The 69,689-nt window shown below is 49.3% G+C and overlaps 2 protein-coding genes across 8 annotated transcripts; both read left to right on the top strand.

Moving 5' to 3' along the window:
• The first annotated feature begins 14,648 nt into the window (after positions 1-14,648).
• CNDP2 (carnosine dipeptidase 2) lies at positions 14,649-32,089 on the top strand. 4 transcript variants are annotated; one of them, XM_029225991.1, is made up of 12 exons: positions 14,649-14,669; positions 17,680-17,769; positions 18,867-19,010; positions 22,417-22,579; positions 24,685-24,773; positions 26,260-26,460; positions 26,692-26,776; positions 27,532-27,692; positions 29,494-29,658; positions 30,564-30,705; positions 30,916-31,063; positions 31,456-32,069. In XM_029225991.1, exons 2-12 carry the CDS (start codon positions 17,710-17,712, stop codon positions 31,523-31,525), a joined length of 1,428 nt encoding a protein of 475 aa, XP_029081824.1. In that variant the 5' UTR covers positions 14,649-14,669; positions 17,680-17,709; the 3' UTR covers positions 31,526-32,069. The 4 variants fall into 4 exon arrangements, with proteins under 4 accessions (XP_029081824.1, XP_029081816.1, XP_029081807.1 ...); XM_029225983.1 differs by having other exon boundaries at positions 14,656-14,674; XM_029225974.1 differs by lacking the exon at positions 14,649-14,669 and adding an exon at positions 15,268-15,959.
• Positions 32,090-34,419: 2,330 nt separating this feature from the next.
• Positions 34,420-67,414, top strand: CNDP1 (carnosine dipeptidase 1). Of its 4 annotated transcripts, none has more exons than XM_029229993.1 (12): positions 34,420-34,471; positions 45,956-46,081; positions 48,638-48,787; positions 49,346-49,508; positions 50,201-50,289; positions 53,826-54,026; positions 56,435-56,519; positions 58,439-58,599; positions 59,718-59,882; positions 61,327-61,468; positions 64,346-64,493; positions 66,846-67,414. In XM_029229993.1, the coding sequence occupies exons 1-12, from the start codon at positions 34,448-34,450 to the stop codon at positions 66,910-66,912; spliced, it is 1,521 nt and encodes a 506-aa protein (XP_029085826.1). In that variant the 5' UTR covers positions 34,420-34,447; the 3' UTR covers positions 66,913-67,414. The 4 variants fall into 4 exon arrangements, with proteins under 4 accessions (XP_029085826.1, XP_029085816.1, XP_029085835.1 ...); XM_029229983.1 differs by lacking the exon at positions 66,846-67,414 and adding an exon at positions 64,677-66,802; XM_029230002.1 differs by lacking the exon at positions 66,846-67,414 and adding an exon at positions 64,677-64,901 and having other exon boundaries at positions 58,439-58,572.
• The last annotated feature ends 2,275 nt before the right edge of the window (positions 67,415-69,689 follow it).

Below are 69,689 nucleotides of genomic sequence, written 5' to 3'. Positions count from 1 at the left end.
GAGTCTTCCAATCCATGCACACAATATATTTCACCATTGATTTGGCATTCTTGGATTTCTTTCATCACATTTTTAGTTTGCAGCATACAGATTCTGTATTTTCAGCCCACAGATTCTGTTGTTTCCAGATTGTTGTTTCTAGCTTTAAAAGAAATAATTCTGTTTCCCATTTATGATGACTTATGTTGCAAGTGTTTTACAGATATTCTTTATCAAGTTAAGGTACCTTCATGAATGGATGTTGAATTCTATCATATGCTTTTCTCTGCATCTGTTGAGATGTTCATATATGGTTATATATAACCATATATGATCATCTGATCTCTTAATGTAGTAAATCAAATGTATAGAAATATTAAAAAATATTAAAGAACCTCTGAATTCCTATGAATCCAACTTGATCATAGCACGTCATCTTTTTTAATGTGCCGTTAGATTCAGTTAATATTTTATTAGAACTCTTCATCTATATTCATGAGTAAAATAAGGCTCTAATTTCCCTTTTATATACTGTTTTTATCTGGCGTTGGTATCAGAATTATACTGGCCTCATAGAACGATTTGGAGAGCATTTCTTCTGGGAGAGTTTGCATAAGATTGGAATGAGCTGGTCCTTGAAAAGTTGGCAGAAGTTTTTGGATATGGTTCTCTTGTGGGAAGATTTTTAATTACTCCTATTTTTCTGAATAGTTCCAGGATTATTGGGGCTTTCTATTTTATCTTGCCGCATGTAGTAAATTATTATACCTTCTAATAGCTCCTCTGTCTAGTCCCGTCCTCTTTCTCATTTATAACGTTATTTATTTGTAACCGCTCTTCTTTTTCCTTAATGAATCTACCAGAAGTTTTAAAGGACCACATTTGGCTTGATCAGCCTTCTTATAGCGTTGTTTTCTGTCTGGCAATATACGGTCTTTTGTTTATTATCTCCCTTCTTAGATTTTTTTGGAGTTCTTTTGTTCTTTTCCTAATGTCCTTTTTTAAAAATTGAACTACAGTTTGTTTTTCCTAAGTTCTTAAGTTTGAAACTTGGCTCACTGAGTTTTTACTTTCTTCTCTTTAAAAGATACAAGTATTTAAGGCTATTAATATATAAATATTTATATAAACATACAGCATACACATACAGGCTCTGAAACATCTTGTTCACTCTACTGACAACCTTGCTGGGATAAATCCCACTTGGTCATGTTATATAATTCTTTTCACATATTGCTAGATCTGGCTGGCCAGTATTTTCAGGGTTCTTGTGTTAATATGCCATAAAGTATATGGCATATAGTTTTCGTTTCTTGTGATCTTTGTCTGGTTTTGGTGTCAGGGTAATACTGGCTTCATAAAATGATATTGGAAGTATTTCCCCCTCTTCTATTTTTTTGGAAGAGCTATGAAGGATTGGTTTTCATTTTTCTTTTAACATATGGTTGAAATCACCAGTGAAGCCAACTTGGGCTTTTCTTTGTGGGAGGTTTAAAAATTACTAAGTTAACCTCTTTACTTGTTATAGGCATATTCAGATCTATTTCTTTCTTTTTAAGATTTATTTTTATTATTTATTATTTTTTTTTTAATTTATTTTTGGCTGCGTCAGGTCTTATTTGCGACATGCGGGATCTTCATTGAGGCACGCGGGATCTTTCGTTGTGGCACGCGGGCTTCTCTCAAGTTGTGGTGTGCAGGTTTTCTCTTCTCTAGTTGTGGCACGCAGGCTCCAGGACGCGTGGCAGGCTCTAGCTGAGGCACATGAGCTCAGTAGTTGTGGCACATGGGCTTAGTTGCCCCGTGGCATGTGGGATCTTAGTTCCCTGACCAGGGATCGAACCCGAGTCCCCTGCATTGTAAGGCGGATTCTTTACCACTGGACCACCAGGGAAGTCCCAGATCTTCTATTTATTCTAGAGTCATTTTTACTGGTTTCTGCCTACCTTGGAATTTATCCATTTAATTGAGGTTTTCTAATGTGTTGCTATTCAGTTGTTCATAGGATTCCCTTACTGTGCTTTTTATTTCTGTAGAGTTGGTAGTGGTGTCCCCTCTTTTATTCATGATTTTAGTAGCTTACATCACCTCTCTTTTTATCTTGGTCAGTCTAGCTAGAGATTGTCGATTGTACTGGTCTTTCCCAAGAGCCAGCTTTGGGTTCTGTTGGTTTTCTGTGTTGTCATTCTGTTCTTTATTTTATTTATTATGCTGGAATCTCTAATCGTTTCCTTTCTTCAGCGTGATGTGGATTTTGTTTACTTTTCTTTTTCCTCTTAAGATAGAAGATTAGGTTGTTGATGGCGATCTTTTTTCTTTTTAATACAGGCGTTTACAGCTATATTACGTTTACATTTCTCTCCTTTAGCTGCTTTATTTCACTGCTTTAGTTGCAGCCCCTAAGTTTTGGCATGTTGTCGTTTTCATTCATCTCAGCGTGTTTTATATCTCTCATCTTATGATTTCTTCTTTGACCTGTAAGAAGTGTGTTGTTTCATTTCCACATATTTGTGACTTTCCCAAATTGTCTTCATTTATTGGTTTCTTATTTCATTCCATTGTGGAAGAGAGGTGAGAAATCGTGCCTCAGACTGTGCACTACACAACTCCACAGGGCGACTTTCACACGTATATGGCAGCCTCGGGAGGAAGAGGCCCTAGTGGATGAGGACGGTTGTCATTTGACACTGGGGCCCTCGAGAGATGGCATATTTCAAATGCTGATTTCTTTCCTCGAGATGCTTTATCTTCAGAGATAACGCTCCTGGGGCTGGGAGTCTCTGACCCACAATTTCCTTGGTGGTCTAAGACTCCCTCTGGTGCTTACACTCCATGTTCTGCCCTGTTTTAGGGGCCCCTCCTCCAGATGTTCTACCCAATCTCCCCAATTGGGTAGATTCTCTCTCCACATGGGTAGATTCTCTCTCCACATAATCCAGACGGTTCCCTTCTGCAGGGTCCACATCTGGCCCACAGGAAGCTCTGGAAACAGACCACTCCTGCCCCAGCCACTTTCTCTGGTTTTTCCACGGATGTGAGTAGAGTAAAAAGGAAGTAGCTAGTGGTTACGCCGAACTCCCTGGGCGGGAACGTGACCCTGCGTGGTTGTCTGGACACTGCAATGTTGGACTTGCAAGATGGGTCTTTTTTTTTTTTTTAAAGATTTTTTTGATGTGCACCATTTTTAAGTCTTTACTGAATTTGTTACAACATTGCTTCTGTTTTATGTTTTGTGGGGTTTTTTTTGGCCGTGGGGCATGTGGGATCTTAGCTCCCCGACCAGGAATGGAACCTGCACCCACTGTGTCGGAAGGCAAAGTCTTAACTACTGGACCGCCAGGGTCCCTCGAGTTGGGTCTTTGATCTGAGCTTGTTCATCTCCCAGGAGACTTTTCCACTAATACCTCACACGTGGCGGGAGGCTGAATAATAACCCCCACCACACACACATGAGGATGTCCACGTTCTTATCTCTGGACCCTGTGACGTGACTCTCTCCGTGGAAAAGGGGACTTTGCAGGTGTGACTAAGGGAAGGATCTCGAGATGGGGAGATTATCCTGAACTACCCTGGGGCCCGATGCACTCGCAAGAATCCTTGTGAAAGGAGGTAAGACGGTCGGAGTCAGAAAAGGAGATGTGATGGACCAGGTGCTGGCGTGATGCACTTGAATAAGGAGGAAGGGGCCACAGGTCAAGGGTGGCCTCTGCAAGCCGGAAAAGGCAAGGATGTGTTTTCTCCCCTGAAGCCCCCAGAGGAGCCAGCCCTGTTGACGCCTTGATGTTAGACTTCTGACCTAAAGACCTGTGAGGGAATGAATTACTGTTGTTTAAGTCACTAGGTCTGTGTTGGTTACAATAGCCACGGGAAACTAATGCACACATCTTTTACTTGGAGAACTGTCTCCTATAAACTGTCAACAGACGTAGAGGGAAAACTGGAGCACTTCAACATTTAGCAGAAACTCCATCTTGGGTTGCTCTAAGGATGAGTTCCTCACATCCATAAAACCAAGTTCCAATTCCTTTTTTTTTGAACCACAATGAATAGTGCACTTGAGTTGTGAGTGACAGCAGCTGTTTGCAGTCTGAAAACTTGCGAAATCGTCCATGAGCAGATGGTGCCTCTGAGCCCAGCGCGTCATTTGCCTTTTGCCCGTGTTTGCCAACGGGGAACACACGCTTGAAAAGGAAGTAAAACTTCGTTCAGGGTTCCCGGCAGCATTCAACAATGGAACCCCATCTATTCAAATAAAAGCTTCAGTTGGAAACTTGTCATCTTGGATTGCATCGACGAAATTCTTTAACCCACCAAACTGAAAAAGAAGGTCCTGTTACTGCTGGCCTTATGTCCCGGGTCTTAGCAGACTCTGATGACAAACCAAGGATGCACTTCCTCTCTCTCTATATATATATGTTACAGCTGCACAATTCCCCAGACTGCTCGGTGCCATAAACACCCACCTCGTGGTGCCCCCGTTACTTCTTAGTGTCCCCAGTGGGGTGACCTAGGGTCCCACACTGTCCTCAGGTTGCAGGCAGTCCCCGCGTACCCTGGCTCTTCCTCAGCTCCAATACCTGTTGCCGCGTGGGCGGCCCTGCCTGCCGAATCCCTCAGCCAAGCCTCACCCATCACCAGGACAACAAGGGGCCCTGTGGGAGCTGACGTCGGGGGGCTCAGGAGCCAGGCGTCTGCTGGCCTGGGGTGCAGGCTTGAGAATGGCTCCTTCCGCAGCCCTGCAGCAGCCCCTGCCCATGGAAAAGCAGGTCCACCTGGTCTGGTCCTGGGGCCCCTCCCCACAGGTGCTCAGAACCCATCCACACGCGGCCTCCTCCCTCCCCTGCTCTCCCCACATGCTCAGAATTCTCGCTGGACCCATAGCGCCTGAGGCAGGAGGGCCTTCCCTAGGAATCTCAGCAACCGGTCCTGAAGGAAGTGTAGCCGAGGGAAGAAACCATCCACGCTCATCTCCCCCCCGCATCACCCTCCCCAGGTGGAGAGAAATCCCCCCACTTCTCCCCTAACGGCCTCTCCTGATGACACAACCATGCCAGGCAAACAAACTTGGATCCTATGGGCAGCCCCCAACCTGGGAGCCTGCGAGCTTTGGGAATCTTGGCTCCCAGCCCCGCCGGCTGCACGAGAACCACCGTGAGCCCACAGGGAGACACCGTGTTTCCTAAATCTTCCCGGGGGATGTTCCATAGGCTGAGATAGTTCTCGAAGATAATGAAGAGGCCAAGCTAAAAGTAACAGCAGAAATGCCAGTACACGTGGTTTCTTCCATTTTATTTTCTGTAAGATTAAGTACAGTGAAAAGCTAAACGGGTTTTTTAAAAATAGCATAACTTAAATCACGAGGAGATGGCAGAAACCTCTGGGATGAAGCCCACATGTCGTCCAAATGGGGATTCCAGGCAGCAGCCTGGATGCAGGCTGGGGGGCCTTGCACATCTTGCCTGGAGGTCTGGGCAGCTCTGTCCTCCCTCGTCAGCCCAGCCTGGACTCAAGTTCGTGGGACCTGACGTCTTAGAATTTAGGGGATCTCTTTAAGAAAAAGAATACAGAACTGTGGATAAAAATTAGGCACAAAACTGAATACTTATTTATTTAGAAGGGGCCTGCGGGAGAGGAGCCCTGAATCTTGAATGTCACTGATTTCAAGGTAAATAACTTCTCCGATGAGTCCAAATATTCCATCACGTTCTGGCTCTACTGGTGCCGATCAGCCAGGCGCGTGCTGACGTGTCCAGCCTTGGTTGCTTCCTCGTTGTGATGACCTGCGTGGTGTCCTTAGCCCTCTGGGGAGGGACCGCGGGCGGCGAGAGCCTTGTTATCTTCCAGGAGCGCCTGACACACATGGGGGTGGGGTGGGGTGGTGACGCACCATGTGCCCTACTAACAAATATCCCAGTTGAGTGAAAACTCCACCTCTGCCATCATCCCACCTGCACTATTAGGCCCCAAAGGTGCGCTCAGGACCCGGGGGTGGGCAGGTCTCACCACCGGAACACGTGTGGCCGCTGTGAGCCTGACCGCCCGGCTTGCTCTGTCCTCTCCTTGCCTCGGGACCTCCTCTCCACTAGGTATTCCTTTCTCCCATTTTCCGCCTATTTTTCTTCCTCTTTCTGTTTCTCTTCTTCCTTCTGGAGTTCGAGTAGGAGTCAGAAGCTGCTCTGGACACTGGTTATCGGGGTGTCTCTTGGGCTCACTCAGTGGATAGAGACCCAGCAGAGTGGCATGAGGGCAGCTGCGGCTTCCTCGAGGACGGGGACCCGCGGAGCGGGGTGTGTACTGTGCGCACGTGATTGTGAAATACATGTTCACTGGCTTGAGTAGTGTCCCCCCGAGTTCTTGTCCGCCCGGAACCTCAGAGCAGGGCCTTATTTGGAAATCTGTCTTTTGCAGGTGTAATTAATTAAGATGAGGTCTGACTGAATTGGGGGGGCACCCTAAATCCAATGACTGGTGTCCTTTTGAGAAGAGGAGAGGCCACACATGTACACTCAGGGAAGAGGCCATGGCAAGACAGAGGCAGAGACTGGAGGGCTACAGCTGCAAGCCTGGGAACACCAGGGGCCACCAGAAGCTGGAAGGGGCAGGGAAGGAGCCTCCCCGGAGCCTTGGGCCTTGATTTCCGACTTCTAGCCTCCAGAACCCGGAGACAATACAATTCTGCTGTTTGTCAGCCGCCCAGTTTGCTGCAGGAGCCCCGGGAACCTAACATGCGTGTAATAAGTCACTTTGAGAAACAGTCTCAGGGTGGCTGAGCACATGTGCAGTAGTAGGAGAGGAAAGCCCTACCTATGTTGATGGCTGAAGCTTTTTGACTCGGCCTTTGTTTCACAGTCAGAGGTAAGACCTAAGTGCAAATGCGTCCAGGAGAGGCAATGTACTGACGTAACTGAGGCTGAAAACGATGCTCTGGGCCAAGCAGCCTTCTGAAACCTTCCTGTGGACACCAAAGGTGGCAAATATCTGAATGTGAGCAGACGTTTCTGTCGCATAACTGGACATTTCTCTGTACATTTGGTTATTTTGCTTTTCCCAAAGAAGAAAATGAAAATTTCAGTCTGGGTTTGCAGATTTGGGGGCAGTAAATAAAGAGAATTGTTTAGCAGGCCTCACCTACCCCCCATCCACCTATTCCTCCAGCTTTGGACAGATTGTTATCTCTCAGAACACACAGAATTCCTGATATTTGCTGGAACAGTGACCACTTCAATTTCCCTCTGCTTATCTGGGGGTCTTTAAACTGTTTATATTCAGGATAGGTTTTATCGGGTATTTTTCTTCCTCTCACTTAAAAAACAAACTGGGAAATAGCCTCCGACTGGCAATGAAATGTAAACAAATCATGAATTTTTAAAAATCCTCAAGTACATGCTTTGCTTCTCAGATAAGAAATTGAAAGATAACTGGAGAGTCGGTCAATCAAAAAAGAAAAAAAGGAAAATGGAAACCCTTATCACCTAATTGCACTGGCTTACAAATAGGTGAAGACGTAACAAATCATGGACCACAAAATAGAACATGTATTTAGAGAACTGTTTTGGCGGAAATCTACTGTGAGTTATTGCTAAATGGGTATAATTTCTGGTGAGCAAACATGTTTCCATTATGTTTCATAATTTTTAGTTTAAATCTGAAGTAAGTTGCAACAAGTGGTATATGCTTTTAATTAGACTCAGCATTTGGACCCTTTCTAAATAATCAGTGCAAGATGGGGAGTGTGGGAATAGACTTAAATGTTAAAAAGTTTCTTCTTGATTAATTAGTAAGTATAACCCTTAAGTATTTGGATATTTTAAAAATATAATTGAGAAATGAATAATAGTATTCTTGCAGCCAAGAGAGATGATATAAACCCAGAAGAGTTATCACCAGCTCACAGGTGAGTCCTGAAAATTTGTCACGTTATAAAAGATGACAAATCTCAATTAATATTATTAGTGGCAAAGCTCCAAGATCAGTCTGAAATTCTCATGATGGTGTGGAAATTGGCACACATTATTAGAGTGGAATAGATGCAAAAGACTAAAATGAAAAATCATTTTTATTGAAGTTAGTGTCATAATAAAGGTAGACATGTAAACAGAAGCCTAACAGGTAAACTTGCTAAGCAGTCCTCGTCATCCCTGCTTCCAGACCTTTGCACCCTGGTATGCGCTGACCGGGAGACATGGGGTCTCAAAACTAACTCCCTGTGCTGGCATGTGGGGTGGCCTGGCCCTGCTTTCCTTTCAGATCATGGGCCACCATGACTTCGGTTCTCTTTTTCCTTGGTCAGATACCTACTTACAGATGCTGTGCCACTGTTTCCCTTTATGGGACAAGAAGCTAATGTTTTTCTCTGAAGTCTAAAAAAATGAAAGACTTTGTGAAGTCTGTACTTAAAAATGCCAAATGTAATTCAAATACTTTTTGAATTGTTTCCACGTCTTGGCTATTGGAATAAGGCTGCAGTGAACATGTGAGTGCAAATATCTCTTCAAGATCCTGATTTCAGTTCTTTTGGATAAATACCCAGAAGTGGGATTGCTGGATCATATGGTAGTTCTACTTTTAAATTTTTGAAATAAGCTAAATGTTCATTGACAGATGAATGGATAAAGAGAATGTGGTATGTACGTATAGCAGAATATTTTTCAGCCATAATAAAGAAGGCAGTTCTATCATATACAACAAAAGGATGAACCTTGAGGACATTGTACTAAGGGAAAGAAGCCAGACACAGAAGGACAAATACTGCATGATTCCACTTATGAGGCATCTATCGATAAAATAGTCACGCTCACAAACAGAGAGTAGATTGGTGCTTGCCAGGCACTGGGGAGGGAGAAATGGGCAGATGTAATTCAATGGGTATAAGGTTTCAGTTATGCAAGGCGAATAAGCCCAAGAGATCAACATGGTACCTATTTGTGCACTTACAAATCTGTCCAGAGGTTAGATTTCATGTTATTGTTCTTACTACAGTAAAAAAGAAACTTTTTGGAAACTCTGCCAAAGTTAACTTTTTTGTATATTGAGAGTCATAACTTTTTTTTTTAAAGGCAAATTCATGGATTCCATGAATCCATGAATTTTAGGGTTTTTGTAAGAATCAAGGTGATGCTGTCACACCTGTAGACAGAAGACATCCAACACAGGAAGACTGGGGGAAGGGAGAGCATTGTAACTTTCCTTCCCGGTCACTACACCTATAAGATGATATACCTGTTGAAGAGGACCATCCCAGGCAGGGGAGGAAAGAATGACAGAAAGAACAGCTTTATCCGTCCATTCATTTGTCCACTCACTCTCCACGTTTAGTGGGCACCTACTGTGTGTCAGGCACTAGACTAATTCAGGACTTGCGACCCACATTCAACGTTCTCAGTTCCTACAGCTTTTTGTCGATATGACACAACCGTGATTTTCAGAACACTCTTTCCGAAAGTGTTACATTGTGAAGATCTGTGTGGCAATTGAGATCATCAACAAAAACATATCTCTGAAAAGGCAAACATGAAAAAAGAAAATTCAGCGCTAACCTGACAACAAAGCCCCTTTTCAGATACACAACAGCCGAACTCTATCTCTAGTAAAAAATACATGGCTAAGAACACTTGCCGTAAAACAGAGAGCAGACTGTCCTGGATGCCTGGACGTGACAGCACAAGGCATAGAGCCAGAACTATGGAGTCTAAATGTTAACCGTGGCACGTGGATACTTATTCCAGTTTCACGGTGCTTTCATTGACCTTTGTAAAAAGCTCATAAATATTAGGGGAAACAGCAAAGTCTTATATCTTGAAGCTCTTTCAGGCTCTTTGAACTTGAAAATCTTTGGCATAGTCAAGGAGGGCAGGAAACGCTGATTTCAAAGGTGGAGACCAGGCTCCACTGCAGCTGCTGCTGTTCTAGTTGTTTTTTAGTTTGGGGGGTGGGGAGGGGGGAGTCGTCAGAATAATTGGAGTTTTCTTCAAAGTAGTGACTTAAAAGCTCTCGTTTCCGTCTCTTACCTGCCTACTCACATTTCTCTGCCCAGGGTGGCACCTCCAGGCTCTTGGATGAAAGTGCTGTCCTGGAAACCATTAAGTCAAGAAGTCGGTACTGAGTCGGCAGTAGCTTTTGTCTTGAGGATAAAAGCAGTCCTGTTTCTTCAAGTGCTGGGACAGCGTCCTGACCTGACCCCAAATTGGAATGGAAGCTTCTGTCGCTTCTGTCACTTCTGCCCGAATCCCCAGAGAGCCAGGGCCAACTGCCCCCAGAGTCCCACCTGCTAGAAGACTCTCCTGTTCCGTGTCCTGTACGCTGGGGAATGGGCCAGGCCAGGCAGGGGCCTCAGTCCTGCCACCCCGTCCACCGTCAACTGCAGACCGCGTCTGTCTTGGGCTCCCGCAGCACAGAGCGTCGCGCTGAGCGGAGACGTTGCCCTCTCGGCCAGATTGGGGTTGCACCAGCTGGGGAGACCGACCCAGAGGCAGCTGTCATCATGCAGGCTGCTGGCCTGGTTAGAACCTGGCCAGACCTTCGGGCAGGGGAATTGACTCCTAATGGTATCTTGCTAAACCAGTCATATGCTCTCTTTTGAGAAATGTCAACTTGAAGCAAAGGAAATGAATTCTCAGTGTCCGAGTAGAAAGTGGAAGCAGACTCATGGGGAGCAGGAACCAAAGGCAAGGGTGCCGTGGACTCCTCGGGTAACTGCTGGGTCATCAGGGTGGACGTTGGCCATCCAGTGGCCGTGGCCGTGCGTGGCACCCAATGGTCTGTGGGCATCTCTCTCTAGGAAGCCCCTTCCGTCTTAGCACCTGTGTGCTTCTCTCTCCCCCGGGAACTAAGGGCCTAAACCCGGGCCTCAGAAGACACCCTGGGCATGGGCCTTACCCTGGAGTGATGTGTAACCGGTGAGGAATCAGAACAAAGGAAGAGAGTCCTCAGTAGAAGCTGCGCTACCTTTCCCGACTCATTTTCTATCTTACTTTTGAAATATCCTCCTGGGTCAGGAATAGGAAAACATGAAGATATTTGTTAAGTAAAAAACTATTGCCCACAAAGACTGCTGCATGTCCTGCCTGTGAGAGCCTTTGCTCTGGAGAGAGGGGTTCTGGGCGGAGACCTAATCCCCAGCTCATAGGGAGGATAGAGGACACCAACCGTGGCTCCTGGATGCTCTACTTGGGGATGTGGGGGGGTGGGTAAGGCGGGTGAAGTATGAAACGCGAATCCTGGTTACGTGGAGCCTGCGGCCGCTACATCTATGCTGCTGCTTCCGCTCTGGATCAGACCTTCCATCTCCCTGGCATGGGGACGGTGAGACCACTAGACAGTTCAGCCTCAGCCTTTGAGTCTCCAAGGGCTGCCTGGTCCCTGTCATAAAGAATGAGGAGCGGTGGGCTTCCCTGGTAGCGCAGTGGTTAAGAATCTGCCTACCAATGCAGGGGACACCGGTTCGAGCCCAGGGCCGGGAAGATCCTACATGCTGTGGAGCAACTGAGCCTGTGCACCACAGCTACTGAGCCTGCGCTCCAGAGCCCGCGAGCCACGACTACTGAAGCCCACGCGCCTAGAGCCCGTGCTCTGCAACAAGAAGCCACGACGATGAGAAGCCTGCGCACCGCAACGAAGAGTAGCCCCCGCTCGCTGCAACTAAAGAAAGCCCACACGCAGCAATGAAGACCCAACACAGCCAAAAATAAATAAATAAAATAAAGTTATTTATATATAAAAAAAAGAATGGGGGCGGTGTGTGACAGACACACTGAGGGAGACCCACAGAGACCACTGTGGGGGGACTGGAGTTCAGCAGCCCCTTTGGGGCTGAGGCGTGTGGAGCAAGGCTGGCGTCTGCTGCCCCCTCCTAGCCTCCTCGCCCGCTGTTCTCTGTTTGTGCCATCCAACTTGGCAGGCATCTAACGTGGTGACCTACCACATCTCTGCATCTGGGTTTCTGAGAACAATTAGGCTTTCCAAAGTGGCCCCTGTGCTCAGGAAAATTCTCAAACTTCCAGGGTGATGGGTGCTCCCATGGTCTGTGTGCTTAGTTACGCTTGGTTAAACAGAGCTGCCTGGGAGTCTGGAGACTAAGCTCTGTGACCGCGCTGGGAACTGAAAATCGTGGTGATTGGAAGCACGATCTAATGTATCAATGGATCTGCAATCAATAGTAACTTTCGTGATGGTGGTATTCCCTACGTTCTCAGAATAAGTCACGTCATTTCTCTTTCTGAAGCACCCAACCTCTGGTCACCCGACCACATAACTCTTTCTTTGTCTTCTCTCATAGTGTCCCTGTTCCCCCAAAAAATCCAGCAAAGAAGTGAAACCTGTTTACTTAGCTCTTTAAACTAAGATCAGATTTGTCAATACCGAGCAATCTGCAAAGCATCCTTTACCCAAGGACTGGATTGCATCGCCACCTGCTGGAGATTTCCAGCTGTGTACCCTTAGGTTTAAATACTAGCTCATTTACTTAATCGCTGGGTAAGGCAGTGGTCTTCAGACTGAAATACCCATGGGCACAAGAAGACTTTTGAAGAAGAGTTCAGAAAGTTTTAAGGGCACCAATTTCCAGCTGCCCCAATTCCATGTTTTCTCTCTCCTACAGCAGATAAACCTGAGAACCTGCCGGCAGTGGAGCCACCTGCTGTCCTTATTGCCTTCCTGCATTCCTTTACAAGAGAGAGCTACACAGACTGCAGGTTTGTGTCCTCCTGAAATTCATATGTTGAGACCTAATCCCCAAGGGGATGGTATTTGGTATTAGACCTTTCGGGAGGTGATAAGATCATGAGGGCAGAACCTTCATTAATGGGATTAGCGTCCTTATAAAAGAGACCCCAGAGAGCTTTCTGCCATGTGAGGTTGAATGGAAAAGACAGCGTCCATGAACCAGGAAGCGGGCTCTCACCAGACACTGAACCTGGTAGCACTTTGATCTTAGACTTCCAGCCTCCAGAACTGTTCGAAATATATTTCTGTTATCTATAAGCTATCCAGTCTTTGACATTCTGTTATAGCAGCCTAAGCAGACCCAGACACTCAACCCCGGGCATCGTTCTAAGTGCTGTATATTTATTACCTCTTTAAAAGCCAAAATGCTCCAAACAAAGGGACAATTTGAAATACAGTTTGAAAGTATGTTATTGGAGAACGCCTCCTCACTCAAGACCACCTGTCTGTTGCATGTTTTGCTTTATTTCAGGGGGTAGGAGATAGAAAGTTCCACCTTCTGACAATTAACATTATATTTCCAAGTAAAAGAGTTTTGTATCAAGATTAAATTGTGCATTTTCTTAACTTTTATTCAGATTTGCAGGAGAAACATTTTCATTAACTTTTGTCAAATGATTATTAGCTACTGTAAATGCACATTCACTTTTTACTTGGACCCAAGCTTCCTCTTTGCTCTTATTTATTTCTACCACATGCCCATAAAATTTTAATATATGAGTAATGTATTATGGATTTTATTCTAAATTACTGTTTTTGGCTGTGTTTTTCACCGAATCCTGTCTCATTCGAGCAATAATCTCATTTATAGATAACTGAACTAATTTTTTTAAAGCCTAATAGATATGAGTGAAGGATATATTTCCAATAAATTACTTTAAATAGCTAAAAGTTCTTTACCAAAGCGTATAATATATGTAGGTGTTTTTTTAAATCAATCATGTACTACTAATAATTGTAATGAGAATTTAGCCCAGAGGAAAGATTTAACACGTAGAACTTTCTAGCTATAGTAAAGTAAATACTAATTTAAATTTTTATACATATTCTGTTGCAGAGAAGTATGATAGTATCATCAATAAAAGACTCTCAAGTATAAACGTGTTATAATTTGACAAAATTCTGTGAGGGATATGGATGGAAATAGAATTTCGAAGGAAAAACAAACCATGTAAAAATTATTTCAAAATAGTTTCTTTCAAAATATTTACAGGGTGTGGGAAACTACATCCCTTGCAACTATTAAACTTGTTATTAAAACAACAAAGAATGTGGGAGGGGTAAAAGTTTTGCCAAATTTTGGGGGAATACTCTAACGGAGATAATCGTACCCCCAAGGATCCTTGTAAGGGTTAAAAAGAGAAGTAGTAGATGCTGAATAAGTAAATGGTGGGTCTACTTTCTTCATTAATTCCTAGGATTATTGGAAGACTAAATACTAAAATATTTCCCCCTCTCAGCAATGGTACTGGTGAAGGCTTGGCGAGCGAAGTGCCAAAGGTATGTGAAATTGCAACGCGCGCCCCTCAGGAGCCTGCGGGGACGGGAGCTTTCGGCGGGAGGGTTTGGGGTGTGTGTGGGCGCCCCCACTTCGGACCACCTTGCACTAAAGACCTCTTCTCCGACCTCACCTTGAAAGCATTAGGCGGTGGACGGAAGGATGTCGCCGCCCAGGCAGGTGCTTCGGAGCCCCGCCTCCCTGGGTCTCAGCCCGCCCCCGTCCGCCCCGCTCCCCCGCCCCGCCCCCGTCCGCCCCGCCCCCGTACCTCTCAGTGGAGGGGCGGGGCGACCGTAGGGGCGGGGCGACGCCATCTCCAGAAAGGCCCGCGATTGGTGGACGGCACGGCGGCGGGGGCGGGGCGACGCCAGCTCTCCGGACAAGGGCGGGGATTGGTGGGCGGGGCGGGCCCTCGCCGGGGGCGTGACCGGGGCACGTGGTACGGAAGCGGCGAGGCGGCAGCGGCGGGCTGGTGAGGTGTTGTCACGGACCGCTAGGCGGGGAGGCCCCTGAGGGCGGCGGCAGCGGGGCGGAGGCCGGGAGCGTGGGGCCCCGGGCCGCCTCCGGGGGAGCAGGGGAGGCTGGGCGCGGCTGTGGGGCCGAGGACACAGGCCCGCTTCGCGTGTGGCCAGCCTGACGGGAGAAGAGGGTGTCGGGTCAAAAGGCCCGCTTGGGGGTCCGGGCTCTGGGGCTGCGGGGAGGACGCGCGCGTGCCGGTCTTTCGACCCTCCCTCGGCGAGGCCCGCAGAAAACTAAAGCCTGTCTTTTTCAGCAGAGCCCTTGGCGGAAGCCTGAATTTGGTGTCGCGGGACGGCCAGAGCCCGGGGGGGGGGGGGGGGTCAGAGGCCCGGGGTCAGGGGTCTCTAGACCCCGCCCACATTTAAGGCTGGGAGTTTGCAGCTGGCAGCTCTCAGGCAGCCTCCGTTTTCTCACCTGTCAAGTGGAGTGATGCCTGGTCCCGGTTCGGCCTGCACCGAGTCCTTGAGACCCTGGGCCTCGCGGGCAGGGCCTGCGAGCCGCCCGCGCCGCCGACACGGGATCCTAGTGCTGGCTCAGTGATCTGGTGCAGGTTTTATTCATGCCTTTGTCGTCCCTGGAGTTTGCAGGGAGGGGTGGCGAGAAGTAATTCTGTAGAACTGTACGTTTGGATTGAAGGTCTAGATTGGGCAAACCAGACGTCTCCACAGCTGTTTCAGTGGTTTTACACAGATTTGAAGCCATGATTCAGGCGTTTGTTTAGGGTACCATGTGCCTTGAATCAGTGCGGGACAGAATGGGGACACTCAGAACAGGGAGAATCATCCGCAGGCATTGCTGGGTGGTTCCAGGTGCTACCGTATCACTTCTTCCTCTCACACTAGTTTCACTGTTGAAGTTATGTTACTCCCCAGAACCTTAGATTCCAAGAGGAGAGTGAGGCTGGCATTTCTTTCGAGAAGGCAAATATTTGCTTTTGCTCACTCCAGCTCAGTGCTTTCACCCTAATAAATGGAGTTCACCAGGGCATATAAAAGAAGTGGTGGTGGGCTTCCCTGGTGACGCAGTGGTTGAGAGTCCGCCTGCCGATGCAGGGGACGCGGGTTCGTGCCCCGGTCCAGGAAAATCCCACATGCCGCGGAGCGGCTGGGCCCGTGAGCCATGGCCGCTGAGCCTGCGTGTCCGGAGCCTGTGCTCCGCAACGGGAGAGGCCACAGCAGTGAGAGGCCCGCGTACCGCAAGAAAAAAAAAAAGAAGTGGTGGTGAAACGGGAATAACCAGAACTGTGAGTGGGAAGGAGAAATGGACCTGGCCTGACCTCTCTGACTGGGTTAGCAGTTCAGAGGAGCAGGTGCTTTTTCTCCAGCCTTGGTGAGGCGGCCTGCAGAGCTGAACAGTCGGTCTCGGTCTCTGTTTACTCTCCTTTGATAAAAGGTGCAGCTTAGATAGTTGAATCTTTGACTTTTGCTGGAAAGCCATTGGTTAATTGGGCCTCAAAGAACATAATATTAATGAGAATATATCACAGTGAGTGTGGGATTTGTGGCATTTAATGACCAGAAACTCAAATGAAAAGTACCTGATGTAGCATGTTGTCCTGCTAAATAGGGTTTCTTTTGTGATTGAAAACTTTGACTTGTATGCTGTGCCTCTGCATTCAGGGATCCCTGTCTTTGAGGTAAGAGCCTCAGCTGAAACCCTCTGAGTTGGCTGGAAGGTTTGTATGCTCTTTTATGGGTGTGGGAAGAGGATTGACCTTACTGAACTCACACTGCACTTCCTCGATCTGTTGCCAGGCTTCATGTCTCAGTGGATAAAGTCTCTCCTGTCTTTAGAAGTCACTTCAGAATCCTACACCAAGAAAAAGATGCTCTTTAACTCCAGTGTGTCCACATGCGGGCGCTTTTCTGGCGTCCTGCTCCGTAACTACAGAGATGTAGTAGGGTCTTGTGACTCTGCAGCTGCAGTTCTGAAATACTTCCTGTCACTGTGGTGCTGAGTTTGCTCCCTGTCCCTGAGCACTTTCTTCCTGTCACTGCTGAGGTTTGAGTCTTGCCACGTGATGGAACCTGAGTTGTCAGTTGGAGGAAGGGGGGAGAACCAATTTTGAAGGTGCCAATTCCAGGATTTTCTGTGCTTCGTATTGATTCCAGGTTTTAAAGAAGATGAGTCAGGACTTCCCTGGCGGTCCAGTGGTTGGGACTCCGAGCTTCCACTGCAGTGGGCACGGGTTCAGTCCCTAGTTGGGGAACTATCAATAGGATCCTGCATGCCTTGAGACACGGCCAAACAAACAAAACAGATGATGGGTCACATGATTTCTTTTCCCCTGTATTTGTAAGGTGGAGCAGGACGTGTTGGGTCGCACAGAGCAGAAACTGGATGTTAGAAAATGCAGCTGGGAGGCTGGAAGTTTCTTTAATCTTAATCGGGCCCTAGTGGAGTTTCGTACGTTGTCTTGGCTGTTTCTGGGCCCAGGCTGTCAGTTTCCTTAAGCTGAATTACGACCCTCTCCTCGGGCTTTGTTTGCTGTGTTGTTGGTTTGTGGCAGAGAGACAAGATGTGACATTTTTGCTGGGAGCCTTGGAGTGATTATTTCCTCTGTGGTAATAGTAAGGGGAAGTTGTGGGCTTTAAGAGAGTAAAATTAAATTTTAAGAAACGTTTTAAAATGCCGGTATGTCAGTGCTCCTGGGGAGTACCTGCTTTTAATTTATATCAGATTGTCTTCAACTCAGGTCCTTCCTTCGATTACCTTCCATTTGGACACACAATTCTGTGTACCTTTTCCTTCTGAAAAAAGAATGGAGATCAGCCTGAGCCTCTGACTGCTTTCCAGAACCACTGTATCTGCCGAGGTCACTTGCTGGAGTCCTCGTGACGACTGCATCCAGTGCTGGTCGGGGGGTGGAGTACAGTTTATGATCCTGCACAAGTGCCTCCAGGCCTGTTGATCAGTTGGACCCTGTCTCGAGGCAGCACTGACAGATTCTTCTTCCTTCCAAGAATCTCCAAGGTCTGCGGTCTGGTTGAAAGATGTCGGCCCTCACTGCCCTGTTTAAGTACGTTGATGAGAATCAGGATCGCTACGTTAAGGTAAGGGAATGTTTATTCTAGTGAGCGTTCAAGTTCAGTTTAATTCCATGGCACCCAGAGAAACTTTCAAGAAGCTAACATGAATTATGCTGTTCTAATCAAGTGTTAAAAATACTGTCTAGATGGAGAAAGACCAACGCTAGTGTGATCTCACGTGTGGAATCTGAAAAAGTTGCGTTCAGGGAAGTGGAGAGTCGAACGGTGGTTGTCGGGGGGTGGGGAACTGGGGAGGTGTTGGCCAAAGGGTACAAACCTCCGTTACAAGATGGGTAAGTTCCGGGGATCCAGTGTACTGCATGGTGATTATAGTCAGCAATACTGTATCGTGTACTTGAGTAGATCTTAAGTGTTCTAACCACAAAAAAAAGTAACTAAAAAAAAAAAATAAAAAGTAACTGAAAAATGTGTATTGTCTAGAGGTCTTTTCCTCTGCTTTCTCATTACAGTATATAAGTTGGCTTTTGACAGAAACTCTTAATACATGTTTCTAGAAATGGCAAAGCTAATTGAAGATTTTTGTTTACTCTTGTGATAGATATAAAGAACTATTTTACATTTAGCATGTTTTAAATGATTTGGTAATGTTATGCATTAATCTGTTTCTTGATGTTAACTTAAAGAATCATACGTTAAAATCGCCCTTGGTAGACATATTTCAGGTGAAATCTTTCGAGTTCTCATTCCAAAACTTATATTTTGGAGAACTTGGCCATCGTCAGGATGATAAATAAGCCAACTTGGACTCTGAAAATATTGGGTATTTTCTGTATCTTTCAGTTGTAATTTTGTCAGATGCAGATATAAACGTGTTTGTGGAACTTTGTACATGTTACACTCACGTCACGCTTAATGGTTAACGATTTTCCTGTCATGCTGTATAGTTCTTGGTGTAGTGTCAGTACAGGCAGTCCCTTTATATCTTAAGCACAAAGCAGATGCCATGGAGCTCTTCTTCTGTGTCTGGGCAGCATGTTCCAAATGGAGTGGCCGCAGGTAGCAAGTGACCTCTGTGGGCCTGACAGTGGCACACTTGTGAGTACTTTCCTTCCTCAAGGAGCACCTTTTCAGAATCCCATTTGCTTAATATCCACAAACAGAAGCTTGCGGAATGGGTGGCCATCCAGAGCGTGTCTGCGTGGCCGGAGAAGAGAGGTGAGATCAGGAGGATGATGGAGGTCGCCGCTGCCGACATCAAGCAGCTGGGGGGCTCCGTGGAGCTGGTGGACATTGGGAACCAGAAGGTAGGCGGCCGGCACTCTCTGCGCTGCAGAGCCACAGCGAGCAGGTTTACTGAGGAGTTGATAGGACTAGGCTAGTTCTTACACGTCTTCGCTTCAGATAACCTGCTGGTCTTTCAAACAAACAAAGAAGGCCTGATTTGGATGCTAAACTGTGTGATTTCTTGAGCTGGATTAGAGAGAGATTTGTGATACTCATCACTGTTCTCCAGGGAGGAGAACTGTTGAGTGTTATCTAAGCAGAAGTTAACATAATGGCCATTCTGAGGCGAACTGACATTCCTTCCCAGAAGTCAGTCAGCCTTCAGACCAGGAAGTTGCTCTTTGCCAATCAGATGCAAAACTAATGGAGACTCCCACTCACACCCACTGTGTCCCCTGTTGGTAGAAACAGCACTTTTCATGACTTGGTTCCTGGAAAAGGGCTACTTTACGTGTGGGACTTGGGGCTCAGTTGCATTTTAATGCAGGATTCTGACAGATTCTAACTTGAATGAACAGTCTCACTTTATGGTGCATTATTCCACTGTTTTCCTTTCAGATGATTTCAGTCCCGTGTTAATTACATGTCTCATGGCATGCATTTTCAAAGTTTGCAACGCTCTTTTGTGTTGCAGTGGTAACTAGGTTTGGTTTATCTTGGTTCTCTTGCCTGATGATTTATGTGTCCGTTGAAACCATATCCTGGGATTTCAGATATGGACACTCAGCTCTTTTCATAAATGGAAGGACCCAGAGGCCCAGGTGGGCTCTGTCTCCCTGGGAACCAATAAAAGGCCCATGGCAAAGGAGGTTAACATCTGGGCCTTCCGATTCCCAGTCCAGTGTTGTTTGTGTGAGATTTCTTCTGACCACAGACTTAATAGTTAACTGAAGATTACTTAAGACACATTAGAGCTTCCTGGCACTTTGCCCACTCATGAGAGGCTAAACCAAGTTTCTTTGAGTTAGTTTCTGTTAGGAGCATACTTGACTTGCTTCCTCTTCCTTTTTTCCTAATACATTAAAAAAAAATCTAGGTGGCAAATAATTTTTAAGAGTTGTTTTGGTAAAATATATGGATCTATTTTGTTTAACACGGATGTAACAGTGCGGTTCTTCAGAAAGGACCTTCCATGAAAGACTAAATGACTGCCACACTATTTGAGTTCCATGGTGCCTACTTTTATCAGGGAAGGAGTTGGCAGCTTTCATCATTGTTAGAGAAGCTCTGCCGAGGTCCTCGTGGGGCGCAGCCATAGCGCGTGTGGTCCCCTCTGCCCATCAGTTCATCTGGCAGCGGTGTTGCCCTTTTCTGGAGGTGGTGGTGGCTTGGGGCAGGTGTGGGGTGGCTGTCAGCACTTGTACGCGCAGAAGCTGGGGTACCTTCAGGCTCACGGAAGAGAGATGATGTTGGGAGCCTGGTCCCTGCTGGGCAAGGCTCAGGGGCCGGTGTGATGGTGGGAGGGCTGATTTGGGGCTCTTGGGGCCTCCCTGCCAGGGTCGGTGCAGGAGCCGTCACGTCCGGCCTGCCTGCAGCCCAGCGCTGCCCCGGGCGGTGGCGGGCCCCGTCCCTGAGGGCCCAAGCGCCAGACAGAGGAGCTCAGCAAATGGGACAGTCATGGCTCGTGAGCAGAGCAGTGACGGAAGAGCCCCCGGCGCCGGTGCAGTGGGTCAGGGGTTGGGAGCTGGACTCGTGTGGTGGCTGTTAGAATGGGTGGAAAGGAGGGAGACACGAGGACCCCGTGTCACAGACTTGTGCCTAGACAGGTGCTGGGAGAGGACAGCGCGTTCTCCCTGTAAACACATCACTGTGTCCCTCGCCCAGGCCTTGTCCTGTGACATCTGAGTAAGTGGGGAAGCCCAGAGAGAGATTTGCAATTTGCGGCATGAATATCTTTGGGCCCAGGTGGCTTCTTAGAAAATGCTGAAGTGTTTCGGAGGAGCTGCCTGGAGCAGAGATTTATTTAGAGAAAGTCTGTTGTTTAAAAATCACTTTCCTATGAGGCGAGCTAAGGGCCAGCTGGGACCGCAGCGCTCTGTGTCTTGTGTGACCAGGTCAGGGCATTTGGTTTCGACCACGGTTCTTTGCCCTGGTGGCTACAGGCCGTCCTCGCGAGGACACAGCCCCAGGGCAGCTCGCATGCGTGTGTGGCGAGGTGGAGTCCAGGATTGCGCATGGGCAGCTGCAGGGTCAGCAGCAGTTACTTAAGTTGGCATTTATGAGTCGGGTGTACTGGAAAGACAGATCCTGTATCCTGAGAGCACTTGGCGGCCTGGAACGTTCCCTGATGCGTGCGCGGACACGTAGAGGTGCTTAGTGCCCCTGGGAGTTTGGAGGACACTTATACCGGCCCATCACCAGCTTTGTACTGATTTGCTTGTCGGTTTTAGCTGCTGCTCATTTTACCTCTTAATTGTAAGTCGTTACCATAGTTTCATTACCAGTTAGGTTTGTGTGTTCTGTTTAGTTACGTATGTTTTCAGAGCGTTTTCTAATAACGAGCCTGACACCCAGGTGTGTGATGGCTCCTCTGTGACTCATCCTCGCTCTTGCAGTTGAAACTCAGGACGTGCTCCTTTCACCCTCCCTGCCGTTGGTGGCACTTTGTAAAGGACCTCGGGTTGTCCTCTTGGACTGCAGGAAGGGCGAGGAGGATGGGGTGCCGGATATTTTGCAGGGCCTTTAGTGGGCCGTGGTTTACCATGAAAGGTGCAGACGCCCAGCTGATGTGAGTGTTGGAAGGGACCGGAGTTTGATGTGGGGCTTGGCACTGACTTGCCTTCGTACACCTGCATTTCTCCCCTAGATGAGGAGGGAATCCTGTGATTAATATCTGTATGCCGTTCTTAGGGGACTGGGAGGCTACGGCCTTTGGGAGAAGGCTCAGAAGGAGTCCCAGCCACTGCGGCTTGATGCAGTGTGGCCTGCTGCGAATTGCAGTCCCTCATACCCTGGTCTACGGCCCTTTCTGTGCATGATTGTAATTTACATAAAAAACTTCAAAGTGTATCTTCTGCTTTAAGATTACAGTAGTTTTTATACATTATTTTAGAAAATAATGAACTAAGCTGCATCCCAAACTCAGCCTTTGTGATATGTTTTGTTACATAAAAGTTTTTTTTGAAAATCAACCTTAAAAATTGACCAAGCCACCTGCAGTTGGTAAGCGTAATTCACTCTCTGTGCTCTGATGAGATGGGGCGCGTTCGGGGTGGTATGGCCGTAGTCCAGTCTCTGTGCTCCGGATTATGGGAAAGTGTATTCTTGTTAATTAATGACTCGGTTGAACAGTATGATCTTGAGCTCTGCAATAGAAGTAGTTGATGAGAACGCATAAGATTGTCCAGGGCACGTTGATAACATCTGCTGTCAACACCACCCTCTTCAAACAAAGCCTGTCCTCCACGGCCTCCTCTCCTCCCCCAGCTCCCTGATGGCTCGGAGATACCACTTCCGCCCATTTTACTCGGCACACTGGGCTCCGACCCGCAGAAGAAAACGGTGTGCATTTATGGACATCTGGACGTGCAGCCGGCAGCCCTGGAGGACGGCTGGGACAGCGAGCCCTTCACCTTGGTGGAGCGAGACGGTAGGGACGCTTCCCCGAGGAAGAGGACTTGTGGCATTTGCTTAGGAGGTACACCCGTGGCCTCTGGGTTGTCTTTCCAGAGCTGGCTGTTTGTACACGATCTAGAAATTGGGTTCTGGAAGCCTCATGCATGTGCATCCATCCTTGAAACCTCCAAAAGCCTTCCTTTCTTTGTGGAACCAGGTCTCTGGGGCCTTGGGCCTGCTGGGCTTCCCTCTCCTGCTGACACTTTCCCAGGAAGCCCGATCTGAATTGAGGCGGTGCAGCCTCCCAAAACCTGGGATCCAAATCTGATCCGATTCGTAGCTGCTTCCGTGGCACATTTTAGCAGCTCCCGTCAGGGTTTAGGGAAGCGTCGGCCTTTCCCCAATGCCTGCTGCCCTGGTGAGGATGGCAGTGATGGCTCAGCGAAGCCATTGAGGGCTCCTGGGCTGGGCCCTGTGGGCACCTCGCGCACCTCTTCACGGCCCCCCACACTGGCCCCTCTTCTTGCTGCCCCCCAACCTGCCCCAGGTAAAGGCTCCTCCTGCCTTCGTCACTGAACCTTCACGTTTCCGCACTGGATGCAGCCTTTCGCCACATGGAGCAGCCCCTTCGTTTGTGCCTCATCCCCTTGGGCCGAGTCCAGACCGTCTTTAAGTAAAGCCTTTCTTGCGGGACACGCTGAGTTTCTGTTGGAGCTTCCCCAGCTCAGGGACAGTCACGTCATTGCTGTGCACAGCGGTCCTCAGGGTGCGCTTGCTAACGTGTCCTCAGTCCAGGGCCTGGGCCCCCGCCCTTCCTCTCATCCCCTCTTCTCTCTCCCAGCGACGCCCCTCCTCCCCTCCCCTCTGCACCAGGACCCCCCGGAGGTCATCCTCGTCCCGCCCCTTCCCTTCCCCTTGCAAGGCCCTCCCCTGGCCTGTGGAGGCGGGTCCTGCACCACCTCCCGCCCTGCCCCACAGCGGTGCCTCTTGGGGGACCCAGTGGGCCCCATCTTCCCTCCCCTCATTGCACCTCCTCCTGTGCCAGCCCTGATCTCCTACTGCTCAGCCCCTCCCTGACAGCCCACCCCCAGACAGACACGCAGACACGCAGGATGGAAGAACCTGGAGCGCCCCGTAGCCCGGAGAAGCTGCCCCCACACGGCTGCTGGCGTGTCGGGCCGGGAGTGGGCGCTCTCGGCCTCTGTCCGCCTCGGCCCGCACAGCCCCGCTCCCTGGGGTCGCTTGGTCAGTGTTTGCCACAGGGATGAGGATGTGTCTTAGAAGAGCTCTTTAGCTTTTGTGAAAAGCAGATTTAGTTTAAAAAAGAAATCCCCAAGGCAGTGATGGCTTTAAGCCCCACACGCCCGCTTTGGGGCGGGTCAGGTTGACCTGCGGAACGTTGAAAACAGGCTAAGGGTGAGGAGAACAGAGGACCGACCGACCGGGACAGACTGAGGCCGGGAGGGGCCCCCTGAGCACGCGGCGCCCGGGGTTCTGGCCTCCCTCGGGCCTTACGCTGCGTCCGGTCCGGGAGGGGGGTCTGGGCTTGTTTCCCTCGTGTCCTTCAAGGTGGCCAACGCCTAGCCCAGACACCCGCCTTTGTACGGGGTCCCAGAGGTGGCTGTGCAGAGGGGAGGTGACTGGTCACACTGGGGAGGGGCAACATCCTGTCCTTTAGTGATAACCTAGAGAGGTACGTGACGAACGTCAGTCCTGTTCTTCATCAAACTGGGCTGTGGTGTGGGTGAGACTGTGGTTCTCCTTGGTCGGTGCACCTGCATCCAGCCAGGTTTCCCTCACCCGCTGCTGCTGGCTGGCTGTGGACTGGATTTTAACACACTAGCCAAGTGGCAGTGGTCCCGCGGAGCTGGGTTTGCAGCCCGTGCCCTGAGGTGGCGGGGACCTTGGCTGCACTCCCGCGCTGCTCTTAGATTGGGCGAGTTCTCTGGAAGATCCTAACAATCGTGTTGGGTGGAGACTCGGGGCTTCTGATAGAATGGAAAGGGGCTTCTGACACGAGGAAGAGGCTTAGGACGGCTGCGTGGGGTCGCGCTGGGACGTCGTCACATGTTCACTGAGAGGTGCTCCTTTCTGTGCGCTGCGACCATCACCTGAGGAACTTGCTGGTTGCTGTTCCAGGCAAACTGTACGGGAGAGGAGCCACCGATGATAAGGGGCCAGTGGCCGGCTGGATGAACGCCCTGGAAGCCTTCCAGAAAACGTGTCAGGTACGCTGCCCACATCTAGTGCCCGATTCACCTGCTCCACCTGGGGGTGCAGAGTGGGACTTTCTGTTCCCAGAACAGCCCGTAAAGATCAAAGAGCACGGGCCAGGAGACAGCAGGCTTCCCCCGCCAAACTGTATCAGCACAGCTGGGTCATCTTCCAGTTTATAGGTTGTTTTCCAGTTTGAGGAAACATTAAAGGTGCATTGGTTTTACAGTTGTCCCAAGGTCACCCTGTTGGTGACTCAGCAGGGACCCAGGCAGGTGAGAGTTCTGGGCTCTGACCGCGCCTGGGAAGTGGGTGCTTGCCAGGGCATGACCCAGGCCCTGTGCTAGCCGACAAACCCTTACTTTCTCTGTGTGGTTTTTATCCTCCTAAAAGTAAATTTGATTTTTAAAAATATATTTCCTTAAGTGAAACATCTGCTCCTTGTTGAAAGTTTGTAAAATAACAGAAAAGTAGAGAGAAAAAAGAGGTGCCTAGAATCCAGCCCTCAGAGACTTAATATTTTGTTACTGACCAATCTTTTCAAGAATTCTTTTTAATCTAATTGTGATCATAACGTATAGGCAGTTTCTGCATCTTGCTTTTATCTTGTGTTGCGATAAGAATGATGAGACAAGCATTTTTGTCAGGACGTGGGGTGGTAGATCTGAAAAGGGTTCGAGGGAGCTGGGCTCGGGCTGGGAAGGCCCCTCTCCTCCAGGGCCCCTGGGATCAGCGCGTGGCCAAGCAGAGGGGTGGCCGTGTGCAGGGCAGAGCTGCCCAGCGCACCTCCCCTCACCCCTGTTCCACTGGAGTGGCCGGGGGGCGGTGCGTGTGGTGAGCAGCACTGTGTGGGGGCAGCTCTGAGCTAGGACCCCGCAGACGTGAATCCGTACAGGCCCAGCCTTCCGTGGCCTTTGGCATCGCCTCGCTCAGGTGTGGCTTCACGTTCTCTCCTGTGGAAGGGCCACGTGCCTCACAGCACAGCCTTGGGGAGACCTGGAAGGCCACCGAGCAGGAGCCAGGTGGCATCTTAGGGTCACTGTCAGCTCTGGAGGAAAAGGGCCTGCAGTGCGTGGAGCGCCTTCTGAACTGGGGGAAGCGCTCTCTCGTTCTTGCGTGCGCTGCTGGTGGCCACGCAGATGAAGGCTCTGGCTGTCTGTGTCGTGGCCTTTGTTTTAGAGGGAGCGGCTCAGCTTTGCTGGAGACGCAGATTCGCGCTGGGTGAGCGCAGAGACCCCGACGAGTGGCACATGTGGTCGGGCTGGGAGCTCCTTGGAAGGAGTCCTTCTAAGGGTGACCGGCCGAAGCCACGCTTGTCCCCTGGTGGCCCAGTGCCTGGGTACTGAGGGTCTGTGTGGGCCACACACAGCCTGCGCAGTGGTGGGTCTGGAGGAAGTCGGTTATTTGAAATTCGTGACTTCACAACATTGGGTGGCTCCCTGGCTGTTGCTTCTAAGTCCATGCGTGCTGAGTGCCTTCCTTCACCGGTCTCCTGCCCAGGAAGTCCCCGTCAACGTCCGCTTCTGTCTGGAGGGCATGGAGGAGTCTGGCTCCGAAGGCCTGGACGCGCTGATCTTTGCCCAGAAGGACGCGTTCTTTAAGGATGTGGACTACGTCTGCATCTCCGACAACTACTGGCTGGGGAAGAACAAGCCCTGCATCACCTACGGGCTCCGGGGCATCTGCTACTTCTTCATCGAGGTCTGTGCCGAGTCGTGCAGGGAGCAGCTGGGAGGGCTCTGGGTGCCCACGCTTTCTCCTGTGGTTGGCATTTCCAGAGTTCTGGCATTTAGGAAGCACCTTGCTTTGCTTGTTGAGGGAGCACATTTTGATTTCGAAAATGGTCGTGTGAATGTTCTTTGCTCACTTTACTGTCGCGTGGTAAGAACGGGCTCCCGTGAGCAGCCAAGAAGGGTGGCCGTGTGTCCGCAGGTGGAATGCAGCAACAGGGACCTGCACTCCGGCGTGTACGGCGGCTCGGTGCACGAGGCCATGACCGACCTCATCATGCTGATGGGTGAGCGTGGGCTCCGTCACTGCGTGGCAGTTGGGCAGGAGGTTGGTGTGGGCACTGCTTCCAGGCTGCTTCATGCCTTCTGTCCCTCCCTCCCCCGCCCCCGACTGACTGTTCCCTTTAAAAGACCCCCATGCTTCATTTCTGCCTCCCCTCTCCCCCACGTCGTCTCCGTGGCCCGACTCGGGCACCCCGCCTGCCCTGTCACCTGGCATCACGGCCGTCCTTCCTCTGGACGCCGTTGTGTCTTACGTCCCTGGAGGGCGTCTGCCTCAGTCTAGTTGACACTGTGACTGGCCGCAGCGGCCTCCTGTGCACTCAGCCCTTTTGAGAGCGAGGCCACGGCTGCCTTGCCCGGTGTCCCCCCGGCGCACGGCCTCGGCCCGCCGTGTGCTCAGTCCTGTTTCCTTCCCTGGCGGGCGGCGGCTGCCCTGCATGGAGTCGACTTTTCTGGGACTGGAGTCTACCCTGCCCTACTCGGTTTTCCGTCCTCAGCGTGGGAGCAGGTAGTTTCTCGTGGGACGTGCCTTAAACAGGACATGATGGACAGAGGAGTGGTTTTCAGGGCGGGCCTGCGGGAGCCCGTTTGCTCCGTGTGTATCCTGCTCCGCGACCGTGGACGGCTCACCTACCTTCCATGTCTCCATCCCTTTATCTTACACGGAAGGTGACCCCGCTCTCCTCCCTGGGTTGTTACGGTAACAAAACGGCTTAAGAAGTGCGTGCACGCCGAGTGCCCATCCTCTTCGCTCCTCCAGGCTCCTTGATGGACCAGAAGGGGAGGATCCTCGTCCCCGGCATCAGTGAGGCGGTGGCCTCTGTGACAGACGAGGAGCTGGAGCTCTACGACAAGATTGACTTCGACCTGGAGGAGTACGCCCGGGATGTGGGGACAGAGACCCTGCTGCATGACTGCAAGGTGCTGCCCGGGCGCCGCGAGGCCTGCCCCCACCGGGCTGGCAGCGTCCCCGGTCCTGGGGCCCCGGGGAGGAGGCTGAGGGCTGGGCGGACTCGGGCGCACCCCGGGCACGGGAGCAGCCGGACGGTGCAGGTGCCGGAAGGCTGCATATAGAGGCTGCATAAAGAGCTGGGAGCTCTTTAACGTGTCAGATGTCGACTGTGGAGAGCTCGGAGCTGGGGCACGTCTGCAGAGAGGCGGGGGCTTTTCCTCATTTGCACGCGCGGGGAGTCGCTTTACCACCTGGCCCAGAGGTGATTTAAGCTGTTCCTGATGGAGCTGGGTGCTGAGGTGGAAACCATTTGCACAAAACGTTTACTTAACTGTCAGGAGAAAATCATGTCGTGACTTTTCTCTTAATTAGCTTAGTTCCTGGTTTCTAAGGTGTGAACGTAAGTTCACGTGGTTAACTAAGCTTTCATTGAGCCGCAGCGGCAGGCCCTGGGCAGGCAGGAGGGGCACAACCGGGCTTGGCCCTTGAGTGTCACCTCTCCAGGTGACAGATGGGCAGAGAAGCTTAGGGGGTGTGCGGAAACCACGGTGGGGTGGTCTGGCGCCTGGGGGCAGGGGGGAGGCCTCCTTAGACAGGAGTGCCACGGGGCCTGCAGGAGACAGGCGGGGCTGAGCAGGCTCAGCTGTCCCGCTCGTGGGCGGCCAGTGAGGCCCGGGGTTCGGAGTGAAGATGCCTGACGGAAAGGCCTCTGATCTGCCGAGGAGCTCATGCGCTGTCCTGGAAGACGGCGGTGTGACTGGAGTCGAGTAGAGGGACGCGCTGATGAGACCTCGCTGGGGACAGACTGTGGGCAGGGGGTGTGGCAGCAGAGGAGCTGAGGCACTGGGGCTGGGGGGCCGTGAGGCTGCAGGGGGCGCTGGGGGGACGGGGAGGCAGGACTTGGGACCCCTCAGGCTCAGGACACATCGGAGAGGACCGAGCGGAGTAAGGATTTCACAGGCAGAGCCGAGACGGGTCCCTCGTGGACGGTAGTCGGTTAGGTCCTGACGCCGTGACCAAGAGAGACTAGTCCTGGGGGAGGGACGAGTCTGGGGAAGGTTGGGCTATGGACACATTTGTATTTCCTCCTGCCCTGCTGCCTTCCGGTAACGTTTGCCTTTGCGTGAGGTGCCTGCTTAAGGGCCGTGTCTGCTCCTTCCAGCTGTCACTGGGCTCTTTGGTTCACAGACACATCCAGAGTTACGTGCTGAGTCGCCGAGGAAGCCCAGGGGTTCGGGCGGCGGCGTGTCCTCTCCTGATACGTCGCGTGCCACCGCTGGGACGAGAGGGGCCGTGTCAAGTAGTCGCGAGACGGGGGGCTGCCTTGTGCCAGTCCCCGCGGCAGAAACTGCTGGGCTTGTCCGTGGGCACTGGCCTAGGACGTGGTGCACGGCCTGGCTTGCCCTCCTCGGGGAGCTCGCCCCACACTCAGTGTCCTGTAAGCCCAGGACCTAGGATGGCCGGGGTCATGCCTCCCTCCCCCTCCTGGTGCCCCTGGCTCTGCAACAGCCCTCATATGCGTCTGGCCGGCCAGAACACCGTGGCTCCTGTGTGGTCAGTTCTGTTGACCCAGGCGGTGCGGACTCACTGGGAGGCGCGGAGAGGACATGCTTGCAGCCATCCTGGACGCGCAGGGCCCCCACTTGGGGGGCTGTTGTAGCGGCTGCCGGGTCGCTCTTGCCTTCCTGACGGTGTGTGGACCCCAGGCCGGCCGAGCTCCTCCATGAGCAGGCGGTGCCGTCTCCGACCCTCTTTGTCGTTTTTCTGCAGAAAGACGTCCTGATGCACAGATGGCGGTACCCGTCCCTCTCCTTCCACGGGATCGAAGGTGCCTTCTCTGGGTCGGGGGCCAAGACCGTGATTCCTCGCAAGGTGGTCGGCAAGTTCTCCATCAGGCTCGTGCCAGACATGACTCCTGAAGTGGTCAGCGAGCAGGCACGTGGGGCGCGGGGGCGCGGGGAGGGCGTGCCGTGCGTGCAGCGCCTGCCGCCGGGGCTCTGGGCAGCAGGAGAGCGCGCCTCCGCCCGCGCAGCCCTGTCCTTGGCTCTCGCCAGCTCAGCGATTGCTGGGATAAGCAGTTCAGAGCTAATCAGAGGTAAAGGTTGTATGAAAGGGCATCCTGTGCGAGTGGCCTCTGTCACTGCTGAGGCGTGCTAAAATCTCACCTCTGACCTCACCCAGAGGCTCAAGGCAGTTGCTGACTTTGGGCTGCATGTGTTCTGGTGGGAGTCCACGGGCCTTTGGTCCCTGGTGAGCGGCAGAGGGGGAAGAGTCCGGAGGGGGAGAATCCAGAGTGGGGCAGCGTCTGGTATCTGAAAGTCAGCCAGGCTTGCGGGGGAGCAGTCCCTCGTCCTCACCTGGGAAGGTTTCATGGAGAGACGGAGTCAAGACCTTCCCTGTTGGGAGGGGAAACTGAGGGCCACTCTCCAAGCCTAGGACTGAGATTTTCTCATCATGAGGTGACCCTGGGTCAGCACCTGGCTGTGTTTTTGCTTTAGACGTAATCATTTTTGTAAAGCAAGTCAAGGGGCGTTTTCTTTAAACTTGATTTAAGTGTTACATCGTATGGGATTTAAATATTAACATCATATGGGAATATCTACGTAAAGGGTGAATTGCTTGAAATTAAAACATTACCTTTTACCTTAAATAACTGACGTTTGTTTCATGATAAAGCCCCTTTTCCTGCTATCGTAGTTATGCAGGTCAGTGTTTAGCAGCAGCAAATGAGACTCACTGTAGACCCCTTATAGACCCGTTGTAGATGACTGTGGACTCACCCCCAGCACTAGATCAGAGGCCAGGCTTGTAAGACACTGTCTCTCCTGCCCGTGCTTCAGGTTACGAGCTACTTGACCAAGAAGTTTGCTGAACTGCACAGTCCCAACAAGTTCAAGGTGTACCTGGGCCACGGTGGGAAGCCCTGGGTATCCGACTTCAACCACCCTCATTACTTGGCTGGGAGAAGAGCCCTGAAGACAGGTCAGACGTCCTCTTTGGGGGCTGATAGGCGCTGGTGGATCGTGGGCGTGTGGCTGTGTTGGCTCCGTCTCTGCGGGCTGGGCTGTGCCATCTCCAACCTTGAGAGCGGGGCTGCTGATCTGGACTTGGGGTTGTGGGCCAGTAGATCTGTGGCGGATCCCTGGCCTCGCAGCCCTAAAGCTCAGTGTCTTTTATTCCATTCTCCCTCAGTTTTTGGTGTTGAGCCGGACTTGACCAGGGAAGGCGGCAGTATCCCTGTGACTTTGACATTTCAGGAGGCCACGGGGAAGAATGTCATGCTGTTGCCCGTGGGGTCAGCAGATGACGGAGCCCACTCCCAGAATGAGAAGCTCAACAGGTGAGGGCAGAAAAGAGGGGCCGTCTTGAGGTGACTGGGGTGGGCCAGTCAGGGACTGAGGCAAAGAAAGGCCCTGCTTGGAGGGCAGGGGGAGAGCACAGAGCCCTGGGTGTTAGGACACAAGGTGGAGACTTTGCATCCAGACAGACAGGGAGCAGCTGTGGTCCAGTAAGGCCCTTCACACTAAGTACCAGGTGAGAACCGTGCGTTCCGTTAGACCAGGACCAGGGATGGTCCCTGGTGGGGCAGTCGGACTGGACTTGAGAACCAAGGCAAGCAGCACTCAGGGCCAGCACGCCGGGACGGTGGGACGTCCGCTTCCGGGAAGAATGCAGCATGTGTGCCCGGCCCTCGGGACACCAGCCAGCGTGGTGACTGTTCCTCCCTGTCAGGCACAACTACATTGAAGGCACCAAGATGCTGGCTGCGTACCTGTACGAAGTGTCCCAGCTGAAGAACTGAGCACCGCCCTCCTCCCATCACCTCGCGCTCTTCCCGTCGCTCAGGAACGCGGAAGCCCGTCTCTCTCCTTTCCCTCTCGTCAGATTCTCCAGGCATCCGGCAGTGGACACGAGACCACATCTCAGGATGGAGTTAACCTATCCCGGCAGCGATCAATGTTCAGTCCTGGGGGCTTGTAAACGACCCTGGGTGACAGCTGAATTCTCAGTGGTGTCTCCAGAAAATAGCCGAGGCCTAAAAGCACAGGTTCTTCTGTAGAACGTTCTGGTCGATGTCTACTGGGCTGAAGAGAGGCCTTGGTGCTTCCTGGTCCCACCTCTGCCCCCAGAGCCAGGGCCGCACACACCTGGAGCATTGAGTCGCGGGCACCTAGTGCCTCGAGGGCCATCCTTTCTGTCCGCTGCTGTCTTGGGCACATTCTCTCCTTTTCTCAAGACCTTAACTGTTACTGGTGTTCCACATCTTCTCTTTACTACGATCCCTCAAAACCTAAACCTACTGGGAGGGTTATCTGATCTCAATCTGAGTTGCTAAATAAAAAATAAAAACTGAGCCTCTGGAGGAGCTGCTGCCTGTGCGCCTTTCTCTGCGCAGCCCCGTGCCTGTGCACGGTGAGGTATGCGGTGCGGGCTGGCGGGGTTGAGGGCCGGGCTCAGAACGCCGGTGCCCGTCTCGCTCGTGCTCTCCTGTCCCCACTCCTGGTGCTGCCGAGCCACAGAAGAGCCTATCAGACTGGTTTAAAGAGCAGAGTCCCCCGGCCCAGCTGAGGGAGGAGGCCACACTAAACTCCCCCGAAGGAACCGGGCCCTTGTTTATCGTGAAGTCTGTGTTTTGTCTACTTTGCTGACCCTCCTGACTCATAGGCCGGGACTGGCATGGGGGACGGGGGTGCTGTTTGTTGGGCCCTGTCACACCTGACACTTAACGGGTTGGAGTGGAAGCCACGCTTTCGGCGCCTGGATCTCTCCTTCACTGCCCGGGTCCTCCTCGCGCCTGGAGTCACCCACAGTGTCCTCAGTGTTGTGAGCTGCAGCCTCCTTACCTCCATCCCCACCACTCATGCTGCTAGGCCTCGGGGAGGCTTGTCCGGGAAAACAGCCTGGTACCAGTCACCCTGTGCCCTCCAGGGACCGAGCCCTTGGAGCTACCTGCTCAGGGTCAGTGCACTTTAACTCTAGTTTCAAGTTAGGGGCAGAAGCTTTACTCGGTGCTCGTGAAATGCATTCACCCCACTGTTCCGTGGGAGGAGAGGCGTTCCCCAACTGTGACCCTGAATGGTGTTACTCCACGGCAGGAAGCTGACCGCTAACAAGAATACCCTGCCTGGTCTTATTTAGAAAAAGAGAACTTACTGGGCTGCGTTCTTGACCCAGAAGAGAAGGAGCTGAGAGGAGTCCCGACCTGAAGGAAAGCTGAGCGTCTCCGCGCGACCAAGGGAAAGTCGTAGTTCCTTTGCTCTTGCTTTTTGGCCACGGCATCAGGAAAGGGTGGTAGACCTGTCAGAATCCTTAAACCCCATGTATTAGTGAGGCCGCTGTGACCGCGACGACACGGTCTTCAAGGTGATGACAGTTTTCTCGGGCAGGCGGGGCTCCCCGGCTTCAACGTCAAGGTCGTGGCCTCTGCTCCAGCCTGCAGCCCCAGCCTGTAGGAAGGAGGGATGGGGGAAGACGGGCTTCCTCGCTTCTGGGCACCATGCAGAGTTCGCATCTTTCTCAGGTAGTCACACAGCCACTCCTAACTGCACAAGAGGCAGGAAACGTGTGGATGACATTTCTATCGCTGCAGGAGAGGAAAGACATACTGGGGAGCCAACAGTGTGGACGGGGACCCAGAGGTTGGATGGATTTGGTCCCATGGCCCCAGCCGTTCATGTGGGAGAGACCAGGGACTAACCCCACCCAGGGATAACTCTGATTCCCAGGCCTGGGGTGATTTGAAAGGTCTCCCCAGCACACTCTAAGTGCTTTGGAGACTCACAGCCTGTTAGTGGTTGAATTGCATCCCCTCAAAATCCGTATTAAAATCCTAACCCCCAGTACCTCAGAGTGGGACCGGATTTGGAGATGGGGTCTTTGCAGAGGTCATGTGGGTGAGCCCTAGTCCAGTATGACTGGTGTCCTCATGAAGGGGGGACGTGTGGACAGGAATGTACCCAGGGAGAGGGCCACGTGAAGGCGAAGGCAGAGGCTGGGCCATGTGTTTGCAAGACAGGGAACGTGGACGATTACCTGCAGCCCTTGGAGAGAGGCCAGGCAGAGATTCTTCCCCCGCCCTTAGGGAGGAACCAACCCTGCCAACGTCTTGATCTTGGACGTCCCGGCCCAGAGCTAGGGGACAATAGATTTCTGTTGTTTAAGCCGCCCGTTCTGCCACCCTTCACTATGGCAGCCGGAGCAGACTGACACCCAGCCTGTCATGCTGACGCGTTCTAGGGTCACAGTGCCAGCGCAGGGCCGAGGTGTCACCTGCCAAAGGTAACAGCGTGTGTTCACGTGGCCTCCCTTAGGTCTGCCAGCCTTGGGCACGTGCACCTGCTCCCTGCCAAAGGTGACACCCTCCATACATGCCAGGCAAAGCCCCTGGGTTGTCACGCACGGCCTGGGCTGGCCTCGCTGGCCTTCAGTAACATCAGATGACTTCCGGGCCACTGCCTCATCCCATGTCTGTGCATGCGATACGCATTGTCTCTCCCTCTGCTGGCGAGTTGAACACATGTCTCTGAAGCAGCTTTGTTTTCCGAATGTGAATAGGTCCACTATTCCAGCCTTGGGATCTTCCCTCTGGGGGAACGGGGAGGACGCAGACAGGCACCTCGTGGGGGGATGTTTAATGTGACCAGCTGAGGGCCTTGGTGAGACCTCCTCTTCCACTTTCCTTCGAGGTCCGGGGGAATTGCTGAGACCACAGAACTGCCGCCCAATGGATCCCATAGTAGGAAGGATGGTGAGTAGACCCTCCACCGCTCAGGGTCCAGGGGAGCAGTGTGCTAGCCTTGCGCTTGCCTAACGGTGCGTGTGCCATGCCTGTGAGGCAGGTTGCGGAGCGGATCCCCACCTGCACTTAGACATGTTCTCGGGTGCTGCCTGTCTCAGCCTGAGCGACGCGGCATTTGGGAGTAGTTTATCGGCACGCTTTGGGTGGCTGTATGTTCCAACAAATAATTAAATGGCATTATTTTCAAGCATCTTACACAGTACCCGGAAGCCAGTTCCCCTCAGTGAATGCTGGGGTCCAGGGTGCTGACACAAGGCCCAGGCAGGTGGGGTGACCTAGACGTTCAACAGCACACTTCTCCATACTCATCTTTTCTTCCCACGAAAAGCAATATTCTTATCAAAACCACAGAGCACAACTTCCAGCTGCTGAATGCAAAAGTCCAAGTACCGCTTAGAGGGTGATGTGGAGAACTCTACACACCCAGATACAGTTCGCTGCCCTTCCTCACTGAACTCTGAACTCTGCTCTGCCTCCTGCTGCCCCCCCCCCCAAACATTAGTGTGAATAGTTTTGAGGTGGAGGTCTAGGAATCTGCATTTTTAAAGCATGTAATTCAATAATTTTTAGTATATTCACAGATATATGTGACCATCACCACAGTTTATTTTAGGATGTTTTCATCACCTCAAAAAGAAGTCCAATACTCCTTAGCAATTACTTTCCTGTTCTCCTGTTCCTGCCCCATCCCTAAGCAACCAGTGATCTACTTGTATCTCATTTAGGGCTCTTTATGGTGCAAGCAATGAGCTATTTAATACGAAGCATTTCTAAGGAAACAAAAATAAAGGTTAATGATTAAAACAAACTACAAATTCTGTTTTTGAGTCCAGAGGGCAGTCAGTCAAGAAAAGCTCTGGCTGTTGGGCTCAAAGCATCTTTAGCTGGTGGAGTGAGGGCAGTTCTGACAAATGTCCTTGTTTGTAGTTTGAATGACTCTGGGATGGTGTTGGGCGTTCTGGTGAGCTTTCTGAGTGGCCCACCTAGCAGCAGTCAAGCAGGTTGTCCATACGTGACTCATCGTGGTGATTTCTCTGTAGTTTGTATCAGCTCCAGTTTGTAGGGCTTCAGGAAAAGGGCAGCTTTAGTTCTTAATGACTCCAAGTTAGCAGGGTAGGAGAAAATTGGAAACGTTAGTTTAAAGAGTTGTAGCCAGATATTGGAGGAAACTAGCAGAGTTCAGGGTCCAGTTTACGAGTAGATAACAAAACCTCAAAGAGCGAATAGGGCTTAGATCTGATAATGGATGTACTGTAGTTTTTTTTATTGTAACATAATGTTCTCTCAACAGTCACCTCCATTCCTATCAAATATAATCACAGCAAGACTAATTGGTAAAGAGTCTCGTCTCATTACACTTGGCCTGATTATTTGCAGAAGTGCTGCAAGAGTAGTGTTTGATCATATCAGCTCTTAAGTCCGCTTTACTGGAACTTTCAAAAGGAATCTCAGATTAGACTTGTAAAAGCTTCTCAAGGGCAGGAAGCCAAGCCAAGTGTCACCATCAGACTTCACCTGCAATAACCAAGATTTGGGTGAATTCCCTTCTTCTTGAGGCCTCCAGTATACCTAAAGATTCCTGGGTCTGCCAGAAAGTGACCTTTCTTACTCACCTGTAAGAGTAGGAACTCTGTAACAGAGGCATCAGGCTGTCTTTTCAGGAGGCTTTATTGGCTCAGTAAAGTCAACTTTAGTTCCTTAAAACTTCTGTTCACATCTGATTCTATGCCTATCATTCTCAAATATGGCATCCCAACCAAAACCCTGGTAATAAACCAATGTTTTCAATTTAGTCCTGTTATACAGAGAAAAGATTCTTATTTAACTTATGGATTTGCACATATATATGTGTATATATATACATATATGAACTACAGTGTCATGAAAATAAGAGCACTCAGAGTTTATAAGTACTGGAGGTATGAGGGAGAAAAACATAAATGTTTCAATTCTGTTTACAAAGATACAATTTATCAGATTACTATAAGTTACAGATAGCTTAAGAGAAAAAAAGTTTTCCTTAAACCTGGAAACAAAACATTAAAGAACTAGCAATATTTCAAACAAAAAGTCATAAAAATTGCAATAATTCTCATCAGTTCATTCAGTCCCATATAATGATTTTTGTTTTGCTAAATCTTGGGTTAGAAGTTTTATGAATCCATCAGCTTTTCTGTTAGTTCTGGAAATCCTTGCTCAGTCCAGTGGCATGGTCTCAAAATTAATTCAAGTGATGTCATCATGGTGCTTCTTGCCTGTAGCTGATTTTAAATGTTTTCAGAGAATGATCAGAATAAAGCTGTAGCTCTTTGTGAATGACAAAAGACTTTAAATAGCCATGGTTAAAGATATGGTGAGAGTTCATTTAAAAAAATGACTCAGTGGACAAGGAAATTTGATTATTTCTAAGGCATACAACGTTTTAAGATAAAAATTGGAATTATGATGATTATATGGACAGTAAGGACACTGACAAATTTCCAGGAATTTTTATGCAATTTTGAAATACTTATATTAGTAACATATATCCATACAAATATAACCTAAGTTAAACATCACTTTTATTTGACAATGCTTCTCATGTAACTTAACATATCAAATAAGCCTAATTAGTTTCATATCACTGTTTTTATAAGGAGAGAGAACAAATCTTTGATATTTTCTGGGGGCCCTCTGGAAAAATCCCAAAGTTGGTTCTAGGTCAAAAAGACTTCATTTCAAATTTGACTTTGGGAGGTTCTCAAATATGTCAACAGGTTTAAGACACTTGATTCAATGTGATCACAAGTCACTGTGAAACAATACTTAGTTATCTCTTTTTTTTTAAGTTATCTCTAACTAAAGTGACTTAAAAGATTTCAAAGGCATGTTCAGAAATTTGCATAGTTATAAAAAGACTTCAGTTCTTTTAATATTGAGAAGACTCAGTTTTCTTAAGTAATCAAAGAGCTGATTAAAACAACAGGAAATTATTTTGATAAGTGCAGAATCTTTGTTTTCTAGGCAGATTATTCAACAGGTAAAGAAAAATCTTTTGCAATAATCCAAGAAAACCTTGTCCTTTTAACAGAGTAAGAAAGTTGAATTCTAGTTTTGCATAGGCACACTGTTGATATTAAAAATCCTTTTTTAAAAAACAAAAATCTTATCATAAATTCATTTAACTTTAGCCAGCTTGACCACACAACGTAAGATTTTTTTTCTTACTCTCTCTTCTCCAACTTTTTATACCTATTTATTTTTTTGTCCTTTATTCTCCTTAAAAAAATGAAACAACCATTAAATAACCTCTAAACTAAGACAAAATTTTTCCCTTAACAAAAACACATCTTCATACCTTATACTTCTATTTTTTTTACCAAAATCACATCTTGCATACTTTGTATATAGAGATTTTTTCTTTACCCTTTTTATTTCTAGTAGTTTCACTTACATATAAGACTAGAATTCTTAACCCTTAGTAATTAACATCTAGTGAAAACTAGGAGGTAGGCAATGGTGAACTGTTTGTCACATACAACATTCTGTAGTAGGTGAGCAAACACTAACAATGAAAAAGATAATCCACAAAATTAACTGGGAAGTGAATTTACTGCCACTGAAATGCAAACAGTAGAACATGCTTTAAAATGGAGACAAAGTACATTTAAAATCTTCAAGAGATAAATGAAAGACTAAGAAAAGAAATTATAAAACAAGTGGGCACATATGAGTCAAGAACAGATGGATAGGAAACACAACCAATTAGCAACCCTGAAAAAGGAAACTAGTCACTGCAGTAACTCAGTAGAGGATGTTAATGCCAGCTGGCCTCAGCCAAAGAGAGAATGAATGAGCCGGACAGCAGGACGGAGGAATTCACCCAGGAAGTGGAGCACAGAGATAAAAGGAAAAAAAGACAGAAAAGAGAAGAGAGCTGGAGGACATATGAGAGATTGAAAGACTCCAGCTGTAGTAGCAGTCCTAGGAAAGAGAATAAAGGAAATGGTGGAGAAGTGAGCACATAGGGTAGGGGGTGCCTGGAGGAAAAGAACCAGATGCAGCTTTTTGACAGACGAGAAGCCATTTTAGCCTAAGCCATTTTGGGATCTAAGCCTGGCCACCATGCTAGCCCTTGAACAGGTGTCCGTAATTAATGATCTTAAGGGAACAAAAGGAGGTGGGAACAAATGACTGTCATCAAGCAAGAGAAGTAAAAAGAGTGAAGATAATAAATCAGTTGTAAAGACTCCTAGTTCTGTTTCAGTGATAAAGATTAGCCTGAAGGCTCAACCCCGAGACCAACTGGAACCTCAGGGGTGATAATGTTGACCTTTTCTGACCCTCGTGACCTCAGTCAACTAAAACTTGGACTCTGGTGACCTTTGCCCCAATTCTATGCTGAAGCCCCTTCATGAATATGCATATTCCCTTAGCTTAAAAGTTTCCCAATTTGCTGTTTGGAGGGACACCGCTTTGGGAAATATCCCTGATGTTCTCCTTACTCGCTGCAAGTGATAAATCCTTCCTTCTCCCACTCTTTGTCTTGGTTGTGTCTTTTGGCTCAACACCCACCAAGAGGTGAACCCAGTTTTCAGGTAACAGTGATATTAGAGAATTACTAAGCATTTTACAGAATAAAAAAGACAGAAATGAGTGTTCAGTTTGAAAACAGACAGTGATGATGGAGCAAAATGTGTAAATATGTCAGTCAGACCCATCACAGTGAAGTTGAGGACGTCAAGGGACAAGAGCAAGCCTGCAATCACTCAGGGAGGAAGGGGGGCGGCAGTTGGCGAGGATGCTGTGAATTGTGAGGTGCAGGCTGTGGACTCCGTGGGATGCAGAGGGGTTCCCTGTGAGCCTGGAGCAGCTGGCATGGCTTTGCTGATGAAGAGCTGGGAGGCTGGAGAGGAGCAAAGGACTCCCGGCAGGCAGATCAGTGAACAGAGGTCCACATGGGGATTTTGGGGGGACTGCCAGGAGGGAAAAGTCTGCCCAAATTTGACATTCACTTTTTCTGTTATTCAGGTTTACAGCTGGAATAGTTTTATTAGACAGATTCTGCATTTTCTACACAGCGTTGAAGTAGAACTAGTTACATTAGTGAAAATCAACTACTCTTGGTGTCCTTCAAGACTATGCATGTAATTATTCAGTAAATACTGGCTGGACCTGGTCTTGTTCTGTGACAGGCATCTGTGACAGGCACAGCTTAGGCTCTTGGGGACCTGGGACATAGGAAGACCAAGTCCCAGTTGTCATGCGGCTCAGGTTCAAGTGAGTCAGACGATAATTATTAAGAAAGCAAATAAGAGAATATTAGTGGCAAGAGACTAACAGAGTGTACTGGGTCAGATAGTGGCCCCAAATCCATGTCCTCCTGGAACCTCAGAATGTGACCTTGCTTGGAGGGAGGACCTTTGCAGATGTAATTAGTTAAAATCAGGTCCTACTGTCTGGGGTGGTCCCCAAAGCCACTGCCTAGTCCTTCTTAGAAGAGGCAGGGATACACCTAGGAGACGGGCACAGGTGGCAGGGATGCGGCTACGAGCCAAGGAACACGAGGATTGCCAGCCACGCCCCGCCCCGCCCCCCCCCACGAGGGAAGAGCAGGAAGGACCCTCCCCTGGAGCCTTCAGAGGGGGTGTGGCCCTGCTGACACCTTGAGTTCTAACTCCAGAACTGTGAGCCTTTGAACTCCTGTTGTCCTAAGCCACCCAGCCCCGTGGCACTTGGTTCCGGCAGCTACAGGAGCCTAGTACACAGAGATTGAAAAGTTCCTGCCCTGTCCTTGAAATGGCCCTCGTTCTTGACTTTTCACGTGTTGAACTTTCGTCCCCAACTGCACAGTAGCCCGTGGCACGGATTCAGGAGGAGGCCAAGCCTGGAATTCTTCCTTCCCTTTATCGCTGGGACCTTGCTTCCCAGTGGTGAAGGTCATAAAGCCCCATGTTTTGAAATCAAAACAAGTTTGTGCTGTGAACTTCAGCTTTAGAAGATAAGATTTAAAGGAGTATCTAGGTAAAAAGCAGACGTGTTCTCTGGTGACAGCTCCGTTTGGACCAGTCCTGCCAGAACCCTGTCCTCCTCTCCCGCCCCGCTGAGGTGCCTCTGCTCCTCCCTGGTCACCCTCCTGCGGCTCTAAGTCTGGGTCTCCCTGCCTCTCGGGTCCCACTGACCTCAGCCCCACCATCCCGTTCCCCTACTCCCTCATTCTGCCGCCGGAACGCCCCGAGTTCACCTCTTGTGCCCTGAGATCATTCAGTCACTCCTACAGGTATTTTAGATTTATTCTGTTAGCACTCTTATGCAAAAATCCCTCAAAAGAGATTTAGAAGAAGGAAAAGGGGGCGGCGGCTGTGGTGTAGCCTCAGCCAGGAGCTCTGAAGATCTCAGGTTCACCCTAGGTTTGGGCTCCAGGCCGGGCCCCGCACCACTGACGCTCGGGATGGACACCCTCCCCTCTCGGAGCGGGAGCCCTGGGTTCCAGGTGCGGGATCAGAGCCACAGGCTCGCCTCTGACGAGTTCACCGTCCAGCTCTAAGTGGTGACAGCACGCTCACCGTTTCAGACCCTCTGCCCCGACTCGGTGGGCGTGGCTGCCTGTCTGCGGGAGAAACAGCAGAGGGGTCTCTGGCGAGTTCAGTCCCTCCTCTGCTCCACGTATTTGTCTCTGTGCTGCCCATGTTTCCAGAAGACAGAGGCTCCAGAGGCAGTGAGCCCCGGCGGTCCCTCAGGCTGATGTCAGGAGAGGCCCAGGTCCCTGGCCAGACGGGAAGAGGTGGCCTCGCTCACTGGCAGGCCAGCTTCCTGGTCCCCGCAGCCTGTGCAGGCGGCCGGCTCCCCACCGGCAAAGACCACAGGCGGTGGAGAAACACGCACGCCCCCGCCGTCAGGAGCCGGGTCTTTGGACTGGCCGCCTGCCGCCCCGGATGGAGCATTCCGGAGCCCCGGGCCTCGAAGGGCCGGCCGCTGTGGGAACTGACCTCGGGCCCTTCCTGGCGGCACGTGGTGGTGCTTTGTGCCCGTTTCAGAGCCTGTGCCCCCTGCCCGCAGCGGGCCGTCGGCCATCGAGAGGGCCAGAGCCTGTTCTCAGCTCCACGTGCGCCCCAGGCTAGCGCCCGGGGCCTCCTCCGTCCCCGCTTCTGGTGACCTCTGCCCTCCGCGGCCCTGCCGAGCCTGTGCTGGCGTCCCAGCCGCCTGTGTGCAGCGTGCGGGTCACCTCTGGGTCTGGGAGTGAGGCTCGGCCACTGACCTCTCCTCTCTGGGGTCAGACTCGCGCGGCAGACCCCACGAGAGGATGGTGGACACGCTGCAGTTCTTGGGACGTTCTGGGGCGTTCCGCTCCTTGAAACTGCCTCCTTGGCCCTGGCGTGAGTCCAGGCTATCCTCTGAAAGCCACGCCCTCACCAGCCTGCAGGACTGGTTAACCTCAGCGGGAACCGCTGGGCTCAGTTCAGAGCCAGCAAGGGAATGAACACAAGCCGGAAAAGCCTGTGTTTCGGTTTGGAATTTTTGTTTTTAATCCTCTCGTGGTGAGATAAACGAGGCTAACAGAGCATTTTTCCTGTGTTATAAAATTCATCAAAGCAGACACCGGCAGAGCGACCTCTGTAAAGGTCACACCGAACTCTATAAAGGACTTGGTAAGCAGAATTCTTGGCATCCAGGTTGATAATGGCACTAAAGTTTCTTACGGGCGGAAAAGGGTTTGGCTGATGGGCCATTGTATGTACCCTTGGCCCAGGCTGTGTGGGGTGAGAGCGCTTTCATTTTCTATTCTTTATTCTGTTCAACATCAGAAACTAACAACCACCCCAGGCTCCTTCTGAGATGCCTGCTGTTTTTGTGGCAGGAGATAGAGAAGTGTCATTGGTTGAGGCAGCCCATGGGATCTCAAGGCCACTGTCAGCTAGGTACATGGCTCACCTGACTGTCTCCAGTTGTTGGCTGAGGCTAGGAGAGAGCAGAGTGACCACTGAGGCCTGCGTCCAGTGGGAGGCGAGGCTTTGAGGAAGTGAAGCTCTTTGGATTAGGGGAAGGACGGGGTGGGGGATGGTTACACCGCAGAGGTGTGGCCTGACTTTGAGAAGTCAGGAGGTCCTTACATTTAAATGTAAGTACTCAGCACAGGGGCACGTGGAACTTCGGTTCCCAGTCTGAGAACAACCAGCTGGAATTAACAGGAGCCTCTGGAGCAAAGGGGTTTCCTCTGCGAGGCCCTGCAGCCCAGGCTGGGCCACCGGCCCCCCAGGAGGACACTAAGACCTGGGCTTCCGTCTCTGCTCCCTGACCCTCACCCTCACCTTGCCTTCTCCAGCGACTGCTCCTTCCTGCGAAGGCCAAGGCCAGGAATACCCTTTCTAAGTCCCCAGGGTTTTGTTGGGTGATTCGTTCAGGTCAAACATGACTATAACCCAAGAAAAGAAACAGAACGATGAGGAACACAAGAGACTCGGGAGGAGACCAAAGGATGCCCAGGGGCCCCACCCGGGATCCTGAGAGCAGGATGAGTGCCCATGGCCGGTCTCTGCGGGCCTGAAGGCGAGTGGAGAGGGGAGACAGACGGGGGACGGCTCTGGGGGCGAGGGGTGCGGTGGTGCAGGCCCTGTGGGCAGGACCGCATCTCCAGGAACAAGCCTGATGGAAGCTCAGTCCTCAGGAAGGACTCTCGTTCCTCACAATCGAGGTTTTTCCTTCCTCTCCTTTTCCTTTGGCTTCCTTTTCCTCTTCAAGTTTTCCTTTCATATTTCATTGGAGAGAAGCACCAAATAATTTTTTTAATTAATTATATTTATTTTGGCTGCATTGGGTCTTCGTTGCTGCACGCGGGCTTTCTCTAGTTGCGGTGAGCGGGGGCCACTCTTCGTTGTGGTGTGCGGGCTTCTCATTGTGGTGGCTTCTCTTGTTGCAGAGCACGGGCTCTAGGCACGCGGGCTTCAGTAGTTGCGGCACACGGGCTCAGTAGTTGTGGCTTGCGGGCTCTAGGGCGCAGGCTCAGTAGTTGTGGCGCACGGGCTTAGTTGCTCCTCAGCATGTGGGATCTTCCTGGACCAGGGCTTGAACCCATGTCCTCTGCATTGGCAGGCAGATTCCTAACCACTGCGCCACCAGGGAAGCCCCCAAATAATTTTTTAATGCAAATTGAATGAATGAAAAATAAAAACAGTTCAAATATTAATTTAGATGGATCGGCTGCAAAAAATTTCCTCCTCCATTTTCACGAACCTCATCGTCCTGCCACTGTGGGTCTGCAGGGGCCTTTTCCTCCTGGGTCCTCGCAGCCCCTGGCTCTAGGCTCTGCCCACGGGACTTAGCTGCCCTCAGAAGGTGAATTGCGTGCCCTCAGAAGGTGAATTGGGAGCCGCGGAGGAGGACGGGGGAGATGCTGAACAGCTCACTGGCGCCATCTTCTGGCCCAAGTGCTTCGTCCACTCACGGAGGAGCATGGCTCGCTTTGACCCTGGTTTTACCCCCACCTTAGCTTCCTTTATAGACATTTCTCATACTCAGTAATATGTTTATATTGTTGAATGCTTACATTTATTATTATTTTTATAACAACTGTTTTGCAATACAATTCATTTTCCTTACAATCCACCCACTTACAGTGTGCATTGCAATTCAGTGGGTTTTAGTACGTTCAGAATTGCACGACTGCCACAATCAACTTTAGAACATTCTTATCACTGAAAATGAACCCCCAACTCATCAGCAGTCATACCCCATTTTCCCCCAATCCTCCCAGCCCTAGGCAACCACCAATCTACTTTTGTCTCTTAGGATTTACCTATTCTGGACATTTCACATAATTGGACTGATCCAATGTGTAGTCTTTTGTTTCTGGTTCTTTCACTTAACAGAATGTGTTCAGGTTCTTTCGTACTGTAGCACGTGTCAATACTTCATTTCTTTTTATGGCTGAGTCATATTCCATTGTGTGTCTGTACCACATTTTGTTCATTCAGTCGTTCATTACTGGTCATTTGGATTGTCTCCAGCTTTGGCTATTACAAATAATGCTGCTGTAAACATACAAGCACAAGTTGTTGTGTGGACGTATGCTTTCATTTCTCTTGGGCACACACCTAGGAGTGGGATTTCTGGGCTGTAAGATACGCTACGCTTAATCGTCTGAGGAGCTGCCAGGCTGTCTCCAAGGCAGCCACACCATTTTACATCCCCAGCAACAGTGCACGAGGGTTCCAGTCCCTCCCCGTCCTCGCCAGCTCTTGCTGTCATCTGGCAGTTTGATTTTAACCATCCTGAGTGGTGTGAACTGTGGTCACATCGCAGTTAGATTTGCGTTTCCCTGGTGCTAACGATGTTGAGCATCTCTTCATGTGCTTGTTGGTCATTTGTATGTTTTCCTTGGAGAAATGTCTATTCAAATCTTTTGCCCATTTTTAATTGGGTTAATTTGTCTTTTCTTATTGAGTTGTAGTAGTTCTTTATATTCTAGACCCAAGTCCTCCCCTTGGCTCTGTTGGTGCCTGCAACTGGAGGCCAAGGGAAGAAGCAGCCTGAACCTAAGATGTCTCTAAAAACTAAAGTCTATTTCAGAAATGAATAGAGCCAATCCAGAAGGAAGAGTTGCTTTGGAAGAAGATAATTGGTTTAGTCTGCAACCTGGAAGTCCTACGCTCTTCTGGACACAGTTTTTCTGCTCTGCACCCAGCCTGGAGCCTGCTGTGGGAGTCCAGAGAGACTAGGAAGGGGTCACAGGGAGAGGGGGGAGGGAGGAAATGGGGTCTTGGGCAGAGGAAGGAAGGGACCCGTCAGGGATGGAAGCAGAGAGGCCAGATTGGTGGCAGGGAAAGAGGAGAAAGCCACGGACCGGGGGCTCCCAGGCAGAGACTGTGGCCAACAGTGTCCACATGATCGCCAGTCCTGCGATGTTATTTATCACAGCGTGGCTTGTAAGTTTCTTCTCAAGGTATTCTAACCTCAGGAGCTGATGGAAAGAAACCCTACAGCACTGCACAGGATTTTATTCAGTCCTTACTTTTCTAATATTTCATAAAGTGGTTAATCACACAAAGAAGGCTTGTTGCTGTTTCTTTTGTTGGTTTTGTTTTTAATTATCTCACGTTTTTCTCTCTTATAAATATTGCCCTTAACACCTGGGATGTAGGGAGCTGACTTAGCTTTATAGGAAGTGAACCCATAGGAAAATTGTGTCATAGAAAAAAAACAAACAACAGCATTGCTTAAATACAAGCTTGTTAACTTGGTTTCTATCTTATTAAAATTCTTTAGCATTGCAAATGAAGGGTTTGGGTGAAGATATAGCAAAAAATATATTTCCCATTCTACTACCTTGTGTTATTTTAGTTCAGAAGACTGGAATCAGCTGTGTTGGATAATATTAACTTTCTTGAAGTATTTGAAAGGTGGAAAGTCCAAAACCTGGTCCTTATTTTAAAATATCCCCCTGTCACATGCTCACAGGCATCATCTCTCCTTGCTTTCCTGTTGCTGCTGGACGGAGGCATGTTCTCACCGTCCTCCCCGCCCACCGGGCTGCTAGAGAAGGTCTTCCAATACATCGATCTCCATCAGGATGAATTTGTACAGGTGAGAGACACGGCACGCACAAAATGCTTGGGTATGCCCTTTGGGAATCTGGGAGAATGGTTATTTGCTGGGAGATGCGGATTTTTTTTTTTTTTTTGCTTGACAACTCCATTTAAAATGCCTGTGACTCCTCATTGACTTAGAATAATAAATGTTGGTTAGATTCAGGTAAGAGATCCCTTCCGGCCATTCCTTCCAAAAAGGGCATTCCCAGCACATTTGATCTAGGAATGTCTGTTTAGCAATGACCAGCAAGCTCCGTTGAGCTCGCCTTTACTCTGGACCGTCATCAGGTGGCCCATCCTCCCCTTCAGAGACCCTCTCCACCTGCAAAACTAGCTGAAGTGCATCCTCCCCGTTCCGTCACCACCCGGCACGTCCCTCTCCTGCTGGCTCTCCTGTGCCCCTGGCACGTTGGCCCACCTCCACCGCCCGGGAACTCCCTGAGGCCGCCCTGGACCCTGGACCGCGAGCCCCCGACACTGTGTCTGGCACACGATGTGTGTTCAGTGTACATTTATTGGGTCAACCAACCCGTGTCGGGAATACTCCTGTGCAAACAGACGTGAATCCCCCATGATTCACACTAAAGCACAAAGCTCAGGGTACAGGCTGCAGTGCCTAAGCTTGACCTTCATGGAATCCTTCCTCGTGTGGGCGTGCTAACTTGATGTAAGTGCCGTTGGGAGGTTGAAACCCGACTGGGGTTCGCAGTGCAGGCTGGAATTCACAGCGGGGAGAGAAAAGGCATGCGGTGGGAGCATGCGCCAATGTGGGCCTCTCAGCCCAACGCTGCTCTGTGCAGCGTCCTCATGTCCTCCCAGTCCGTTAAGTTTAGCGCTAACTTGGCAGCATCCGCCCTACAGATTCCAGTTTAAAAATGTAAAACACAATACTCCTTCAGGTCAAATACATTTCTTCACAATAAAAACAGAAGTGCTACAACCAGGATAGAAATCAAACTAAAATAAGTTAGGAAGTAGAGTCCAAAATCACATGTATGGTTTTTAATAAACACTGCGTCTGTCCCAGTGTAAGCGGCTCAAGTACGGACCCTGGAATGGGAAGGATTGTTCCTAACATTGAGAATCAGCTGTGGTTACGGAGCTCCCACGGGGCGAGGCTGCGGCCTGGGTCTCCCGTGTATACGTTCTCACTCCGTCCTCACCAAGAAAGGCGTGTTTCCTCTTCTGTCCCCAGAGTGTGGGTTTTCTGCACAACAAGCAAGTCTCCAGTTCTCTGTGTGCCCCCCCCCCCCCGGGGTCCTGCGACGTGGCTCACCTCTGACACTGTCTTCCTGGAGGTAGTGTCACCCCTACCCCGATGCCGACCTCAGACGCCAGTAGCTGGTGGTGGGTCCCCAGGTTGCCCACACTTCTGCCTGACTCGGCTACAGATCAGGGCCTCTGGTGACCCCTCCTCAGGCTCATCGTTTGCTAGAACAGCTCGCAGAACTCAGGGACATGCTTCTACACGTTTGCCCGGGGCGGGAGCTTCTGTCCTGTGGGTTGCAGGGCACCCCTTCCCAGCCCGGAAGTTCTCTGAACCCCGAGCCTCGGGGATGTTTATGGAGGCTTCGTCACGTAGGCATCACCGATTCTTAGCTCCATCTCCAGCCTGTCGTCCTTCCCCCAAGGTGGGGAGCTGGGGCTGGAAGTTCTGAGCGTCTGATCACGGCTCGGTCTTTCTGGTGACCGGCCCACATGCCCAGAAGCCTCCAAAGTTCCTCACTAGAACAAAAGCACGCTCCTTTTCACCTGGGAAATCCCAAGGGCATTAGGAGCTCTGTGTCAGGACCCGGCGTCGAAGACCAAATATTAGAACAAGAGATGCTCCTAGTACCTTATCGCTTAGGAAATTGTAAAAGTTTTAGGAGCGCTGGCCGGGAACCGGGGAGAAAGACCAAAGTGTGTATGTGTTACTGTCTCACAGCATTACACCCACCATAATCCGCAGAGAGGGAGCCTCACGCCCCTCCTGCAGTGGAGAAAGCTGAGGCCAATTCCAGAGCTTCAGAAATGTCCTTGAAGTCACCCACCTGTAGTGGGCAGAACCAGGACCAGGAACTCAGGTTGTCTGCCTGCCCAGCCCTGAGTTCAAACTCGGGGTTACACCCCCTCCCGGAGCCTGCAGGTGCAGCGGGGGGACCTCAGAGCTGAAATGCACGGGATGGTCACAGGGGGTCCTGCAGCCTAGCTGAGGCCACCGTGGGGTAGATCAGAGTGACCTGCAGGGACGTTTGTGGGAAGCCGAGCCCTCGAGGGGCGCCTGCTCTCAGTTCCTAGAGACCACAAGGGGGGCGGGGACCCGCGCCTTCTGTATGAGCCTGGTGGCGCTGAGGGGCCCAGGCCAGGCTTCAGAGGCGGCCTTCCACCAACCGTCCCGTCCTGCATTGACCAGCCGTCGCTGGCTTCTGGGCTCCTGGTCACGCCTCCAGCTGTCGTCTGCCAGCTCGGTCTCCAGGTCAGATGAGGGCGCTGGGGACCCGGCGAGGTGCGCCCCCAAGAGTGGACGCGGATGACCCGCGCGCTGACCGCCTGTCGCCTTTCCTCCCAGACGCTGAAGGAGTGGGTGGCGGTCGAGAGCGACTCGGTCCAGCCCGTGCTGCACCTCCGACGAGAGCTGCTCAGAATGACGGGCCTGGCTGCAGACCGGCTCCGGAACCTGGGAGCCCACGTGGACTTGGTGGACGCAGGTTTTCAGCAGGTGCTGGCATCCCCTCCCGCGTCCGAGCGGCCACTTCCCTGGGCATCAGCCAGGCTTCCCTTCGTGGTGGCAGGATGGGGGTTTGCTTGCCCTCATGCTCAGCAGAAGCAGCACCGCGATTCCCAGTAAGGGCGAAGATGTCCACCTCGTCCCACAGGAGGCTGTAGCATCGACCTCTCGTCCTGTCGGGACCGGGGGGGACGGGGGGAAGGTGGAGGGGGCGCGTGAAGGCCCCCCACTTGTGCTGTTCATGTCCTTCACGTGCTTCACATTTCTCCCAGATGGCTCTTTCCCTTAAGTTCAAATGCCTCTTTCTCAAAGGACCCAATCCCTCATCAGAATCAAGGCTTATTACTGCCCCTCGGGAGTAGATGGGTCTTTAATCTACCCTCCCAGTGTCGCCTGCTTTAGCACTGACGAGCCTGAATAGTCTGTTAACAGGACTGTGTCCACCTGATTGGAGCTAGTAACAGACTCCTAACGCCATCCATGCCTTTGAATTTTCTGGAAGAACCAAATGGCTTTTTTTCAAAAAAGTTACCCATATTCCGTCTGCAGCTGCCTGATGGTCAGAGCCTCCCGATACCTCCCATCATCCTGGCCGAACTGGGGAATGATCCCAAGAAGCCCACCGTGTGCTTCTACGGCCACTTGGACGTGCAGCCTGCCAGACAGGAGGATGGGTGGGTCACGGACCCTCACACGCTGACGGAGGTGGATGGTCAGTGACACCTCGTGCTGGGCTCTTCTGTGGGTGAAGGACTGCTCGTAGGGCTTAAGAATCCGAGATGTGACTGCCCCGGGCTCCAGGCCTCACGTGCCGTTGTTAGGAGTGCAGAGAACTCTGCTCTCATGGTCCACAGGTTGGTCCAATGAGGCTGATTTTCTTTCAGTTGTTAAAGAAACCATGAACCTTTGTGCCCCTGGGCAAATCAAGTTCCCATTAGGAGAGTTCTTGGGTTTCAAGGAAAATAGTTGTGTAGGTCACATATTTTCTTTTTTAAAAACACCAAATGTAATTATGTTTTATAAAGACAAGAAAAAGAAAGGTTAATGGAGAGACACATACACCCTTTTTCACTGTCCTGCTAATTGTAAAATCTCAGAGTGAGAGGCTATATTACGTGACATTCTGCAACAAACCCGCGGGTCTTCTTCAATGAACTTGGATGAAATGGCTAATTACTATTAAGGCCAAAGGGATCTGTATATTTCAAATTAGCTTACGTTTGCTGGCTAGCATACTATTTGTACATAAGAAACAATACTTTGTGATTTCAGAGCAAGACTTCTGCCTAGAAAAATAGAAAGCACCATTAAAACAATTACCCGTAAAGCTACCTTTGGTTTTGGCTCACTAAACTTGGCAGAGGTGTCCATGCTTTTCTGAAAATTCTTCCCCCAATTTTAAAGGAAAACTGTATGGCCGAGGAACGACAGACAACAAAGGCCCTGTTTTAGCGTGGATCAACGCTGTGAGCACATTCAGAGCCCTGGACGAGGTAGGTGCCGGCTGTGCTTGGGAGCAAGGGTGATGATGGCGATGGTGATGGTGATGGTGATAATGGTGATGATGGTGACGGAGGCAGCTGGCTTTGAGGTGCACGATGTCCTTTACTCTTCCAGCAATCCGCAGAGGAATGTGTTACAATCACACGCATTTTACAGATAAAGAGAGAGAGGCTTGGGAAAGGAAGGGAACATACTCAAAGCCACCCAGCTGGTCTGGGGCAGGGTGATACCTTGATCCCGTGCTGTTGACATGCAACAATGTGACACAGCAAAAAACATGAGCCTGTGGCTACACCACCATCTGCTGGGACTTGTCTTTTTTTATCTTCAACTTACTCAGCTTATCTTTTTTATCTGCAACCCGTCCCTCTTATCACAAAGTATGGTTTTGTTAATAGAGACAGACATACACTTTAAGAAATATATTAGCTGCTTTGCAAATTATCAGGATAGCGATCTCTGGGGTGTGACGTTCTGTCTGAATCCCTGAGTTCTTTCTATTCTTGTGGGAAGTGGTTTCAGTCCGTCCAAGGAGGGGTTATGGTGGGGTGCAGCTTTGAGGGGAGGGCTACTCTCTCAGACCACCAACTAAAACTGTGTCGTTTGCTGTGCTCATGAGGATGGTTTCATCTTGCACTGCTCTTTTCTCTTCTGGTAATGAGCATGCTTACACTCCAAACAGGATCCAATCTAGCTGTGTGGCCATGGGTGGGAGACTTAACCTCTCTGGGCTTCAGATTCTGTTCTGTAAAAGTGAGGGTGTTGATATGGGCGCCCGGCCCTCTAACACTGGGTGGATTTGATGGTGTGAGTCCATCCCTTTCATGCAGAAATGGCCCTGCTAGTCGGTGAGCTTGAGCCTGTGCCAGGGAGACCAGGCCCAGGGATGAGACCCAGCCTGTTCCAGTCTGGGCTCCACAGAGTATGGGCTCTGTAACCTGGGGGTGCAGAAGGAGTTTGTGGGGTCACCTTAAAAATGTGCAGCCTTGCTACCTTTCCCTCATCTTACTTGTGTGGCTGAATTGAATTAAGCACTTTGGAACACTGGGAATTTAAGAGGAAGTGGGGCCCATTTGTTGGGTTCATGGACAGAAAGGGACGTGTCGGCAGTCACAGGGCAAACCCCCGCCAACCATCCCCACCCCGTCCCCAAAGAGGCTCTGGGAGCAGCACACTCCTTCCGAGACAGGGCTGCGAGGTCGGGCTGGGATGATGTGCCTGTCTGGTGAGGACTGGGGTGGGTCCATCTCCGGGCACCGTGTCCACTTGTCCACAAGACAAGTGGAGCGGCCCAGCTGTTGCCCGAGGTTCAGGTCCTTGATGCTGCTTCTCCCAAATCCTGTCCATCGAGCAGGTCCTGACGTTGCGTTTTTTCTTTCTCGGAGGTGATTTCATCAGACTCCAGGGGCTTCTCTCTCATGAGTCTGTTGTCTCCTGAGACATAAGCAGAAGAGAGGGTTTCACTGCTCTCACTTGACTGCTTCATCTCACTGAGTAAGACAGGCTTAGTGAGTCAGGATGCTTTTCTGCCTGGGCCCTGCTGACCACTGCAAGGTTGTCCTCTTGTTCATGGCACTCCCCTAAGTAAGCCCTTGGTTTCTCTCTCTCTCTCTCTCTCTCTCTCTCTCTCTCTGTTTTCTTTCTTCCTCCCTCCCTTCCTTCCTTCCTTTCTCTCTCTCTCTCCCCCTCCTTCCCTCCCTCCCCACGTCCCACCCCTCTCTCTCGTTTTCTGTCCTTCTTTCTTAAGAAGAGGAAAGCAATATTTATAAGACAGGTCCTATATAAAGGTCAAAATCCGCTTTGCTTTTTATTTGTTTGTTTTTGCGGTATGTGGGCCTCTCACTGCTGTGGCCTCTCCCGTTGCGGAGCACAGGCTCCGGACGCGCTGGCTCAGCGGCCATGGCTCATGGATCCAGCCGCTCCGTGGCACGTGGGATCTTCCCAGACCGGGGCACGAACCCGTGTCCCCTGCATCAGCAGGCAGACTCTCAACCACTGCGCCACCAGGGAAGCCCTGCTTTGCTTTTTAAATTTCAACTCTGAAACGTATAATCGCAAACAAAACAAGCAATCCCCACTCTGCCCTTAGAAAAGTCAGTTAATCTCCCTGAGCCTCACTCCCCTCATCCATGATCTAGGAATGAGCATATCTGTCTCCAGGCTTGTTGCGTGGATTCAGTGAATATGGAAAGGTTCCCTGGAGCCTGCGAGTACTAGGCCCTTTATGAGCTCTGGTCTCTTCTTTCCTCGTTCCCTTCTGCCCTCCATCCCCTCTTTCTGTCTTGCTTACAGAGCACTTAAATGTACATCACCTCACTGGATCGTCTTACCAAGAGGCAGAGCAAGTATTAACAGAGAAGTGGGCTGCCGAGAGGTGAAATGGCTGGTCCCGGGTCCCTGGGTGTCAAGGGACAGAGCAGAGACCAAAGCCCAGGCTGGGCTGCCAGCCCCACGTCCTCCTCCAACACTTAATAGCTATTGACTTGTATTTTATTAATCACATTTTGCCAGAAAATTCTTAGGCTTTCCAGCTACTTCTTGGGAATTGTTTTCTAGTTAAATGTTAATAAGGAGCTTTCAAATATTAAGATTTCAGAACTTTAGCTTAACTTCCTAAAACACATAGAAATGTATTCAAGGAATGCATTGAAAAACTTGTTATGCCCAAATGCCCTTAAGCAGCTGAATGACTGAAGGTCACATTTCCTAATACATAATCCTCCACTCATCCTGCCTTTGTTAATCTGGGGCCAGGCAATCCCACTTATTAGAGCTAATGAGTGTGTTTGCGTTGCCTCGTCTGCATAGAATAACTGTTCACCCCCCGCCCTGCACGTGCCTTATGCTCTAGGAAAAGCCCTCGACCCCTCTTCTCCACACGGCTCTCAAAGATATGAAGTTATAAATTATACAGATACAAAAGATCAAAACCAAATGGGGGAAAGGCACATTGTAAAAATTTTAAAGGCGCTATTCCATGTCCTAATATTAGAGAAAAACTCAAGGTCCATTTTGCTGCAAGATCAAAGCCTTTGAATAAGTTAAAAGGCAGATTGAACTCATAGCTGAAAGATACAGATACTTGAAATGAAAATTATCCTGAGGCTTAAACATTAGACAACCTTTCAAAGGAAAGAGTTCTCATTTATCATGCTCAGAATTATGAGGACAGAAAAGAGATTTGTAATCGAGTAACCTTTCTGGAAAAATTCCTTCTGGGGAGAAAGAGGAACGGGCTTCTCTGCAGGGGCCGAGCGGAGCCCCATATGGTGGGCGCAGCCTTTTCTTTAGGGATGCCCTGCCCAGATCCTCTGTCATCAGTCTTAGGTTGATGGCTCACTGGCCATTACCTTGAATTCTCCGTCAACCTGAGTTCAAACTCCTTCGTTATAAACAGAGCTTTTGGGAATGTATATAATAATTCAGTGTGTTTAAGTTACATGCAAACAAATCCTGGATTTTAAAAGGGGAAAGGGCAAGGTGTCCACTTTTTTTGACAGCGTGGTTTGCTCCACTGTTAATTCAGGATCTGCCCGTGAACGTCAAATTTGTTATCGAGGGGATGGAGGAGGCTGGTTCTCTTGCCCTGGAGGAACTTGTCCAGAAAGAGAAGGCCGGGTTCTTCTCAAGTGTAGACTACATCGTGATTTCAGACAATCTGTGGATCAGCCGGAGGACGCCCGCGCTCACGTGTGGGACGCGAGGGAACAGCTACTTCATGGTGGAGGTACTTGCCAACGGCAGCCGCCTGGAGGTGGATCCGTGCTGGGGTCCCGGCGGGGAGGACAGAGAGTAGACCCCGACCCGGGGGCATGGCCCCGGGGGCATGGCCCCGGGGGATCACGGGGTCCTGGGACTGGGGGAGTTCATGAAGCACCCCAGCCATGAACGCATGTGCTGTGTACGTTTTTCTGGAGAGAAGATTCAGAGGGGTTTGTGACTCACTACGTTTTAGGAACTCCAGCTGTGAAATTTGGAGGCAGGCACGGGGGCACTGGGGTAAGGAGACTGACCGCCTGATTGGGTTCTGGGGATGCTGTGAGCGGCCGTTACCTGCTCTGCCCACCATGTCTTGGACAGAAAGAGAAGGGGTGCCAGCACTGACAAGGCCGGCACCCGAGGTCTGGCTCATCCGACGAACAGCCTTGCGCGCACCTTAACCTCTGAGCCTGTTTCCTTACCTCTGAAGTGAGCACAGTAATCCTCCCAGGCTTGCTGTGATCACTAAAAGCGACCTCGCGTTCCGCCCTGACACGTAGTCTGCTTCCTGCTCCTTTTCTATTAATGCAGACAAGCTGTGATGGAGCCTGCAATTTAGAATCAGAAAGTCCTCCCTCATAGAGCAGCTGGAAACCGCAAAGCAGGGGTGGTGGGGGGGTGGGGGGGTGGTGTATGAGAGCCAGAGGGCGGGTGCGATCCTGAGCCGGGAAGGGCTTCCGCTCTCCCGTTGGGGTCCCGGGCAGCTGCAGAAGCAGGGTGGGGTCCGAGTTGTGCAGGCCGTGGAACATCTCGCTATCCTTGTCCTCTTTCTACTGCTGAGTCAGAAGGAAGTTCCTCTGCAGAGACATGCTGGAAGTAGTCTCTGTGGGGAACAGGTGGGCACGAAGAAGTGGCTGGCGGGCAGGTGAGGGTGTTTAGTCCCCTGTCCGAGCAGTGGGATATCGTTTGCAGCTGTGCTCAGGAGCCGGTGGTGGAGACACCCCAGTGGGCAGGGTTGATCCCCAATGGTGTGATGGAGGAGACGAAGTCAGTCAAGACGTCGCCCACGGAGAGGCTGAAGGGATGCACAGGGGCATTCAGGTTGAATGGGGAGAAAAGAAGGACAGGAGGACGAGAGGTGGGGAGGTCTTGGATGGGTCGAGGGACTGGATGTCTTGCTGTGGCCCAGAATGGGGGAGGGCAGGCTCATGACGAGGGGGCCAGGAGGAGGGAAGCTGTGAGCAGAGGTGGGATAAGGCGGCAAAAGATTTCAGAGGTGGGGCTCTGCGACCCCAAAGTGCTTTGTTAGCATCCCTGCCTGGTGAGATACAGGTCTTAAGCTACAGTGACTAAATGGAAGATTCACCTGGCAGGGCTTTAAAGATGGCGATAGAGGCAGAGAAGGGCCAGCCGGGCAGGAAAGGTGAGAGGCAATGGGTCAAAGAGAATTAAAAAACCCAAACTCATTAGAACTTGGGATCCGATTGGACACGATGTGCCTGGGAGAAATCCAAGATCATTTTTTTTTTAAGATTTTTTTTTTTGATGGGGGCCATTTTTAGAGTCTTTGTTGAATTTGTTACAATATTGCTTCTGTTTTATGTTTTGGTTTCTTGGCCGCGAGGCATGTGGGATCTTAGCTCCCCGACCAGGGATCGAACCTGCACCCCCTGCCCTGGAAGGCGAAGTCTTAACCACTGGACCACCAGGGAAGTCCCCAACATCATTTTAAGGGGATAGATTTATAGGACTGGCATCTCTCCTTGTTTTGGAAACGGCAAGCTAGGAGGAAGTAATTGTAGGAGAAGATGTTCCCGTCTAGACCTCCTCAAGTTCAGAAGCTGGGAGCACACCAAAGTGTTATGTACCATAAGCGACTAGAAGCTTTAGGTCTTGTGAGTAGGTCAAAGGTCAGACCTACGGAAGGAGCGCTGAGAGTCTGGCGGTTGTAAAGGAAGTCCCGTGGGCCTTGAAGCTCTGTGTGTAGAGTGATCCAAGGATTAATCTGGGGGCGAAAAGACAGAAAAGAAGTCATCAGAGGAGACGTAAGTAGAATGGTCCTGCAGGAGGACAAGAACAAGGAGAAGAAAGTTTCCTGGAGAATTTTCTGGAAGGAGGGCTGAGCACGAGATGGTGTGAAACCAAGAGCAAGGCAACTGTGCTGCACGTCAGCCGTTAGGCCGAGGAGGGGCTGGTGGTCTGGGATTTGGTGCTGTTGGTGGCCAGGCTGGGGCTGAGTTCGGTTTCGGGGAATTCAGTGGGACCTGAAGACATGGGGGGCAGACGCTCCACATCGTGTGACAGAAGCACGGTGGTGACGATGTCAGCTGACCCCTGAGCCCTGAGGGCCACCCAGGGCAGGTCTGCCGCCCGGTGAAAGGTGTCTCTGAGCAGCCACGGTGAAAAGCAACTCCCTTCCCGTTTCCTGTCTTGCAGGTGAAGTGCAGAGATCAGGATTTCCACTCGGGGACCTTTGGTGGGATCCTTAACGAACCCATGGCGGATCTGGTCGCTCTTCTTGGTAATGTCTTCTTTGGTTTCACTTTTTAAGCATCAGAGAATCTGCTAACGTAGTTCTGTTTGACTCAGTTGTCTCCCCCTTGGTTTCCAGGCCAGCCCTGAATAAGGGTGGAGCGGAGGAAGACCACAGTCTTAGCTTCCCCCTTGGCTAAACGTTTCTTAGGCTTATTATGTCCACGTTGTTTCTCTTCATGGACTGAAGCCCTTCCTCAATCCACCCCCTTTCCTTTCACTGGATGTTGTGACACGTCTGGCTGTACTTGAGGATAGTGGCAGAGACCTTTCTGGAGAAGCATGCAGAGTTGGTGCCCAATCTACCCACACCTCTTGGCTTCCTTCCTGTGAGTCCCTGTGGTCCCACGTGGCTCAGCGACGCCACTGAGTTTGCTGGTTGCCCCTGCCTGTGACCTCCTCAGGTGGTGGGCCTGGTGGGTGCAGGTGGGAGTCGTGTGTGTGTGTGTGTGTGTGTGTGTGTGTGTGTTTCCAGAGAGCCAGCTTGCCCACCTGACTCACCTGGAGCTCTTGCCTACATTCGGACAGCCCATCTTCCGGGTGGATCCCAGAATTGAAGGAGGCTTCATCTCCAGGGCCTCGCTTGCACAGTTCTGGCAGGGACACTGCGCGCGTTCATAGTCACAATTTGGTTCTTTTTAAAAAAGAGGTTTTCAGGTTACATAAGCCTCAGACCTCGCAATACCTGGATCTTTCTCACCTTTCTCACCGTTAAAGAACAAAGAAAATTTTTTCTTTAATGGCAGTTGCATTATGGTTTTTACCTTATGAGCTATGGAGCATTTGGTGAAGCAGATAAACAAACCAGAAATGATCACGTACATCCTAAGACTTCTTCCAGCAGGTCCGCTGATTAGCTGTGTCCCACAGCCAGGTGTGATGTCCCAAGGGCGACTTCATGCAAATTTTACAACGTGCCCCTTTTGGGCAAACTGCCAAAAAGCACTCCCTCTTTGGGGATCAATTAGCAAAAATCTCTCTTTTTTCCATATTGACACAGTTCTACCTTGGCCACGCCCTCCCGAATCCCCTTGGCCTCGGCAGCCTCCGACAGGGAACCACCAGCCCACGGGGCGACCTGTTGGGAGGTTGCCTCTGGGTCTTCAGTATCACCTTTATTCTAGAGCCTCCTGCTCCTTCATTGTCCCATTAAATCCATCTATCTACCTACCTATCTCTCTCTCTATCCATCCACCCATCCATCCATCCATGTCATTGGCATCTGCTTCTTTTATAGATGCTCATTGATGATTTTTCACTCATTGCTGTTAATCCCCAAACTTTTTCACAAATAACAGCAGTGTATCTGCTTCGCCACTACGAAAGCTTTCGTGGTTATGACGTGGCTCATAGACTAGACCTCAAGGCTGTTACGCTTTTGATTAAAGATGAGTGTTTATTATATTATTGTGGTGTGTGTAGGGGAGGGAGGTTGAGAAGGAACGATGACTTTCAGTTTCTCAGGTTTGTACGTATATTCACATACATATATATTTAAAATATTTTTCTAATGAACACATTACTTTTTAACTCAGGATAAGATAAAACTAAAAAAGGAACCTTGTTTATGATGTAAGAGTGTAGCTGAGAACTTGCATGTAACACAGGTAAGTCACTCCAAATGTAACTGATTGCAGAGCCGTGTGTTTCCATCCCTCTGTCGACAAGGGACGTTAAAACGGGTCTGACGCAGGCTGAGTCTTCCTGGTGACCGGCTCCTTTCTCCCACTGTCACCTCTGGGACGTGAGCTACTGACAAGTGGCTCTGCTGTAGGGCGCAGGGCCAGTCACAGGGCCGGTCGAAGGCCCGCTGCAGCCCCAGGAGGGTCCCTGAGGCTCTGCTCCAGGGCCAGGACCCCACGCACCTGTAGCTTCCACCTGCCTTTGCCTCCTGTGTGTCTCTCATAGGCAGCCTGGTGGACTCTTCTGGTCGAATTCTGATCCCTGGAATCTATGACCACGTGGCTCCTGTTACAGAGGAGGAAAAGAGAACATACGAAGCCATCGATCTGGACCTCGAGGAGTACCGGAACAGCAGCCAGGTTAAGAAATTTCTGTTTCACACCAAGGTAGGTCACACGTTGACGGGTAACCTGAGAGAGGAACGATGAAAACCCGTATTTTCCCAGTGCCTAGTTTGCTATGTGCTGCTCTTCTGCACATCTCAGAGCTGAGAGCACATGCTAATCGGGGGCAGGTTTCCCTTCACGAAACCTCGTGGTCCTCGTGGTCTAGATCAACTGGTCCTTTTCTTGGGGTCCGTCTGGCACCGGCCTCAGGCGCCTAACCACAGGGCAGTGATTCACTTCACAGCCGTGCGTTTCCAAACTGGCTTATGAGACTCAACCTCACGCCAGCCCTCAGCCAGTGGGCTGAGCTTCCTATCTGTCTGTTTAAAGGTTGAGAATAGACTGAGATCATTTCAGCTCCAAGACCCCTAATTATTCATTTTTTAAAAGACAAAACCAAGAGCTTTACGGGGCTAATGTGTAAATTGCTACGTTGCTGTTTGAGTGTAGTAAGTAAACGCAGAGCCCAAAGCATTGGCTACTGGTAAATTTAGATTTTGTTCTTTTCCCTTCTACTTCTCCTCCTCCTTAAAATAACAACAACAACAACAAAACCCAAAACAAACAAACAAAAAAGACCCTTGCCTGCTGTGGTGTTTGGTAGCTCTGGCTGGCTCCTGGGCAGACGCTCCAGGAGAGGGAAAAATGCCGAATACAAGTGGGGAGTTTACTCTTATGAAGTATGTCTCTTGCCTCAGACTAGCTCTCTGGTGGCCACTGGCTCAAATGTCTGTAGATTTCTTTGAAACCTTCTGGAAAATAAAATGCATTTAGCATATAAGTTATCATGGCAATGACTGGGGATAGAAATTTACAATTGAACCCCAGGTTTGGAAAGGGCCCCTCTGCCATCTATTAACTGCAAACTTCAGAGCTGGAGTGGTGAGGGGCCCTTGTCAGTGGAAGCAGCTAGGGCAGGTGAAAGCAGCAGAGGGCCTCAGGTCCTGAGGGAAAAGTCCACCTGTACTATTAGTCCAGACATATCTAAGTAAGGTGCTAATTAACTTGTCATGAATGGTGTCACAGATGTACAGAAATTGGTGATACAAGCAATATAATTCAACTGGGTTTTAACTAAACACTCCTCTATATAGTAAAACGATTTTATTTTACTTTAGGAGGAACTTCTGATGCACCTGTGGAGATACCCATCTCTTTCTATTCATGGGATCGAGGGCGCGTTTCATGAGCCTGGAGCCAAAACAGTCATCCCTGGCCGAGTGATAGGAAAATTTTCAATCCGTCTGGTCCCTCACATGAATATATCTGTGGTGGAGAAGCAGGTAACCAGCGTGCGTTGTTCTCCTGCCCAGTGGCAGTGCCATTTCTGAGTGCCTCACACCACAGTTTAGCGGGCAGTTCAGCTGTTCGCATTGAAGTATTTTTTTTTTTTTTGCAATACAAAAGGGACTGGAACAAAAGGGAATGTCAAGAAACTGATAAATTTTTGTTCGGTAAAAATCTCTTTGCTCAATTATACACAATTATAGTAGTCAGATAAGTAACCGTTTGGAGTTGGAGTGATGGGAAATTTTAAAAAATTAAATGGTAGCTATGAAGGCAAGATTGGTTTTACACCCAGATGGAGAAGCTAACTGCCTACGGCTGGGCTGAGCTGGGACATCTCAAGCTGCAGTGATCAGTTTGTCTGTGATGTCTGAAATCTACACTCTGAAAGCAGCCATTTTAATGAAAACGTTCCTTATCTGGAGGGAGTGCATGTCTCAGTTATCCACCAGTCATCAGTTTACCTCAAGTCTAACAGCAAGTAGACTCTGAATAAATAAGCTCAGGACGCACCTCATCCCACCGCCATCTATCCCACTGTCCCTTTCACTGTCTTCTCAGTGCTGATTACATCCTAAAATAGTCTCCATCCTCCCTCCCTCCCTCCCTTTTTGTCCCTCTGTCTACAACATATAAATTCCACGAGGGCAGGACCGTCCTGGTCATGCTCACAGCTGTGACCCCAGCACCCAGAACAGTTCCTGCCACATGACAGGCGTCCATTAATATTGGTTGAAGCAAATACTGGAAAGATTTTTTTTTTCTTTTTTTTTTTGCCGTGCCACGCGGCCTGTGGGGTCCCAGTTCCCCGACCAGGGATTGAAACTGGGCCCTTGGCAGCGAGAGCGCGGAGTCCCAACCGCTGGAGCGCCAGGGAAGTCCCTGGAAGGGGTATTTTAGAGTATGGAGTTGTTCTCGGAGGATTTCCTGAGTAGCAGCTGGAACAGAGCCAAGAAAGAGAAGGGCGCTGGTGACACGGGTCCTTCACAGCTTAGCTTGTAACTGCTTCCGCTTCTCAGAAATTTCCAAATGCATGGTATTCCCCATAAGAGTCATTAAGGTACTGGTAAGTCCAAAAAGAGTGGTCAGTCGTCAGATGGAGAAGTTGTACTTGTATTGTGTTTCATAATTACCAAAATTCATAATAACCAAACGTTAACAGTCAGACACCCTGGTGAGTATGGGGAGGGTCAGAGCTGGGATTGGAGGGTCTGGGGACAGAAGGGGAGTGAGAGCTCGCGTTCCTCCCACTGGCGAAGCTCCCAGTCCTGGAGCCCTGCTCACTCCACGCCATCCCTCCGGAAGAACTAAGGTAAAACCCAAATACTTGAATTTGTTGGGTTGAGATTTCATCAGTTTCTTGTTGAAAGACGACTGTATGTTCATGGTATGAGAGAATAACTTGAAATTTTCTTTTCCACCTGAAAATGTTCCTTTTAGGTGAAGCAGCACCTTGACTATATATTCTCCAAAAGAAATAGCTCCAACCAGATGACTGTATCTATGACGCTAGGACTACACCCGTGGGTTGCAAATATCAGAGATAATCAGTATCTTGCGGCAAAAAGAGCCATCAAAACAGGTTGGACTTCAGATATTTTTATTAAAAAAATTTTTTTAACATCTTTATTGGAGTATAATTGCTTTACAATGGTGTGTTAGTTTCTGCTGTATAACAAAGTGAATCAGTTATACATATACATATGTTCCCATATCTCTTCCCTCTTGCGTCTCCCTCCCTCCCACCCTCCCTATCCCACCCCTCTAGGGGGTCACAAAGCACCGAGCTGATCTCCCTGTGCTATGCAGCTGCTTCCCACTAGCTATCTGTTTTACGTTTGGTAGTGTATATATGTCCATGCCACTCTCTCACTTCGTCCCAGCTTAACCTTACCCCTCCCTGTGTCCTCATGTCCATTCTCTACGTCTGCGTCTTTATTCCTGTCCTGCCCCTAGGTTCTTCAGCACCTGCCCCTAGGTTCTTCAGCACCAATGCCCTTCACCATTTCAGTAATTTGCTGAAGGGCACCCAGCTATTAGTGGCAAAGCCAGGGTTTAAGCTCACACCAGGAGATTTGAATTTGGGGCAAAATGATGGACTTGAAAACCTCCAATACTCCTGGAAATGATGACCAACATTTGAAAACATCCTTTTAAAGGCACAGCTGAACTCGCATGAAAGTAAAGGAAATCTTCTGGGATTAACAATGAAGGAGCTCAAATGTAGTGCAGTGAGCAAGCTGACATGGGCCGCCCTGCGGGGACTTGTTCTTCCTGCTCACAAGGAGGTGTGGGTTTTAGTGGTTTCGGGTCAGCATGAAGCAGACAACGAGACCCACTACATAAAGGCCTCGTTCCAAGAGCCACGCTCACCCTGGACGGGGTGTGTGTGTGTAAACTTGGCCGTCCTTGCTTGGGTTTTCGGTGAACACAGGGTCTCCCCTGAGAGTTTTGAACCATGGACCTGTCTTGGCATGGGTTTGGGTCTTTAATTACTGTGTGTGGTCGTGTTCTTCCCAAGCCCATCCTGGACTGCCTGGCTGGTGCAGACGGCCCCAAGGCAGGCCATGTGAGCTTTGCACTGAAGAAGCTTCCTGGATATGTGCTCCTTGTATAAAATTACAGAACACACGAGAAAACTCAATTCCAGCCTATCCGCCTCTAAAACCAGCGGTCTTTTTACAATGCCATTCTGCTTCTTCAGAGGTAGGGAATAGCTTTATTTGTAATTTCCTCAGCGGTGCCTGTTTTGACTTCATGTATTTCAAAGTCCTGGACAGGATACATGATTGGTGAGCAGGGACACAGGCCTGGGCTTCTGGCTGCCCGGGGAGGAGGAACAGCCAGTCTTTTCTGCGGCAGGAATGGGACACTGCCAACAGTTGCAAAGTGGGGGGCTCTCCTAAAAGCAGGGGGAGTTTTGGGGTCTCTCCAAACGTTAGGCGGCAAGTGTTTATATAGACTATGCACTATATTACAGCTGGGCCTTGGGCCATACCCCCAGAGATGCTGGAGCTGGAACTGGGGGTCCAGACCTCCTTGGAGCCCTCACTGTCTGTCAGGATTATCACTACAGGGACACAGACATTAACAATCACAGGACAAGTCCAAGACCTAGAGCCGTGCTTCTCTGCATAATCATTCCTACTGTCTCAATTGTAGCAGCATTTTGCCAATTTTCGAGTGAAGAAAAGAGGAAGAAGGGTTAGGAAGATAAATGTAATGCCCCTGAAGAGAGGCGTGTGGTTGAAATGTCAAGGCCTGACGTACTCTTGCAGGAAGGCATGGGCACCTTTGGGCCTGTTTGTGTGCTGGACCAGTTCTGCTAACAAAGTCCATCATCTTTATTCACATTCACACCTTGCTCTGTGGGTAAAGAAGGTCGGGCACGCTCTCTCTTGCAACTGTTTCATTTTTCACTCCTGCTCTGTCACCAGCAACTTGTCCTCTAGCCTAGAGGGTTTGAACTCATCTCTTTCCAGACCCTAGGATATCCGTTAAAACTATTTCCTGGGATACCTTGAAAGTTGAGCACAAACGCTGAGACGTTCAGGTGACCGTTGAGTACAGCTATTTATTTGTATATTGGTTACAAACAAAAAAACAAAGAAGTCCCACCTTCCCAATATTTAATTCATGCAGCAACCATAGAAGTGGGCATACCATCTTGTGCTGCTCCTGCCAAAAATGCATGACTTCCTCCAATCAGGAGAAAGCATCAGACAAACCTAAACTGAGGGACATTTTACAAAACAACTGATCAGTACTCTACGAGAGGGTCAAGTTCATGAAAGTCAAAGAGAGGCTGAGAACCTGTCACAGACTAGAAGAGACTCAGAAGCAATGACAAAATGCAGTGTGGGATTCTGGATTCAATCCTGGTATGGAGAAAGGGAAAAAGTGGTAAAATTCCAATCAGGTCTGAGTCTACTTAATAATGTTATTCCAATGTTAATTTCCTATTCTTGATAATTGTACAATAGTTATATGTTAACATTAGGGAAAGTAAAGGATATATGGGAACTCTGTACTGTTTTTGCAACTTTTCTGTAAGTATAAAATTAGTTCAAAATACAAATTTAAAAATATTTTTAAAAAGTAGATAATTGTACTTCCCTGGTGGTCCAGTGGTTACGACTCTGTACTTCCACTGCAGGGGCCTCAGGTTTGATCCCTGGTTGGGGAACTAAGATCCCGCATGCTGCATGACCAAAATAAATAAAAAAAGTTTAAAAGTAGATAATTGTAAAGAAGGCAACCACAGTTTTCTTCTTGACTCTGTTGATGATTTTAGAACATAAATTATGTGAAATCAAGAAGCTTACCGAACCCAAGTATCAAATTTAATGATTAAAACAAAGAAGAAGAAAAAGACAAAGCAAACACTACATTTGAGATTACTGGGGGTAGTCTTGTCATTATTTTATTCAAATGCCTTCTTTTCCTGTGTTTCATTCAGTGTTTGGGACAGAGCCAGACATGATCCGAGATGGATCAACCATACCCATTGCCAAAATATTCCAGGATACCATCCAGAAGAGTGTGATGATGCTCCCGCTGGGCGCTGTGGATGATGGAGAGCACTCTCAGAAAGAGAAAATCAACAGGTTAGTGAGTCCTGTAGGCGCTCACCCCTCACTGCACAAGCCTGGGTCCTCACACCGGTAACCTCCAGACAGGCTGCATACTTCAGATGCAATTTCTGTCATCAAGTCTTCCTGTTTAAACTGTAGACTACTTTCCCTCTGTCATCTGAATGGGAATAACAGTGTCTCTATTTCTTTTGTTAGGTGGAATTACATAGAGGGATCCAAATTATTTGCTGCCTTTTTCCTAGAGATGGCTAAGCTGCATTAATCATGGTAGGAACCTTCCAGCCTAGGCCTGACCTACTGACAGATCCCCTTTCACACAACCCTGGGCAGGAACAAAATCTAACTATTCAGAGGAATTTGGTCCCCAAAATAATGTTTTCCCTTGGACATCTGGACCAGTAATAAAATATTTCCAAGGCGCAGACATCAGATGTGGTTTTGTGTCACCGTGCACACCTTTCTAAAGCCACAGCCACCTTCAACAACCTGACTTCCCTGAGTCCTGCTGCGGCTGCCCCAGGCCTGGACTCACGGTACCCTTCAGGATGAGGACAAGTCTCTGATGAGATTCTCCGCTTGCAATTTGATTGGTGTAATCACTGCAGTTTGTCCTCTAGGCCTCTAAGTGCTTGACACACAGTCATCCCATCCGGTGACTGTCCATCCTACATCACCCCTGCTTTTACCACTTGTGCCCTTTATCTTATTGACAAACATGTTGGTCTCCAGCACTGCCTACTGTAATTTCCCTGTGGGCTCAATTTTAGAGGAGTTACTAAAGCATGATACCGCATTAACCTCTTCCTTCCCCTTCATTTATTTTTCCTGCTTCTTCAAAAGTGCTGAAATGGAAATGATCAATATTCATATGCTTATGCCATCTGGGATTCCTTGTGCGAAAATGAGTACTTTTTAGGTTCCAAGCCTCTTTACCTTTGCTGCAATTGATGCCAACCGACTGCCCCTCCTGCAGCCTCTTCTTTCTTCCTGCCCCGTCAGTGAAGGCCTCCTTGCTCTCTCTTCAACATCTGTGCACCTGTCAATGCGCCACAGCAGAATTAATTCTGATAGAATTTCTCTCACCCTGCTGGAACTGTACTCAGTGACTACATCTAATAAATTGCTCAAAGCTTTTAATAGCATCGGTTTTAGATAGAGAGCTAATCAACCCAGTAACACATTCTACATTTAAAGCCATCAGCTAATGCTGGGTTCATTAATCATTTTAGTTAACCATCTTGTTTGGCTTGATTGGATTTGACAGTGTAAACAAACAAAAAAATGCAATTTTTCTACAGTTGAGTATATTTAAACAAACAGATTTAATCTTTATAAATTATTTAAATCACATTAATGGAGAAGAATTTAAAGGTTTGTTAAAAATGTTTCTCATGATTCTAAATAAAAAACAAGCATAACACATTCCATTGCTTCATGGGTTCTTGAAATGTCAGTTTTAAAACTTGCTGCACCTCATCTAAAATGGCTGGACCAGAGGGCCAGTAATTCGGCTTGTCCTGAACTGCGTCACAGAAATGGGACCCAGCTGAGGCTTTAGCCACTTTTCCTCTGATGCTGGAGAACATTTAAATGCTGTCTGTTGAGTATGGGCAGGAATTTGATATTTTTTTGCTATTAAGCTTGGTTTGTGCTTGCCAGATTACACAGGATCTTGTGACATTTTGGATTTTGTAGGACCTAACTGGTGTATTTGGCAGACTTCTCAAGAACTAAATATACAAGAAGTTTATGATCCCCATTTGTATTTTTAAAAGGGTGTTCATATTAGTCAATTAACAAGGCTGGTTAAAATGTGTTGTAACCACTTCTGAGCAATGTAACATCAGTTTGTTTTACCAAGCAGCTAAATTATAAGATTACTCATTCACTGATCTACGTTCCTGCTGAATCTCTGAGACCTGCAACGTCTGGTTAATTATTCAGCTACCACCAGGCAAGAAAGGCAGGACAAAGGCTGAGGTCACTGAGTCTAGGAGATCCCAACCTTGGAACGTCTGGGTGCAGAGCCATGGTTTTCTGCCTCTAGGGGTCACGATGAGTGTCCCTAGCTCTCCCAGGTCCATCTGGGTTTTCTACCCGGCCCCAAGCCAGGTGCCTACCTGGGTTCTGCTGTGATCTGGAGTCAGAAGGGAAGTATTTTCAGGGCAGTTACACACATACGGGTGATAGAAATCTACCCGCTTATTGGCCAGGAGGCCAGGTAAAATTTTTAAATATTCTCTATCTCCAATCTCTTTGTCCTCCATTTCCAACTCATCTCTGTACTTCAGGGGTCCAGTGAAATGCACTGCACACAGTAGGTGCTCAATATTGCACGCTAAAATCCTCCTCTTGGTTCCACAGCTGCATTTTTGGGCTTTCCCTGGCCTGGACTTCTATCTTTATGCTCTTTGCCTCACATCGTTCCTAGTTGAAACCGTCTTGGGAGCAGCTAGCACTGGGAAAAAGCACATGAAACAAGTCATGCTGAGGTGCCATCGACTGATAACAGCGCCTGTGTATCCTCCCAGGCAGCACTTGTCTGCGCAGGGGCCACAAACCAGCAGCCGTGAGCCCCACACGGCTGCCTTCAGTGCGTTTCACGTGGCCTTCACGTTGTTCTAAGCACTTCTGAATTGGATGCCAGCATCTCAAAATCAGCAGACCTCACCCAAATGATTCCTCTTGAGCAGTCAGAACCATCTGCGGTTCGTGCAGGGTGACAGCCCACTGAGCTGAGGAGCAGCTGTGCTGAGGATAGTGCCTGGCCCATACTATGTGCTCCGTAAGTTTCTCAGACGCAGAGTAAGAAGGAAGCTCACGAATAATACAGTTGTATTTGGCTTCTCACTTCTGATAAGTAACTCTCACTTAAAAAAACAAGCCCCGGACTTCCCTGGTGGCGCAGTGGTTGAGAGTCTGCCTGCCGATGCAGGGGACACGGGTTCGTGCCCCGGTCCGGGAAGATCCCACGTGCCGCGGAGCGGCTGGGCCCGTGAGCCATGGCCGCTGAGCCTGCGCTCCGCGACGGGAGGGGCCACAACAGTGAAAGGCCCGCGTACCGCAAAAAAAAAACAACCAAAAAAAACACAACAAGCCCCCAAACAAATACCATTTTATGATAGGTCCAAATGATTTTTAAATACTACACTATTTTAAATATCTAGTGTTATATGTATTCAATGCCATCTAGCTATTATTTTTAAATTTTATGTTTCAATTCAAGTTTGAATACTAACTGAACATGTAGTAGACAAACAGTTAAATAATGAGTTGTGTACTTATGTAAGATGAAATAAAATAGTTGTTTCAGTGGTAATGTACCTATGGTTAAATCTAGCATAATTCTATTATCTATCTGTAATACCACTGCTGTTCATGACAAGCAGCAAACTTAAACCCGGGCCTAATACCTGCACATATCATTTCTGTTCTTCCACTGACCAGCTCTTTAACATCTGCATTCTATATCGCAGGCCACTTAACTGCTAAGAAAGATAATCTCTCTCTTTACTATATCAAAACAACTTTCTTGTTTGGGAAGCAAGCTCTGGGAGGCTGAGGCTGGCTTGGGGGTGTTCTTTGTTCAGCTGTCCAAAGGCTCAATCAGTCGATGAAATAAAGCCAGAAATACAGATTTTCTGAAGCAAAGTGTTCTTTTTCTTTCCAGCATGATGTGGAAGAGAACGGATTAATGACTATAATTTCTTAACAGTTATGATAAGTAAATAAATGCTTCTGAGCTTTCTTTGACTAGGTAGATTGAAGAGAAAAAAAATTGTCACTACGTGGAAAAATTTTATTTAAAAAATTATTCTAGTGTAATTTCTTACTGAGAATGAAAAAAGATGTCAGAGAAATTATGCCTTTGACTATAATAGAAAATATGAAGTTTTACATCATCTCACCTCCCACATTGAAATTCACCAAAACAGCATTCAAAGAGAACTTAGATTTAAAATCCTAGCGCGGGTGGTTAAGTGTTCCTAGCCTACTCTCATTGTTACTGTAGGTAGGCATGTGACTGTAGTGGCAGAAAATGTTAACTTAAAGGAAATTAGAACTTTAAATGACACTGTTAAAGTAAATGAGTCATCAAGAATGGTTAGTCACCAAAAATGACCAATGCTTCCTTTCAAATTTTAAATAATTATAGTCAAATAAAGGCAGCTATCTAAATTTTATTTAAAACCCCACTTGAAAAACTGGGAGGCAGACTTCAGGGCTCCTACAGAGTGAGGGGAAGAGGTTCAGGAAAGGACAGTCACAGAGGGGAAGCAGTGCATTCTGCACGCCCTGCCTACGTCTCTGGATGACCTCTGAACCATGCCTGTGTGAGGCGGACGAAAGCCTCTTGGCTAAGGCTGAGGGGACTGAATGTGACTTCAGCTGCTACCATGACAGGAGAGACAAAGTTAAGGAGTAGCAGTACAGCCAGAACAACTGCCTGTTAAAACAGCAACGACAACAACCAACCTCTTCAGAAGAACAGAAGTGAATTCAGAGTCTCTACGTTATATTACTCAAATATCTAGGATACAACCAGAATTACTGGGCATTCAGGAAAAAGGGAAACATGACTCACAAGAGAAAAGAGCAAATTAATGAAGATTAACCCCAAGATGATTCATACGCTGGAATTAGCAGACAAATATGTCAAAGCAGCTATTATAACTTTGCTCAAAGACACAGTGGAAAATATGCCTTTAGTAAATGAACCAATAGGGAATCTCAGCAGAGAAACAGAAATGGTAAGACAGAACAAAACAGAAATTTTAGAACTAAAAGATACAATATCTGAATTAAGAACAAAAAAATCACCAGCTGCTTTTAACAGATGATTGGAGATGACAGAAGAGTCAGATCAGTAAGAATCCAATCTGAAGGCCTGAGAGAGAAAGAATGAAACCAAAACAAAAAAGGACACAGCCTCAGTGAGTTATGTATAGTATCAAGAGGCGTAATATATATTTAATTGAAATTCAAAAGAAAAAGAGAGAATGGTGAAAAGTAACAGTATTTGGAGAAATAATGGTCCCAAATTTTCCAAACTTGGTGAAACACATAAAGTTACAGGCGTTCAAAGTTCAGAAAACCCCAAATAGTAAAAATATGAAGAAAATCATGCCTAGGTACATCACAATCAGATTGCTGAAAGCCAAAAATACAGAGAAAATTTTGCAAGTAGCCTGAGAAAAATGACAAATT

This window comes from Monodon monoceros, unplaced genomic scaffold, assembly GCF_005190385.1.
Source record: "Monodon monoceros isolate NGI ecotype Baffin Bay Population unplaced genomic scaffold, NGI_Narwhal_1 Super_Scaffold_1, whole genome shotgun sequence".
NCBI lineage: Eukaryota > Metazoa > Chordata > Mammalia > Artiodactyla > Monodontidae > Monodon > Monodon monoceros.
The sequence above is the reverse complement of the archived record's forward strand: the minus strand, read 5'-3'. Positions and strand labels throughout refer to the sequence as shown.

Coding starts and splice junctions, on each gene's coding strand:
- CNDP1 (XM_029229993.1), top strand. CDS start 34,448: ATGGATCCCATAGTAGGAAGGATG. Junction 58,600..59,717: donor AATTTCTGTTTCACACCAAG/GTAGGTCACACG, acceptor ATTTTACTTTAG/GAGGAACTTCTGATGCACCT. Junction 59,883..61,326: donor TATCTGTGGTGGAGAAGCAG/GTAACCAGCGTG, acceptor TGTTCCTTTTAG/GTGAAGCAGCACCTTGACTA.
- CNDP2 (XM_029225965.1), top strand. CDS start 17,710: ATGTCGGCCCTCACTGCCCTGTTTAAGTACGTTGATGAGAATCAGGAT. Junction 19,011..22,416: donor TGGACATTGGGAACCAGAAG/GTAGGCGGCCGG, acceptor CTCCTCCCCCAG/CTCCCTGATGGCTCGGAGAT. Junction 24,774..26,259: donor CCTTCCAGAAAACGTGTCAG/GTACGCTGCCCA, acceptor TCTCCTGCCCAG/GAAGTCCCCGTCAACGTCCG.